Source organism: Vitis riparia, chromosome 17 (genome assembly GCF_004353265.1).
Source record: "Vitis riparia cultivar Riparia Gloire de Montpellier isolate 1030 chromosome 17, EGFV_Vit.rip_1.0, whole genome shotgun sequence".
NCBI classification, from domain to species: domain Eukaryota; kingdom Viridiplantae; phylum Streptophyta; class Magnoliopsida; order Vitales; family Vitaceae; genus Vitis; species Vitis riparia.
Genome location: NC_048447.1, coordinates 5,194,088 through 5,266,176, shown reverse-complemented (window position 1 = coordinate 5,266,176; position 72,089 = coordinate 5,194,088). Strand labels below are relative to the sequence as shown.

Here is a 72,089-nt window from a genome sequence, read left to right as displayed (position 1 = left end):
ATTTATAAAATGACACTAAATATTTTGTGACTATATAATCATTTTCAACAACGCAATATTATGTGGTACAAAATAGTTTGAGAGATAAAGACCTAGTTTCATCCCAAAAAGATAAATAATAAGTAATGAAATTATTTTGTTACCAAAAAGCTTTCGAGATGAAAAGAATCACAATGAGAGACAAAATTATTTTGTCCTAAAAAAAGTTGATACCACTAATTAAAGGAAAAAAAATTACAAGACATAAAATTATTTTGTTGTAAAAACTCAACATTAGAGACAAATTTATCCCAAAAAATATATGTTTTTTTTTTAAAAAAAAACTTTTAATATTACACATTACAATTTTTCAATCTTTTTATATTATTAAATACTTCACATTATTTTGTTTCTTTTTGAAATTTGGGAGAATTGTGTTTTACACCAACTTGGGCTTGATAATTAATAAAAGGTCCTTCAAACACCCATAATTAATTACAATGATATAATTTAATGATTAAAACACTATTTAAAATAGATATATTTACTATTTTTTTCTTTTATTCTAAAAAGTATTTTAAAGTTTATTTTTTTTACTATTATAAAATAAAAAGTTTAAAGTTTTTTTTTTAATATTTTTCCTTCCATATTTTAATATTTTTTTGAACATAGACTTTTGGTAATAAGTTATATGAATGTTCCAAATTTGTTTATTAAGGATTTTTTTTAATGATTTGAATTAATTGAAAATTTATTGAAATAAGAAAAAAGAAAAAGAGAGAAAGATGATAGAAGAAGAGTTTTTATTTTAAATATCCAACTAAAATGTTTTCATATTTAGAAATGGATTATATCAATACATAGTACAGTAGATATTGAATTTTTCTCATATAAAAGGGTTAAATGATATATTTACTCATTTTAAATGAAAACAAGTAGTTAAAAATTATATAGATTATGTTTGAGTTTGGTTTTAAAATATTTTTTCTAGTTTTTATTTTTTTTATTTTTAAATATAATTTTTATTTTTTATATTGTCTCTTTTTGAAAATACATTTAATTTTAATAAATGAAAACTATTTTTAAAAATGAAAATTGAAGACCTTGTTTAATACTATTTTTTTATATGAAGATAATAAAAAGAATTAAATTCATTTATTGATTATTATTTTTTTATTTTTAAAATATAATATGTTCACAATTAAATAAAAAATTTGGTCAATTGTATATTTTTTTCACAAAAATGTAATATGTTCATAAAAAAATTGGATTTAAGTTTTCCGTCATTTTTTTAATCAAACTACTAGGATCATGTTTAATACACATATAGGCATACATGCATTACAGGGATATGAAATTTGTGTCACTGTACAAGGAAAATGTACTAAGTGTACAAGCAGTGTATAAGATTACCATTTATAAAATATTTCAATCTATTTTGAACAACTCCTTTATTTTCCTTGTCACTCACAAATTGCATATTCATGTCATGCACTTTATTTAACTCTCACATGGAATTTCGATACTTTCCCAGTAATAATGTTTGGGGGAAAAAAATTAACCCTAATTCATTCACCATTTTCTCAATTAAACCATTAGAAATATAGTTAACACACTTACGTGGACACATTACTTAGGAGAGATATATTGCACCATTGTACAATGGTATTACACTAACTATACGAGGGAAATATACTAAGTGTACAATGTACAAGGCTATCATTTGTGAAATATTTTAGTTGATTTTGAATCATTTCTTTATTTTCTTTGTTATTCACAAATTGTATATGAAATTTGCACTATTGTATAAGGGTATTAAACTAACTATACAAGGGTGTTACACTCACTATATAAGGCAAATGTACTAACTGTATGAGACAAATGTACTAATTATACAAGGGTGTACAAGGCAACCCTTTATGCAAGATTTCAATCAATTCTGAACTTTTTTTTTCTTGTCACCCAATGATTGAACACTTTTCCCTCACACATTCCTTCACCTAAAAATTGTTTTAATTTTAAATTTTAAATTTCATCATCCAAAACTTGTAATTGCATATTTCGTTTAAGTAGTTTTAACAATATTTTTTCTTACTACATTTACATCCTATATAAAGGAAAATTAACCATAATATATGTATTACATTTTTTGTGAAATCAAATTAATATAAATGGATAACATTAGTGTCATTGTTTCAAATGACTTAAGACAATATAAACAACATGTAATAACTATTGAGGAAAAACTATCAATATTTTTTTACCAAACTATGTCATTTAGATCTTCCTTACCAAAATCAAAACATAGGAAATAAAATTAAAATTAATCACATTTAAAGTGTTTATTACAAGTAAACCGAATGAAATATATATTTTTACTATTTTACCTTTATAAACATAATATCAGCAGAGATTAAAAAAATCATATTTAAATAGAATTAAAAAGGATAAAAAAATTATCTTTGTAACATTTGTAATTTTTTTAAAAAAATCATTAATTTAAATTATCAAGTTAATTTAAAATAATTTTTTTTTGTTGTAATTATAGTTTTGAAGATTCTACGATTTTTATATTATTACTTTTAATTTATTTTCTTTGATTTTTTATTTTAAATTTCATCTAAACTTGTTTTTTCTTGCATTTACATGTTTTCTATTATATCCCTATTTAAGGTGATTTTAATCTAATTTGTGGTCCATTATATTCTCTTTTCGATTTTAATGTATTGTTATACCTCTTTACATAACAAAAGATTTTGTTATTTTTCATCTATAAAACTTTATACAAAAGATATCATGTACCAGGAAAAAAAATAAAAATAAAAAGAGAAAATTATGATATAATTACATACACATCTCTTAATATGATACATTTGTTTGACTTAATGACATCGTGCTTTAATAATTTAAACCATGTCAAGTCCATATCTATTTTAGATTTAAAGGGGTATTTGAATATTTTTCAAATTATTAAGTTATAATACACCATTCAATTAAAAATTAATTATCAATATTAGTTAAAAGATGATCATGTTACAAAATAATATATTAAGACAATATCTATGTATTGTCCATAAAATAGAGAAAATATTCAAATAATTGTTCATAACCTTAAAGATATATATATATATATATACCATAGACACCCAGGACAAGGTCATATGCAATGAAAACAGGAATTATGTCATGATTCAAAACAAAGAAGAGGGTTAGAAATCAAACAAGATAAATAACCAAAGAAATTTAAAAAGAGAAGGAACCAAAAGCTGTTTAGTTCATAAATATAAAACCATCCATGATAGGAGGTGAACTGGAAATATAAAACAAACCATCCATGATAGGAGGTAAACTGAAAATAAACTTGAAAATTTACATAATTTAAAGACCATCCATCATAGGAGGTAAAACATAGAATACATAAGGAGAAATATCTTACAATGGGAGGAAAGCTTTGAAGAAAGCTTGGGGCTTGAAGGGCTTACATGATGAGAGAGAAAGAAAAGAGAAGGGAGAGCATAAAATTATTCGTCCTTACAAATGGAGATCAAGTCACCTTAAATAGGCAAAAAGATTAATAGTAATCTCGTGCATGAATAGTGAATAGTGAATAGTGAATAGTAAAATTCACTTTTCCATCGAAAAACCCACTATCAGCTGAGAAGACTTCTGACCGGCTGCTTTAGACTGTGTAGTCACATGCTTGCTGCTTTTGGTGCTGGAACTACAAAGCTGTAGAATATTCTTGATGGAAGACATAAGGCTGACAATTACTTAGATCTTCTTATTGGAGGAAGGATTCCTTCACAGTCGTCACCATTGTCTGGAAGGTAGCTTGTTGAATCATCAGATTCTGCATAAGAATTTTCTTGGGAGAAGCTTGAGCTTCCTTCTTCAAGGATTTTCTGGAAATCTTGAGGGGTCTTAGCTGCTGCGAGCAAGGCTTGTAACTGTTGCTTTTTGAGGAGAAACCGAGACATATCATCACTGGCTGAGACTTGTGTGGGGTTCTTGAGGAAATACTGCTTAACTGCTTCAATAGATGCATCATTTTTCAAGGCATCCCACCATTTAGTTTTAAAAGTCCTTCCCAGAGATGGAAAGGCTGTTGATGCATCTGTAATGATAATATAGTCCCATTGGACTATCCAAGCAAGACCAAATTTGCTGAAAAAGAACAGTAAATGGGGAAAAGCTGAGAGTTCTCTAGGGATATCAAAAGAACTTCTGAATAGCTCAAATCCATCCAGGATGGGCTTAGGAAGAATCTTAATAGTCGGACCATAATAAGTCCACCAACTGTAGAAGCAAAATGGGAAAGAGGAAAGCTGATTCTTAGATGGAAAATAGAACATCCATGAATGATGGAAGTCCCTATTCTAGATCAGAAAAGCATTAAACCATGCTCTCTGATAATCCCAATAATTAAAAAACCTTGGCTTTGATGGTTCAGAAAATTCCCTTGAAAGATTATGATTTCCACCCCATATATATATATGTTGGATAAAAAAGAATAATAATATTTTTTAAGGTGTTTAAAAAATATTTATTATATATTTTGTAAGTTTAAAAAAGAAATATTTTATGAGGTGTTTAAAAAATATTTACTTTAAAAATATAGTAATAATCATTTTTAACCATTGATTTCTAATATTCAATTTATTAGGCATAATTTTTTGGAAGAAAAATAATTGATGGAAATAGTAGCACCTCCCTAGTAAGGAATTAATTTACATGTCCCATCAATTAATATGTGAGAGAAAGATAAGGTGAATGATGAGAGAGAGAGAGAGAGGGAAAAGGAGAATGAGAGAGAGTAGGAAGTTGTTTTCTTTTTCTTTTTGATAGCCAAGGGCATTTCAGAAAATTTTGAAAAGCAATGTCCTTCAACTCAATTTTCACTCATCCACTAGGTTTTGGGTTTAAATATAAGGGATTTGAGGACCTTGGGCCAATTTTCAAGTCAAATGGGTGTAAAACTCAATTCTCCCTTGAAATTTTTCGTGACTCTTTAATTCATAAATTAAAAAATTATGAATAAAAAAATAAATGTAACTTAAAAACAAGTTGATATTGTCGTAATATAATTAACCCATTTGATATATTATTATATATATCATTTAAAGCCTTTTGGTTTTAAACTATGTAAGCCAATAATATTAAATTTTTTAGAAATTAATCAAATATAATTATTTTTTTTAATAATCTAATGTATATTATAATAATCTAACTATTTAATATTTTATTAATCTTATACTTCCTTTAAAGTCACTCATTTTCTTATTTATATAAATTTGATTTTAAATCAAACATTATCAATTATTGTATAACCAAATCAATATTAAAGTAAAATAGAATATTTGTTTTCATTTCTATTTATATATTTCAGAACTATAATAGGTGGTTATTCAAAAATCAATTCATGTTAACCATTTTCCAAAATAATACATTAAAATATATAAAAAATGATTCTTAATATAGAAATTTTCATAGGTTTTTTTAATAAAGAAAGTAAAAATTAAGAATAGTATGAAAAAAAAATCTTGGTTTTTATACTGATCATTAAATTATTTATTGAAAATAATTTATAGGTTTTTGAAAAGTAAATCCTTTAATTTAATTATAACTAAAATGAATGGATAATACTTTTATTGTATGACATTTATGTGTATAATTAAAATATATCTATTATACATTGAATATGCGTTGTTACTAATTTTCTCTGATAATCTTGTATCATGGGGAGTTGGGTTGAGATTTTTCTTTCCTTTCTTTTTTTCTTCCCTAATTTTCTCTACAACCTTAACAACGGTCTAAATTTCTCCATGATATCTTATAGTTGTTCTTTTTAACAATTTTCTATATGTTTTCAATAAAATACATGCACATGTTTTCAAGACCAAGTTAGTGAGTACTCAGCATCCATTGAAAAACTGAAACTAACATTGGTTTAAGGGTACGTTTGTATGAACAAATTTCACAAAAGTCCTACAAAATTAGCAAAATAATAGAAAAATAATGTGAAAAAAGGTTTTTATTAAAATTATAATTTGTGGGGTCAATCTTTATGATAATATTTTTTTTTTACAAAAGAATGTATTTCTCTGATTCTTTCATTTGACCACAACTTAAAGAATGATGATGAAATTGTTTTTTTTTTTGGATTTGAACATCAATCGAGGGCCTATAGTAGCTTTTTCTTGAATGGTGAAGAATGTGTGTGTAGCCATTCTGTTGTTTACTGAATTGCAGGGAGATTTTATGAAACTTTTTTTTTATGACGCCTCTTGTCTAGTATGAAGTTGCTCTGTAGATCTTATTTTCTTGATCTGAAATTTCTAATCCTTTATGGATTTTTCCCATTTCGATTTTTTTTTTATCCTCTAGAGTTTCCAGATCACAATTTTTTATTTTATTTTTATCTCAAATTTTTTTATCGTTTGGATTTTCCTTATTTTGGATTTTCTAATCCTCAAGATTTTCTCGATCTCGAATTTTCTGATCACTGAGATATTCTCAATCTCAGATTTCAAAACATGTTATTCTTTCTTTAATATAAAGGTAAAGTTAGAAAAACAAGAAAGACCTAAATTTGTTTATTACTTTTTAAATTCCAAGTGGAAACACAAGGAATAACAATTATTAGTGAAAGGAAATATAAGAAGAATAACACAAAAATTAAAACTACAATTTTATTTTGTGTAATTCTTTTATTATAACTAAAATGTATGGATAGTACTTTTATTGTATGAAATTTATGTGTATAAATAAAATATGCCTACTATACCTTGAATAAGAGTTGCTACTAGTTTCTCCTAAGTTAGAATCTTGTCTAAGTACTAATTATAATAACTTATTCTAATTTAATAGAATTAAGAAAAAATAATGAAAAAGTTGAATTTCACATTTTTTAATTAATCCATATATTAGAAATAAAATTCATGATCCTAAGACCTTTTTCTAATAACTTTTTCTCCCAAGTGTTCTCATTCATATACGAAGAGTGAAAATGTAAATTTAAATTTTGAAATTAAAAAAACTGTTACAACAACAATATTTGCTTACCTGTCTCCAACTCTTTTATTCTCTCTTTTAAGACAACTATCATCTCACTCGCTGTCATTCTCGATTTCCCCTCTTTTAAGACAACTCTTATTTGTCAAATTCTCATTCTCATCCACTCTCTTTAACATAATTTTTCTGTTGAGAGATGTAGAGATCAAAGCTTGGGGGTCATATTTCTGTTGTAAATCTTTAATGTTTCTATCATATTTCAATGAAAGCTTTGAAAGAAGCCCTATTTCTTTGTTGATTTTTTCGTATATCTTATAAATCTTTAATGTTTCTTGCAAAATCCCTTCTTTCTCCATTTGTTTTAGGAAGATCAGATGAAAATGATAGAAAAACAGTTCTTTGAGTTATTTTCTTTCACTTTGTCCTTCATTTGGTTCCTGGAAGATCAAATAAAAATGGACAAAAAGTACTCATGTATTGTTTATATTTTCCTCTGATAATCTTGTATCATGAGGAATTGCGTTGAGATTTCCCTTTCCTTCCTTTTTCTCTACAAACTAACAACTGTCTAAATTTCTCCATGATATCTTATAGTTGTTCTTTTTAACAATTTTCTATGTTTCTGGTAAAATACATGCACATGTTTTCAAGACCAAGTTAGTGAGTATTTAGCATCCATTGAAAAACTCAAACTAACATTGGTTGAAGAGTATGTCTGTACGTACGAATTTCATGAAAGTCTTGCAAAATTAGCAAAGTAATAGCAAAATAATGCAAAAAAATATTTTAATAAAATTATAATTTGTGGGGTAAAATCTTTATGGTAATATTCTTTTACAAAAGAATATATTTATCTTATTCTTTCATTTTGACCACAACTTGGAGAACGATGATGAAATTGTTTTCTTGGATTTGAAGATCAATGAGGGCCCAGAGTGACTTTTTCCCGAATGACCTTCATGAGCATGGAAGAATTTGTGTGTAGTCTTTCTATTGTTTACCGAACTTGTAGAGAGATTTTATAAAGCTCATTTTCTTTTTATGAAGCCTCTTTTCCAGTATGAAGTTGCTTTGTAGATCTTATTTTCTTGATCTTAAATTTTTTGATCTCTTCTGGATTTTCCGATTTCGGCTTTTTTTATCCTCTGGATTTTCCCAATCTCAGATTTTTGATCCTTTATATTTTCCTAATCTTAGATTTTCTCAATCTCGGATGTCCTGATCACTTGGATTTTCTCATTCTCAGATTTCCAAACATGTTATTCTTTCTTTAATATATAGGTAAAGTTAAAAAGCAAGGAAAACCTAAATTTCTTTATTACTTTTTAAATTCCAAGTGGGGACACAAGGAATAACAATTATTAGTGAAAGGAAATATAAGAAAAATAACACAAAAATCAAAATTACAATTTTATTTTGTGTAATTATTTTATTATAACTAAAATGTATGGATAGTACTTTTATTGTATGAAATTTGTGTATAATTAAAATATACCTACTATACCTTGAATAAGCGTTGTTACTAATTTATCCTAATTTGGAATCTTGTTTAGGTACTAATTATAATAATTTATTCTAATTAAATAGAATTAAGAAAAGATAATGAAAAAGTTGAATTTCACATTTTTTTAAATTAATTCATATATTGCAAATAAAATTCATGATCCTAAGACTTTTTTTTAATAATGTTTTCTCCTAAGTCTTCTCATTGATATATGAAGAGTGAAAAGATAAATTTAAATTTTGAAATCAAAAAACGATTACAACAATAATATTTGCTTATATGTTTCCAACTCTTTTATTTTCTCTTTTAATACAACTATTATCTCTCTCGCTCTCATTCTCATTTTTCCCTCTTTTAAGACAACTCTTATTTGTTAGTTTCTCATTCTCATCCACTCTCTTTAACATAATTTTTCTGTCAAGATATGTAGAGATTAGAGCTTGATGATACAACCTTTGAAACGTATAGATTCTATTGTTCTTCTGTCTTAAATCTTTAATGCTTCTATTATATTTCAAATAAAGCTTTGAAAGAAACCCTATATATATTTCTTTTTTTTTGTTGATTTTGTCGTATATCTTACAAATCTTTAATGTTTCTTGGAAAATCATTTCGTTCTCCATTTGCTCTAGGAAGATCTAATGAAAATAATAGAAAAACACTTCTTTGAGTTCATTTCTTCCACTTTGTCATTCGTTTGGTTTCTTGAAGATCAAATAAAAATAGAGGAAAAGTATTCATGTACTATTTATATTTTCCTCTGATAATCTTGTGTCATGGAGAGTTGGGTTGAGATTTTCCTTTCCTTTCTTTTTCTCTTCCTTAATTTTCTCTAAAGCCTAACAATTGTCTAAATTTCTCCATGACATTTTATGGTTGTTCTTTTTAACAAATTTCTATATGTTTCCAATAAAATACATGCACATGTTTTCAAGGCCAAGTCAATGAGTACTCAGCATCCATCAAAAAACTCAAATGAACATTGGTTGAAGAGTACGTTTGTACACACAAATTTCATATCCATTGGATTTTCCCGTTCTTAGATTTTTTTATTCTCTTGATTTTTTTGATATCGGATTTTCTGATCACCCAGATTTTCTTGATCTCATATTTCCAAACATGTTATTCTTTCTTTAATATATAAGTAAAGTTAAAAAGAAAGAAAACCTTTTGTTTATTACTTTTTAAGTTCTAAGTGGAGACATAAGGAATAACAATTATTAGTGAAAAGAAATATAAGAAGAATAACATGAAAATCAAAATTACAATTTTAGTTTATGTAATTCTTTTATTATAACTAAAATATATGGATAGTACTTTTATTGCATGCAATTTATGTGTATAATGAAAATATATCTACTATGCCATGAATAAGCGTTGTCACTAATTTCTCATAATTTGAAATCTTATTTAAATACCAATTATAATCATTTATTATAATTTAATATAATTAAGAAAAGATAATAAAAAAATTGAATTTCACATTTTTGAATCAATCCATATGTTAGAAATAAAATTCATGATTCTAACACCTCTTTCTAATAACCTTTTCTCCTAAGTCATCTCATTCATATACAAAGAGTAAAAAGATAAATTTAAATTTTGAAATAAAAAATGGTTACAACAACAATATTTTCTTACATGTCTCCAACTCTTTTATTATCTCTTTTAAGACAACTCTCATCTCTTTCGTTCTCATTCTCGCTCTTCTCTCTTTTAAGACAACACTCATCTCTCAATTTCTCATTCTCATCCACTCTCTTGAACATAATTTTTTTTCTCAAGAGATGTAGAGATCATAGCTTGGGGATACAAGCTTTGAAAGTAATAGATTCTATCATATTTTTATCGTAAGTCTTTAATGTTTCTATCATATTTCAAATAAAGCTTGGAAAGAAACCCATTTTTTTTTGTTGATTTTGTCGTATATCTTATAAATCTTTAATGTTTCTTGGCAAATCCCTTCGTTCTACATTTGTTTATAAGAAGATCATATGAAAATGATAGAAAAATAGTTCTATGGGTTCTTTTCTTTCACTTTGTCCTTTGTTTAGTTCTTGGGAGATCAAATAAAAATGGAGGAAAAGTACTCATGTATTGTTTATCTTTTCCTCTTATAATCTTGTATCATGTGGAGTTAGGTTGAGATTTTCCTTTCCTTTTTTTTTCTCTTCCCTACTTTTCTCCACAACCTAACAACTGTCTAAATTTCTCCATGATATCTTATAGTTCTTGTTTTTTTTATAACAATTTTCTATATGTTTCCATTAAAATACATGCTTATGTTTTCAAGACCAAGTCAATGAGTAGTCAGTATCCATCGAAAGACTCAAACTAACATTGGGTTAAGAGTATGTCTGTATGCACAAATTTCACAAAAGTCTTGCAAAATTAGCAAAATAATAGAAAAATAATGCTAACGAAGATATTTATTAAAATTATAATTTGTGGGGTATAATCCCTATGATAATATTCTTTTACAAAAGAATATATTTTTCTAATTCTTTCATTTTGACCACAACTTGAAGAACGATGACTAAGTTATTTTCTTGGATTTGAATATCAATCAAGGGCCTAGAGTGACTTTTTCCCTAATGAACTTATTGAATGATGAAGAATACGTGTGTAGCCCTTCTGCCATATGAAGTTGCTTTGTAGATCTCATTTTCTTGATATGAAATTTTCTGATCTCTTCTGGATTTTCCAACTAGGATTTTTTCAATCCTCTTGATTTTCCCGATCTCGGATTTTTTGATTACTTGGATTTTCTTGATCTCATATTTCCAAACATGTTATTCTTTTTTCAATGTATAAGTAGAGTTAAAAAGCAAGAGAGACCTTAATTTCTTTATTTCTTTTTAAGTTCCAAGTGGAGACATAAGGAATAACAATTATTAGTGAAAAGAAATATAAGAAGAATAACACAAAAATCATAATTACAATTTTAGTTTATGTAATTCTTTTACTATAACTAAAATATATGGATAGTACTTTTATTGTATGAAATTTATGTGTGTAATTAAAATATATCTACTATACCTTGAATAAGGATTGTTACTAATTTATCACAATTTGGAATCTTGTTTAAGTACTAATTATAATCATTTATTATAATTTAATAGAATTAAGAAAAGTTAATAAAAAAGTTGAATTTCACATTTTTGAATCAATCCATGTATTAGAAATAAAATTCATGATCTTAATACCTCTTTCTAATAACTTTTTCTCCTAAGTATTCTCATTCATATACGAAGAGTGAAAAGGTAAATTTAAATTTTGAAATCAAAAAATAGTTACAACAACAATATTTGTTTACCTATCTCCAACTCTTTTATTCTTTTTTTTTTTAAGACAACTCTCATCTATCTTGCTTTTATTCTTGTTTTTCTTTTTTAACATAATTTTTCTGTCATGAGATGTAGAGATCAGAGCTTGGGGATACAAGCTTTGAAAGGTATAGATTATGCCATATTTATGTTGTAAATCGTTAATGTTTCTATCATATTTCAAATAAAGGTTTGAAAGAAACCTAATTTTTTGGTTGATTTTGACATATATCTTATAAATCTTTAATGTTTCTTGCAAAATTCTTTTGTTCTCCATTTGTTCTAAGAAGATCTTATGAAAATGATAGAAAAACAATTATTTGAGTTTTTTTTTTCTTTCACCTTGTCCTTTGTTTAGTTCTTGGAAGATCAAATAAAAATGGAGGAAAAGTACTTTGATAATCTTGTATCATCGGGAGTTGGGTCAAGATTTTCCTTTCATTCCTTTTTCCCTTCCCTAATTTTCTCTGCAACCTAACAACTATCCAAATTTCTCCATGATATCTTATAGTTGTTCTTTTTAACAATTTTCTACATGTTTCCAATAAAATACATGCACATGTTTTCAAGACCAAGTCAGTGAGTATTCAACATCCATCAAAAACTCAAACTAACATCGGTTGAAGAGTGCGTCTGTATACACAAATTTCACAAAAGTCCTACAAAATTAGCAAAATAATAGAAAAATATTGCGAACAAAGATTTTTATTAAAATTAAAATTTTTGGGATATAATATTTGTGATAATATTCATTTACAAAAGAATATATTCCTATGATTCTTTCATTTTGACCACAACTTGAAGGATGATGACGAAATTGTTTTCTTGGATTTGAAGATCAATTGAGGGCCTAGAGTGGTTTTTCCCCAAATAAACTTGGTGAATGGCGAAGAATGTGTGTGTAGCCCTTCTGCCATTTACTGAACTTGCAAGGGGATTTTATGAAAATCTTTTTCTTTTTAGGAATCCTCTTTTCCCATATGAAGTTGCTTTGTAGATCTCATTTTCTTGATCCTAATTTTCCTGACCATCTCGGATTTTTTGATCCTTTGGATTTTCCCGATCTTGGATTTTCTGATCCTGTTATTTTCCCGATCTCGAATTTTCTGATTATCTAGATTTTCTCGATCTTATATTTTCAAACATGTTATTCTTTCTTCAATGTATTAGTAAAGTTAAAAAGCAAGAGAAACCCTAATTTGTTTATTTCTTTTTAAGTTCCAAGTTGAGACATAAGGAATGACAATTATTAGTGAAAAGAAATATAAGAAGAATAACACAAAAATCAAAATTTTATTTTATTTTATGTAATTCTTTTATTATAACAAAAATGTATGGATAGTACTTTTATTGTATGAAATTTATGTGTGTAATTAAAATATATCTATTATACCTTGAATAAGCGTTGTTACTAATTTATCATAATTTGGAATCTTTTTTAAGTACTAATTATAATCATTTATTATAATTTAATAGAATTAAGAAAAGATAATGAAAAAGTTGAATCACATTTTTGAACAATCCATATATTAGAAATAAAATTCATGATCCTAAGACATCTTTCTAATAACTTTTTCTCCTAAGTATTCTTATTCATATATGAAGTGTGAAAAGGTAAATTGAAATTTTGAAATCAAAAAACGGTTACAACAACAATATTTGTTTACCTATCTCCAACTCTTTTATTATCTCTTTTAAGATAGCTCTCGTCTCTCAAGTTTCTCATTCTCATCCAATCTCTTTAACATAATTTTTCTATCATGAGATGTAGAGATTAGTGCTTGGGGATACAAGCTTTGAAAGGTATAAATTATGTCATATTTCTGTTGTAAGTCTTTAATGTTTCTATTATATTTGAAATACGGGTTTGAAAGAAACCTAATTTTTTTGTTGATTTTGTCATATATCTTATAAATCTTTAATGTTTCTTGCAAAATTCTTTTGTTCTCCATTTGTTCTAAGAATATCTTATGAAAATGATAGAAAAACAATTCTTTGAGTTCTTTTCTTTCACTTTGTCTTTTGTTTAGTTTTTGGAAGATCAAATAAAAATGGAGGAAAAATACTCATATACTGTTTATCTTTTCCTTTGATAATCTTGTATCATGGGGAGTTGGGTCAAGATTTTCCTTTCATTCCTTTTCTCTTCCCTAATTTTCTGTGCAACCTAACAATTGAGGGCCTGGAGTGGTTTTTTTTCTGAATGAACTTCTTAAATGTCGAAGAATGTGTGTGTAGCTCTTGTGCCATTCATTGAACTTGCAAGGGGATTTATGAAAAGCCTTTTCTTTTTATGAAGGCTCTTTTCTTATATGAAGTTGCTTTGTAGATCTTATTTTCTTGATATGAATTTTTCTGATCTTTTTTGGATTTTCTCATCTTGAATTTTTTTATCCTCTTGATTTTCTCAATCTTGGATTTTTTGATCCTTTGGATTTTCCCAATCTTGGATTTTCCGATCACCTAGATTTTCTCAATCTCATATTTATAAACTTGTTATTCTTTCTTTAATATATAAGTAAAGTTAAAAAGTAAGGGAAATCAAAATTTATTTATTACTTTTTAAGTTTCAAGTGGAGACATTGGAATAACAATTATTAGTTAAAAGAAATATAAGAACAACATGAAAATTAAAATTACAAATTTATTTTGTGTAATTATTTTAGTATAACTAGAATGCATGGATAGTACTTTTATTGTATGAAATTTATTTATATAATTAAAATATGTCTACTATACCTTGAATAAACGTTGTTACTAATTTCTCATAATTTGGAATCTTGTTCAAGTACTAATTATAATAATTTATTCTAATTAAATAGAATTAAGAAAAGATAATGAAAATTTTGAATTTCACATTTTTGAATTAATCCATATATTAGAAATAAAATTATATTTTTCTAATAAATTTTCTCCTAAGTCGTCTCATTCATATACGAAGAGAGAAAAGGTAAATTTAAATTTTGAAATAAAAAATGGTTACAACAACAATATTTGTTTACTTGTCTCCAACGCTTTTATTATCTATTTTAAGAAAACTCTCATCTCTTAGTTTCTCATTCTCATCCACTTTCTTTAACATAATTTTTTTTCAAGAGATGTAGAGATCAGAGCTTAGGGATACAAGCTTTGAAAGGTATAGATTATGTCATATTTCTGTCATAAATCTTTAATGTTTCTATCATATTTAAATGAAAGCTTTGAAAGAAACCTTATTTCTTTGTTGATTTTGTCACATATGTTATAAATCTTTATTGAACTTGCAGGGAGATTTTATGGAACTCATTTTCTTTTTATGAAGCCTTTTTTTTTTTTTTTGTATGAAATTGCTTTATAGATCTCATTTTTTTAATCTGAATTTTTCTAATCTCTTCTGCATTTTGCCATCTCGGATTTTCTAATCCTTTGGATTTTCTTGATTTTCCTAATTTTGGATTTTCGATCCTCTGGATTTTCTTGATTTTGGATTTTATGATCACCTTGATTTTCTTGATGTCAGATTTTCTAACCCTTTGGATTTTCTTGATCTAGATTTTTTGATATCTTTTTTTTTTTTAAGGAAATTGAAGATAGGAAATTGAATTTTGAATTCTAGAATTTTCGTATCTTAATTCAAGGTGTTTAGTTTCTTGATTTAATTTTTATAGTTGAAGATTAGTTTTTTTTTTTTTTGGAAACTTATCCGTAAGGGAATATTTCATAGTCTTTCAAATTTGTGTCATGTGTCCAATGAGCCCAAATTTTGTTGTAGCATGAAATTATTATTATTTTTTTTACTAAATTTAGTGATAATTTAATCCACTAAATTTTTTTTATGTCTACAAATGCCTCAACTCCAAGAAGCATCATGTACATGAATTGTCATATGCATGAGATGAGTCTTGAAGTTAACCTTGTTTATTTGTTAAAGAAATATTTTAATAGGAAGTTTCCTATTTTTAAAATATCTCTCTCCCACTTTTTTCCAAACCCCACTTTGTTTTCTTTGTTACTTTTCATGTTAAATCCTTTTCCAATTTGTCTCCCCTATATATATATATTTTATATAAAGGGGACAATAGTTGATAAACTCGAGTTGAGTTTTTTTTAGAACTCTTTCAATCTTTGGACTTTCTTCAACCCAATTTGAGAAACCCGACTTCAATTCTTTCAGAGACTCCTTCGATCTTTGGACAATTTGCCAACTTGTAAGTCTTGTCTCATCTTTTTTTTTTTTAAAGGTATATTGTGGACCCTCATTTTTCGCATACGTCCCTACTCGAATGGCAAGACTCGCTTTTTATTGGTGAAAATTTGATTTGTTTTTTTTTTTTTTTTTTTTTAAGTTGGAGTCGCCACTTATTTTAGTTTATTTTTAAAAGGGAAAACAAAATAAGAAAGAAAACTCTTTGTCACTTCTTATTTGGAAAAAACATGTCTGCAAAAACCGAGTTTAGATTTGGGGGTTAGGTTACCTATTGGGAAGGTATGATGATAAGCTATAACACCCCTTTAACCCTACCTATAGTCTTCACTAAACAAATAGAGAGAATTGTGATAATTAATTTATTAATCATAAATACCAAAATTAAGAATGCAAATCAATATATCAAAAAATAATGATAAAATCAAATTAGAATAATGTACAAAGTAAATAACATGAGAATTATGCAAATTGAAAGTTGTTTTCACCCATTTTTAAAAACAATAGAAAAACATACACACTCCAAATTAACATAGAATTATTATTATTATTATTTTTCACTTGGTATATTAACTCCAAATTAAACAAGACTTAATGCATTGGATTTGTTAACAAGTATATTTGTTTTTAAATATAATTTAAAACTTAAATAATAAACTCATTAATACCAGAAATTTATGAACACCCCTTATACATACACAATGTCTTTATTATGTCTGGTGGGATTGCGAGGCTAAATAGACAAACACCCCCTATAGAGCTAAACAAATCCCACACCGAGGTCGGGGATCGACTCTAATACCTTTTGTAATGACTCGCTCCCAACCGTGTGGATATTGTTTGCTCTAGGCCTAAAGAGGCCTAACGGCTTTAAAACACATTTATAAGGTTAAGAGGAGTTTATACTTATATAATACTAGAAACTTTTTTTTTTTTATCCGATGTGGGACATCACAAACATCCCTTCATGTAGATGCAACATTCTCATTATGTCCTATAATCCCATGAGACACAACGAGGACATTGTGTCTGCATGCGGGAGTGTTTGTGATGTCCCACATTGAATAGGGGAGAAAGTTTTTAGCCTTATATATGTCGAGGCTCCTCTTAACCTTGTAAATATGTTTTAAAGTTGTGAAGACCCCTTGAGTTCAGAGCATACAATATCTACATGGTTGGGTGCAGGTCGTTACAAATGGTATTAGAGCCAATCCTTGACCTCGGTGTGAAGATTTGTTTAGCCCTGTAGGGGGTGTTTGTCTATTTGACCCCACAATCCCATACCAAGTAGACATATTTTAAAGCCATGATAGCCCCTTTAGATCCAAAGTAGACAATATCTATACTGTTGGGTACGGGTCATTACAACTCTATTGCTTCTCTTCTATATAAAATTATTATTTCCAGATGTTTTTTTTTTCACTAGGTTGATGAACTCCAAATAAAATAAGACTTAATATGTCAATTCATTATAAGTCTAATATTTTAAAAAATAATTTAAAATTCAAATAATAAACTTATTACTACCATAAATTTATAGATAAAAATTGGTTTATAATGACTATTATTTATTTTCTACACATAATTATACTTTTATAAATTTTCCCACTAGAAAAATGAATTTCAAATTAAGTGACATTTTTTTTATTGAATTTATTAATGAGTTAAGCAATTTTTTTTAAAAAAATTGGAACTCAAAAATAAATTTAATCATTGAAAAAAAAATAAGAGAGGAAAACCAATCCAATAAATTGTAGATAAAATCAAAACATTCTAAAATATTATGTTCAAAATTAAGTACTAAATGTGTGCATATGTAGTAAAAAACTTAACTTATTTACATGTTAAAAAATTAAAGTTTTATTCATTATTCATTTTAAATAAAATATTATTGACAATTAGTATTATTCATTTTTAACTAAAAAAAAAAAAAACAAAGATGCTAATATTCTTATATTTCAAACATATAATAAAATCGTATATTTTCTACTAAAAATATAATTTATAATTTTATTATAATATTACTATTTATGTTTTACCAAAAAATATTTATTTTTTAATTTATTTGTAATTAAAAAATTATTTTCATCTTCAATAATTTAATTTAATTAATTAATATTTTATAAATTGAATTTAAAATGTTTTTATAAAATCAAAAGATTTTAAAAAAAAATTTATCCAAACAAGTCTTTTTATTTTTTATTTTTAAAATCCTTTTATAAAAACAACTTAGCAAATATCCTTATTTTGATAAAACATTAAAAAAGTTTTTTAGTTCTTTAATTTAAAAGCAATTTCTGAAAACAAGTATAAGAAATCATGGTCCAACAAGAAATTTAAAAAATATTAATTAAAGTACTTATTTAACTTATATTAAAAATGAATATTAAAATTATTTTTATCTCATAGTAATTTTTGTTTCACTAGAATAAAAAAATTGTTTCATGGTTAAAAAAATTATTTATCTTTAACTCATAATTTATTTTTATTTTTAACAAAACTTAACTTAAATTTGATTTTATATTATTATAAATTAAATTTATAAAATAAAAGCAAGACATTGCTTTTAAAAACAAGACAAATTCTTTCATCCAAACAAACTTTTTGCTCTTTATTTTTAAAATCTATTTTTTTAAAACATCTTACCAAACACTCTTATTTTTAATTTTTTTTAAAAACTATTTTCTATTCTCTATTTTGAAAACAAATTTTTTTTAAAACACCGTCAACGAGTTCATAATTTCTAATTTAAAGAGATTTAAAAACAAAAGAAATACTAATTTGGATCCTCTTTTTTATTACCTTTCATTTGTGGGTATGATGGAAAATTTTTCTTTCTTTTTTTTTGGTAAAAGGAATTTTGACTTGACTCAAAATGTCAATTTTAAAAAAGCATTTTTCTAAACAAAACAAGCCCTCAAAGATAAATAATCAAACAATGGATTTTAACAAGGAGACTAAATCGTAAAAAAGAATGACATGCTTTCAAAAATAAGACAATTGAACTCATGCATTTTAACAATGAAACTAAAAGATTAAAGAAATTAACAATGCTTTCAAAAACAAGACAATTGAACTCCATGTATTTTAACAATGAAACTAGAAGATTAAAGAAATTAACAATGCTTTCAAAAACAAACAATCAAACTTCATATTTTAAGAAGGAGATTAAGTATTAAACAAATTAACAATACTTTCAAAAACAAACAATCAAACTTCATATATTTTAACAATGAAACAAAATATTAAACAAATTAACAAAACTTTCAAGAATATGATTTTTAATAACACCAAAATAATCTAAGTAATATGTAACTAAGACAAGAAGATCAAAACCTAAGAATTAAAAAACTATCAAGAATAAACTTTTGATAACATGAAAATAACCTAATAACATTCAATAACTTTTTAAAAAAAAATCTAATAACACGAAAATTTAATCAAGTATAGCATCTAATGATTTTATTTTATTTTATTTAGAAAAGAAACTAACATGAGGATTTAACCGAATAAACATCTAATGAATTTTTTATATGAAGACAATGAATTTTAAAATTACCCAACCTAACATTTAGTGAATTTTTAAAATGCATCTAATCAATTTTATTAATGAGCTAGAACTATAAAAATATCTCAAACTAAATAGACGAGTTAAAGTAAATTAAAAACAAACATGAATTTTCAAATATCTAATCGATTTTATTAATGAGCTAAAACTATAAAAATATCCCAAACTATAAGTGAACTAAGTTAAATCAAGGCAAACTAAGAAAAATGTGAATTTTCAAACACCGAATCAATTAATCCAAGGAATTGAGATTTATAAAAGTGCCCTAAACTAAAAGTGAACTAAATTAAATCAAGGCAAACTAAAAACAATGAGCTTTCAAGCATGAGATCAATTAATCTAATAAACTAAGATTTATAAAAGTGGCTAAACTAAAATTAAACTAAATTAAATCAAGGCAAACTAAAAAAAAAAAACACGAATTTTCAAACACCGAATCAATTAATCTAATGCAATGAGATTTATAAAAGTGCGTAAACTAAAAGTGAACTAAATTAAATCAAGGCAAACTAAAAAAAAAACATGAATTTTCAAACACTGAATCAATTAATCTAATTAATTGAGATTTATAAAAATGCCTAAACTAAAAATAAACCAAGTTAAATCAAGGCAAACTAAAAAAAAAAAAAACATGAATTTTCAAACATAGAATCAATTAATCTAATGAAATGAGACTTATAAAAGTGCCTAAACTAAAAGTGAACTAAATTAAATCAAGGTAAACTAAAAACAATGAGCTTTCAAGTATGGGATCAATTTTATTAATGTACGATAATTAAAAAAATATTTAAACTAATTAAAATGAACCAAATTAAATCAAGATAAACTAGAAACCTAAACTTTCAAATGTTAGATGAATGAACTAAAATTATAAAAGTAACTAAGCTAATTGAAAATAAATTAAAGCTAAAACTAAAATTCAAAACATGAACTTTACACATAGGATTAAATAAACTAATAATTAAAATTATTGAAACATTTAAACTAAAACTAAAATTCAAAACATGAACTTGCACGAATGATTAATTGAACTAATGAGCTAAAATTATAAAAAAACACTCAAACTAAACAAAAATCCGATTTTTCAAATTAAAACAAAACAAAAAATAATTTAAACAAAAAATTTCAGCTTACCTTGAAAAAATCCCATTGGCTTCAGCGCTTTGTGGACTGCATGGTTGTCTATCTCAAAAATTATAAAGCGATTGTGACTTTTTATTTTGTTTTCATTCAATTACAGCCCGTGTGGCCCCTCCTTTTAGGGACTATGGTGGAGTATGGAGAAGAATGCTGCATGGTCTTCAAAGTGCGTGCTGCAACATGGTTTCAAGGAAGATGCAACCTACCTACCCTCATTTCCGATCCTATGAGGAAAGTCTAAATCGGAAGTCTCCTTGGGTTCAGTGGAAGGAAACCGGTTTCCCCATTGTCATTGTCTTTACACACTCCTCGTACAATATCACATCTCTTCCGATTCGGCTATTCGTCATCAGGAACTCATTGCTCTCATTCGGTATTGTGGGGGGTTTCCCTCTATGTGTTCTCCCCCAAATAAAAAACCCTTGGTCTGTCCAAGGTAAGCAGATGATTCGTCTGAGATCAATCCGTTTGAACCAAAACAAACTTTGTTTGGCTCAAGAGGAACAAGATTTCCTTCTTTCTGGATGCCAGATGGAATGGATAGACCAAGCCAATTGAGATTTCCAAACGGATTAACCAACACAGCCAGAGTCTCCAAGCATTGAATAGTTGGATAATCACACCCAATGCCTGAGCAATAACCTAAATGACATTTATGCTTAAAAGCCAATGTCTACTAATTGCTACGCGCAATCAATGATATTAACAAACGTAAATGCATAGTAAACTACATGGTCTGAGACTTGCTTGACAACGAGCAAATGACACTAGTTAGCGGATTTTGTTTGGTATGATTGCCCAATCCGTGCAAAGATGATGGTGTTGACTCTCTTGCTAAGGCTTATATTCCGCCCTGATAACAATCACCATCACAAAAAAGGCATGAATGCACCATCAGCGCTATGGTGATGGTGCCATCCGTTCTATAAAACCCCTCGAGAAGCATGAAAAAGGTATGCGCGTATAGAGCCATTCGAAATAATTAGACCCATTCTTATTACTTTTTGACTTAAGTTTTGGAGGGGCGTGCCTAGACCGTACCACTTGTCTGAACATCCTTTTGTGCAGGGAAGAAGTCCGTTTGACTTTAGAAAAGCTAGGCGAACCCAAATCTGGTTCGCACTGCACCAACATTGGCGCTATTTGTGGGAAACGAAAGAAATAAGGATGTCAACACCCTTCAGAAGTCGATCATCAGCCATAGGTGGTGAAGATTATTTCATATGGCGTGAAAGGATGGAGAGACGTCAACGAGAAAATGATCGGCATATGTGGACTCTGCTCCGCCAAACGAAACGACTTAGAGAAGAGAATAAGGATTTGAGGGCTCAAATGTCGGTAGTAGACCCCTCTCAAAGTCAGTACACTTAGAGTCGACACACAACCTCGAGGTGAATTGCTGAAGCATCTTACCCCGGGGGCATAGAGTTCTCCTCTGGCAATTATTCAAGATAGTCTAGGGATGAATCTTCGTCAGATCACCAAAAGCTGTTTGATGAAGGCACCAGCTCTACCCGAGCATCAAGGAAAAGGAGGTGCAGCAGAAGGTTGCATTTATCAAATGCAATTCGAGCTCGACTAGGACCTCAAGCACCAAGTGTGGAGGGGCAATCATGCATGTCAGAGACTCTGAGGGTCTGTTTAGGCCCCTCAACCGTGACACCTATGTTAGTATTACCCTCTCAACTACCAAGGCAACAAGCTGAAGTACCGCCGATGCGAGCTCTGCCCGACTCTATCAGTCGACAGTTGGATGACATGCTCTCCATGCCGTTCGGCCCCCATATTGTCAACTACAAGCCACCCAGAGGGTTCGTGGTGCCAAAATTCAGGATGTACGACGGAACCAACGACTCATTCGATCACATTATGCACTTCACGCAGCTCATAGCCCTTGACATAGGGAATAATGCACTGATGTGTAAGGTCTTTTCGGCCAACCTACACGACTTGGCTCTCTCATGATTCCACCGTCTCCCACAAAATTCTGTGAACATGTTCCAGGAGGTCTCGAAAGCCTTTTTGGGCCACTACTTATGTTCCTCTTGTCAAAAGCAGAACATAAGCACCTTACAGAACATCAAGTTGCAAGAGAACGAGTCTCTCAGAGACTTAATGAAGCGATTCGAGCAAGCAATACTCTAAGTGGAATTCTACAGTATAGATGCCATCCTATAGATTTTCAAGTGAAGCATTAACTCGGGCACACCATTCTTTAAGTCTCTCACAAAAAATCCGCCTGCAACGATGAGTGACATGTTCAGACGGGCGGGCAAAAATTCTATGATCAAAGACAACGTCCGAGCAACGTCTCAACAAGTCTTGGTTACTAATCTACCGACTAAGAACAACGAGGCGAGGAGTTCTAAGCCCTCGAACCAATTGAGGCAAGCTAGCAAGAGGCGAGCTAGCTAGCAACAGAAAGTAAGACTCACCCTCCTCAATATCTCCTACAAAAGACTCCTCCCGATCATTCGCGATCTATTAAACTTTGGATAGCAGAAACCCATCAAGATAGATCCGGCTAGGTGAGATCGGAATAGAAGATGCTCCTATCATAAGGATCACGACCATACCACCGAGCAATGCAAGAGTCTCCATTACTTAGTGGAGAAATTAATCAAGGTCGGGCACCTGAAACAGTATGTTCGCACAATTAGCAGACAAAGAGATATGACGTAAGAGGCAACCGTCCAAACCCCTACATCTCTGGCACCTCCCAGAGTTGTCATCAACTACATACATGGAAGCCCCGTAGACGATAGACATAGTTTTAAGCGACAAAGGCAAAGGTTGCTCCACACGATCTCTATAAGAGAGCGGGTTAACTCCGTTTAGTGCAAATTTTTGGAAGAGAGTGTGCGCCCCATTGATGGCATAGTTACCTTCCCTTTGGTAGATACTAATTGAGTGTTGCAACTGCATGAAGATGCCCTAGTCCTAACACTAGGGGTAGGCGGATTTGACGTGAGAAGGATTGTGGTTGATCTGGGTAGCTCAACTGACCTTTTACAAATGTCAGTCTACAAGTAGATGGGCTACTCACCATCCACCCTAGATAACCCATGGCGTTTGTTGTCTGGTTTCAATAAAGCTACAACGACTTCATTAGGTGACATTGTGCTACCCGTCCAAGTTAGCCCAGTTACCTTGAATGTGCGACTATCGATGGTCGACGACTTGTCCCCATACAATTCCATCATGGGGCGTGCATGGCTTCATAAATCTTTCCTTTTATGTACCATCAAATAGTGAGCTACCTCACAAAAGAGGGACAAGTCAATCTACTTGGTAACCAGTTAGCCGCGCGCCAATGCTATTAGGTGACACTAGAGTCCAGATATCTGGCCGGTGAGGAAACACGTCTAGAATCATCACGTACAAGGGAACAATAGCAATCACTGAGCCCAACGGAGAAAGATCCATCTACAACTGATCCACTTCAACAACTACGCTTCTCACATGACACAGATCAAATCACCTATACCAGCTCCCTCCTTACATAGGAGGAATTGGAACTGCTAGAGAGTATGCTCAAGCGCAATAAGGACATTTTCGCCTGGACTCACTTGGACATGTTAGGGACTCATTCGTCTATGGCCTCCCACTAACTTAATGTCTCACCCATCTCGTGGCCTGCCCGAAAAAAGGTCTAGAGTTTCCATCCGGACAGGCAGAAAATCATCTAGGCATAAATTGACAAATTATTGGCAGTTGGATTTATTAAAGAAGTCAAATATCTGGACTGGTTGGAGAACGTGGTGGTAGTTCCGAAGAAAGATGGAAAGTGGCAAGTCTATGTTGATTACACCAACCTAAATGATGTTTTTCCAAAGGATAGCTTTCCTTTTACCCTGAATAGACCAAATAATCAACGCCACAACCGGGCATGGGATGCTTTCCTTTCTAGACGCCTTCTTCGGATACCACCAAATCCCCATGTTCCAGCTGGATGAGGAGAAGAAAACCTTTATTACACCGCAAGGGTTGTACTGTTACAAAGTCATGCCGTTCAGACTCAAGAACGCTGGTGCTACCTACTAGAGGCTATTGACGAAAATTTTCAAGCCCTTGATTGGCCGAACTGTGGAAGTCTACATTGAAGACATTGTTGTAAAGAGCAAAACCCGAACTGAGCACACCCAACACCTAGAAGAAGCATTTCGTCTTATGTGAGCATACAACATAAAGCTTATTCCAGCTAAGTGTGCCTTTGGTGTCAGTGCGGGAAGTTTTTAGGGTTTATGGTAACCTAAAGAGGAATTGAAGTTAATTCGACTCAAGTGAAAGTCGTCTTCGAAACACTCGCTCCAAACAACAAGAAAGAGTTACAACACCTCACGGGTAATCTCGTAGCTTTGGGACATTTCATAGTCCATTTCACAGACAAGCTAAGGCATTTCTTCCTCACACTCAGGGGAACAAGTACGTTGAGCTGGATAGTCGGATGTGAGTAGACATTTGGAGCAATAAAGCACTACCTCATTGAACCACCCATTCTAAGCAGCCTTAAGCCCGACAAAGAACTCTATATGTATTTAGTTGTATCTGACTATGCTGTTAGTGTCATCATGTTTTGTCATATACGAGATAAAGAGCAAAGACCCGTCTACTATGTGAACAAGGCAATGGTCGGAGTTGAGACCCGATATTCCTAGGTAGAACATACCGCTCTAGTACTAAAGGATGTCGCTCAAAAGCTCCATCCATACTTCCAGGCTCATCAAGTGACCGTATTCACAAACCAACCACTCCGAGTCACCCTGCACAAACTGGACCTATTTGGACGAATGTTGAAATGGGCCATCGAGTTGAGTGAGTACGAAATCAAGTATAAGCTAAGGTTATCATTAAAGGGACAAGTTATGGCCGACTTTATTGTTGAACTCCCTTAAAAACAAGTACATCCAACTGATCGCCCTGGAGAGCAATGGTGGACACTTTATGTAGACGAAGCGTCAAAGTGTCTGGACCCAGAGTAGGTCTGATCCTACAACCACCAATTGGGAAACTAATGGAGTAAGCTATTTGTCTCAGCTTTTTTGCCTCCAACAATGAAGCAGAATATAAAGTTGTCCTAATCGGGCTAGATTTTGCCTGAATGCTAGCTACAACCAAGTTGGAAATCAAGAGTGACTCTTAACTAATTGTCAAACAGATTCAGCGAGAGTTTGAAGCAAATGATGAACGCATGGCTCACTATCTCGCCATGGTGGAAGATCGCTTGAAAAAGTTAAACGAGTAGGTCATTAGATGGGTGCCACGAAAGGAGAATGTGAAGGCAGATACACTAGTTGAAATAGCTGCCACTCTCCTCATAAAAAAGGCAGTGATGCTGCTAGTCTACCTCAAAGCCACGCCCTCAATCACACTTGAACTAGTGTGCAGTACCAGTGAAGTGAACTTGGGCTGGATGCATGACATCGTGAAATACCTCTAAACTGGGAAATTATGAGAAGACGGGAAGCAAACACACAAACTCCACATACAAGCAACATGCTTCACTTTTATTAATGACTAACTCTATTGACAATCATTTGGAGGTCCATACCTAAAGTGTTTGAGTGAGAAAAAAGCCATATATGTCTTGGTTGAACTCCATGAATGTGTATGCGAAAATCATCCAAGCGGATGAACTTTGGCACACCGCGCCTACACACAAGGGTACTATTGGCCCACCACGAAGAGGGACGTTGAAAGGTATGTTAAAAGGTGTGATCGGTGTTAACGACATGCTCCCATTCCCCTGTGTAATGTCAGAAGCTCTTAACCTGGTCACAAGTCCTTGGCCATTTACACAATGGGGATGAACATAGTTGGCCCCTTGCCCATTGCAGCAACGCAAAAGAAGTTTTTGCTCGTTGCAACCGACTACTTCAACAAATGGGTAGAGGTAGAAGCCTATGCCAGCATCAAAGATAAAGATGTCTCCAAGTTCGTCTGGAAAAATATCGTATGCCAATTCGGAGTTCCACGAGCGGTTGTTATGAATAATGGGCCATAGTTTGACAGTATCGTCTTCCGAACATTCTGCTCATAGTTAAATATCAAGAATTTATATTCAACACCATGTTATCCATAAAGCAACGAACAAACAAAGGTGACAAACAAAACCCTATTGAATGCACTAAAGAAAATGTTGAAAGGGACAAAAGGTGGATGAGTTGCTTGGAGTCTTATGGGTTTACTGAACAACATCCAAATAGCTAACGGGAGCCACTCCTTTCGCCCTTACTTATGGGATTGAGGCCATTATTCCAACTAAAATTGGTATGCCTACTGCCAAAACAGTCGTGCAAGATCAAAGAGAGAATGATGAAGACCTAGTAAGGCAATTGGATTGGGCAGACGAAATGCGAGGAGACGCAACTATCCAGATGGCTTCTTACTAGAGAGCGATCACTCAGTACAAAAAAAAGGCACGACCATGGTTTTTTTGGCCAAAAACTCTAGTCCTCAGAAGAATATTATAGAACACGACTGAAATAGGGGTCGAAATGCATCAAACTAACTGGGAAAGGCCATATATTGTAACTAAGGCAGGAGACTCAAGGGCATACCATCTTCAAACGTTAGACGACGTAACCTTGCTCCACCCATGGAATGTAGCCAACTTAAAGCAATACTATGAATAAAGAGTGCTTATGAAAATTATATAGCAGAGACAAATGACTAAAGCAAGTATACTTAAATTAAAAATTAATAAAAAAGTATCCATTATATTTACAAATTTAGAAGTTTAGGCCACAATCGGCTAGAATAAAAAAAATATAAAAAAATCAAGCCCGCTCGCCAGAGGGACCGCCTCCTGAAGCATGTCCTCCTCCCTAGGCAGGGCCACCTAGAAACTCATCGTCGTCATCAGAGGGGAAACATGGAGTATCTTGGGTGAAGCCATGTTTCTTCATACTACATCGGTAGTCGTAGAAGAGCATATCATCCACCTGTTTTTGGTAGTCTACCTCCAAGTCTTCCTTTTGAGAGGCAAACCTCGCCCGGAGATCCTACAGCCCCTACCTTAGCAGGACAGCTTATTCTTCAACCTTCTTTTTGTCACCCGCTAGAGCCTCTTTCTTTTTAGTCAGTCAGTGAGCTTCAGCTTGAGTTACCTCATTCTCTTTCTCAATCATTCTCAATAGATCGACACCTTCTTCAGAAAACTTCTGGGTAGCAGCGACTTTACTCCTCATCGTCTCCAAGCTGGCGAGGAGATCCTCATTCTCGTCCATGTTATGAGCAACATATGCCCTCATGGTTTCTGCTGCCTCTTGCCGATGGAAAATGTGAGCATGTTGCTGCATAAGGTTTCAAACTCCGTCTATCACCTGGAGACAATAGAGAAATTGTTATAAAATGAGAGACTAAGATAAAAACAAGCGAAAAAGAAAGAGATGACATACTACTTCTATTGTTTCAAAATCCGTATAGTTTTGCATATGGAGAATGCGGGCAATAGCGGTGTCCAGAGTACCGTACGGAAGTCGTGCCATGAAAGATCGACTAGGATTGTCGTCTATCTCAATTGGGATTTGTTGAGTGGCCAAAAAGAGCACCTCCATGTTTTGTACTGGGGGCTCTCTTTCGGTGAAGGAATGGATGCATTTTGGAAGCTCAAATATCTCCTATTGGCTGGGGACATATGCTGACTTTGGATGGGGAGGAGAAGAAGTCATGCACTTGAACAATTCTTTGTTGAGGTTCTCCGAGATGACAAAAGGTCTCCTCGTATCGTGATAAGAAATATCATTAGTGGAGAGAGGTTTCTCATCCAGCTCAGGAGTGACGGTCGTAGTAGTGGTCAGAGGTACTAGCATGGGTGGAGGAGCTGAGGTAGGTTTCGGAGAGGCTTTCTTTGAAGGGGTAGGATTGATAGCAATGGATTCCGACAGGCGCTTATGCTGCCTTTCACAAAATATGACCCTCAAGTTGGAAGCCATATCCTTTTCCTCTTGTTCCTCGCAAATAATATGGGGCACTACCCGATCAACCCCTGTTTTTGGTCCATCGCTAAAAGATAAAGAAAATGAAGAAGATGAAGAGGATGAAATTGACGGAGAAGACGGGGATGCAAGAGGCAGAGTCCTCACCATCCGGACAGGACGAGCAGCATGTTCCTTCCTTCTTTTGAATGGGAGGGCAGACAACAGAATTGGAGGACGAACGACCAACATCTGGAGAATGCCTCAATGTCCTTTCCTATTATTTTCTCTCTCGCTCCTCTAAACGGGCCTAGCGTGTCTTAGAATATGCCAAACAAGCAACCTCATAGAAAGGAAAATCCTTCAGCATGAAGTGTTCACCAGACACCAAAGACGAGAGAGCTAGTCGGGAAAATACAAGGATGATGAATGACTTGGGATTGTCGATCAACACTAGCAAGTTCTTGTCCAACAAAAGAATCTTGTAAGCTTGTTTAACTGCGTCTATCTCGAACAACTTGTTAAGCAGGGTGAATGAAGCCTTTTCCACCCACTCTACAAGGCGTCCCCGCCTCTCCTTGCCTGTATTACACAAATAGAAAGATCATTAGTAAATTTATAGCAAAGAAGAAATAATTACAAGATATGAAGAAAGTGACAGAAGTGTAGCCTACTCGAAATCTCCAATGAATGCTATGGAGAAAAAACTCTGTTTGTTCTCTCAGACGAACCACTCCAAGGACCAGATACTAGAACATGCCCCTTGGCCCAACCTTTGCATGAATCTAGAAGACCGGTCACTAGTTGGAGAGAAGGAATATGAGCAAACAAGCTGAATCTTTCCTTCTGGCTCATCTTAACGGTATAAAGGAACAAGACTTCCAACAAAGAAAGATCCAATTGGAAGAGCATGTCCAACACACTACACCTTATCAACAGCCAAAAAACATTCGGATGAAGAAAAACTTGAGGAATTTGTGTGAAATGAAGAGATTACTTGAAGAGAGAGAGGATAGGAAAACAGAGCCCTACAGTAAATTGCTCCTTGGTGAAATACATCATATTACTGGGAAGGTCAGTAGAGGATAGAGCCTTGCTGTCTGTTAGTTGAATCAAGATATTGTCTGAAATATGGAAACAAACCCGAAATTCCTGTTCAAATAGGACACTGACTAGATGTTTCGGTTTGAGGCGCCCGACTCTTGTGTTTTTCGTCCACTTTGCTAAGGCTTCCGCTAGTAGAAGTGACTCCTCCTCTTGCCATTATGCTAAGTGGATCTAGGTCGTGTGGAAACCGACGAAAGTCAATGCAGTTATCGAAACTAATCACCCGACCCATCCGTCATTCAATGTTGCCTCAGCAATATAAAAAGAAACCTAGACGGACCAAAAGCCTGAAGCTAGATGGTTTGGCTACCGAAACTTGCAAAACAAGTCTCCTAGCCAATGGCAAAGAAAGAATCACTCCCATTGCCTCAGCACGACAACAGAAAAAAAATAACATGAATCGACAAAAAATGCATTGACAACACGAGCAAAATAGGAAACCGAAAAAAATCCTAAATCCGACCATCAACATATTCACCTTTCCTAAACAAAACACCCAAAATAAGCAAAGACATTTATAAACCCTAAATTTGGACGCCGAGGTGTCCATTTTCTATCTAACCAAACAACCACCGACGCGGTCCAAAGAAGAACAACAAGCATTGCAAAAGGAAGGGTTAGCGGTGGAAAACTTACTGGAATCAGGAATGAGCACTCTTAAACGGGGAAGAAATCAATCAGAAGCAATTTTAAAGTTGATGACAAGGAAGGTGAAAAGCAGTGATGTGTGGCAAACACAACGACGGATTAGGAAGGCGAAAAACAATGACTGGTGGTAAACGCAGCGGCAGTAGAGGTGCAGTGCGGGCAAGGAAACTCCAAAACGAGAAAAGGCCAAAAAGTGACCCAAAAAGTATGGAGCCCCTCTATTTATAAGGATCCAAAAACCTTGGTATTTCAAGGAAAAAACCGCTTAGAAACGCTTCCCAAGGCCAACTGAAGAGGTACGCCACCTGATAGCCATCCTTGATTGATGTGACCCATCATTGTAGCCTTAAATGACAGTGTTCCTAAGCGCCAAAATAACTTGAAGAGACAGATAATCCATTTTGCCTCAACCCACTGGCTACTCGATCGGCTAGAAGCATATGGATTAAGGGGGCATTGTGGGAGGTTTCCCTCCACGTGTCCTCCCCTAAATAAAAAACCCTTGGTCCGTCGTAAGTAGATGATTCATCTGAGATCAATCTGTCTGAACCAAAACAAACACTATTTGGCTCAAGAGGAAAGATATTTCCTTCTTTTTGGATGCCAGACGGAATGGACAGACCTAGCAAACTAAGATTTCCAGACAGATTAACCAACACAACCAAAGATTCCAAGCATTGAACATATATATAATCACACCCAGTGCCTGAGCAACAGCCTAGACGACATTTACACCAAAAACCCAATGTCTACTAATTGCTATACACAATCAGCGACATTGACAAATGTAAATGCATAGTCAACTATATGGTTCGAGACTCTTACTCGATAGCCATCAAATGGCACTAGTCAGCAGATTTTGTTTGGTATGATTACCTAATCCTCGTGGAAATGATGACGTTGACTCTCTTGCTAAGGCTTGATTTCCACCCTAATGGCAATCATCATCACAAAAAATATCAACGCTATGGTGATGGTACCATATACTCTATAAAAACCCCTTGAGAAGCATGAAAAAGATACGCGCATATAGAGCCATTTAAAATAATTGGACCCATCCTTATTACTTTTTGACTTAAGCTTTGGAGGAGGATACACGTACCACTTGTCCGGACATCCTTTTGTGCAGGAAAGAAGCCATTCTGACTCCAGAGAAACTAGACGAACCCAAATATGGTTGGCACTGCACCAACATGTATCAAATAAAAATTGGTAAACCACAAATACTTCTCTCGTCTACAAATTCTAGAGATGATTATTATAATTTAGAAACTATGATTCCAAGAATAGGTTGTCCTAAGGTAGAATCTTATCATAATATGGCGAAACAAGCCTGAAAATGTTTGATCAACTGTTTCTTGGTTTTTCTAGAGAATATGCAATTTCTAGAGCAGCATAGTATTCTATGGCGTGAAATTCTCTTCTTCTTCTTCTTCCACTTCGTGTAGAAGTCTCAATTTTCATTTTTTTTTTTCTCCTTGTTTACTCCAAGACCATAAGAAAGAAGCAATCCTTCTCGCGGAGTTACATAGGAACTCACCTTACTGATTGTAAGATTTCTCCGATGAGTTTCCATGGATGATCACGATTTCCTCTGACAATCAAGGAAGATGGGAGATCTGGTGTGGAAAGATTCCAATTTTCTAGCTATGAATTGATTGGAAATTCTTGAACTCCATCGACAAAAACATAATAACATTTCCAATGTTGACTTCTCGTTCCCCATCGAAGAAGGCGACCAAAATAGAGAACCCGACGTTGGTCTCCATCTTATTTCCTGCATGTCAATGGTAGTCTTGGAGAATGCTCCTTTTCGCCGCCATGTTGGAAGCTTCTATATCTTTTTCAATGGGCAAAGGCCCTCCCGAATGATGTGCGAGATCTGTCCTAAAAAAAATACTTCATTCATTTTTCCTTTCTTGCAACCGTGGTGATCTCCTTCAATATGTGGACTTTCAAGATCCTTCACATGCTTGCTGGCCACTTACCATTATTGCATGATAATCCCTTTCTTTTTCCCCACAAGTCTCTTTATTTGGTCATGATCTCCTCTCCTTGATGGCTCCAAGTCTCATGTAAAATTAAAAATAAAATTGAAATAAGAAATCATGTAATTGGAAGTCAAGATCAAAATGAAATAGAATAAAATAAAATAAAATGTCAAATCACATACCCACAAAATCCAAGATATCAATTCATGGAATTAAAGAATGAATAAATAAGTAAGAAAATAAACAAATAAATAGATAAAGGTAAACAAATAAATATTAGATGTATGCAATTATAAAAAAATCAAGAAATTAAATTAATGCAACGGATTATAATAATTGAAATGTTAAACTCAAACCATCAAAGATCAGAAAATTCATCTCATGCAATAAAAGAATAAAAGCCAAGCCAATACTCTTCTTATCTCAAAAAATAAGTAACCAAAATCAAGAACATGCCTAAGCGAACTATGCCAAAAGAAGTGTCTAAGTGATCCTATGCTCAAAAAGATCTAAATGACCAAGGGTGATCCTAGGTGGGCTCGAGTATGCCTAGATGGGTCAGGATGTGCCTAAGTGGGCCTAGGAATGCCTAGATGAGCATGAGTGATCCTAAATGGGCTAGATGTGTCTAAATGTGTCAAGGCATGTCTAAATAGGCCAAGTGTACTTAGATGGGCTAAGGCATGCCTAAATGGACCAGGTACATCTAAATGGGCATGAGTGATCCTAAATGGATCAAAGTGATCCTCAATGGGCCAGGTGTATCTAGATAGGCTAAGGTATGCCTAGAATCAGGGTGCGCCTAGGTGGGTCAAGGTGCGCCTAGGTGGGTCAAGGTGTGCCTAAGTGGGCTTGAGTGTGCCTAGATGGGTTAGGGTGTGCCTAAGTAACCTAGGGTGATTAAAAATGTGCCTAAGTGACCTAGGTGATCAAAAAAGTGTCTAAGTGACCTAAGGTGATAAAAAAAAGTAAAAAAAATGTCTAAGTATGTTCTTAAATATGTACTTAAAGGAGCTATCCTAAAAAAATGTCTAAGTATGTTCTTAAGATTCTTGGATTGTTAAGGGTAAAGATTTTCAGACTTGGGCATTGATCTTATTTATATTAGGTTGCTCATATTTGAAAACTAAAGTGTCATTTGATGTATTTGCTTTCAAAAAAAAAAAAAAAAAAACATGAACCATTTTGCTTCAATAAAATGAAAGAATGTCCTAATTAGTACAAATAATTGAAGGTGCAAAAAGGAGCCTTTTGCCTTCTAAGACCATTTATTTCAAAATCTAAATGTAATTTTTAATAATACTTAGTTTCTTCTATTGTCCGTCAATTTATCTCTCTTTCTCTTTCTCTCTCCAACTATACATGTGTGGACCCATATTTTTCACGTGTGTCCCCACTCGACGACGAGACTTGCTTTTTATTTATTTATAAAAATTTTCTTTGTAGAAAAAGACTTAGAGTCACCACTTATTTTTGTTTCATTTTTTAAAAGGGAAAACAAAATAAGAAAGAAAACCCTGTGTAACTTATTTGGAAAAAACATGTATGCAAAAACTGAATCTGAATTCGGGGATCGGGTTACTTATCAGAAAGGTATAGTAATGAACCGTAGCACCCTTCTAACCCCGTATACGTATGTCTCAACTAAACAAATCAAGGGAATTGTGGCAATTAATTAATTAATTACGGATACCAAGAAAAATAATCACGCAAATGAGTAGATACAAGTCATGGTGAAAATCAACATACATAAAAATAATGATGAAATCTTATTATAAAAATATACAAAATAAATTACAAGAGCATTATGCAAATTGATTTATTAAAGTGATTTAAAAAATATTTCTTTTTTCAAGAAATTTCAAAGGAGTTTATTAAAAACAATTTCAAATTATTTATTTACAAAAAAAAAAAAGTTTCAATTTATTTTCAATTAATGATTTGATTCAATTTCACTTGTGTTCAATTTTCTAGAAAGTTATTTACACTTATTTTATCAAAAGAATTTATTACAAAATTTCAAATTGATAATAAAAAATTATTTTTACTTAAAAAAATGAATTTTTACAACGTTATTTACAAATGTATTTTAATTTGATCTCTATTAATTTTTTTTTACAAAAAATATTTTCAATCCAATTTTATTTAAAAAAAAAAATTCTACAACTTTGATTTACAAATTCCATTCTTATTAAAAAAGTATTTAAGGTCTTTATCTACAAAAATTACTTTTAATTCCATTCTACATAAAGATAATTTTTTTTTTTATAAATTTTTTTTTTTGAACAAGTTTATTAAAAATTAACCTTTGGGACAATTTTATTTGAAAAAAATAAAATTTTGAACAATTTTTATTAAACAAATAAATTTTTGGACAATTATTATCAAAAACAATTTTTCAAATTATATTAAAAACAATTTTTTTTATTTTTCTAAAAGCATTTTTCTGAATTTTTATTAACAAAAAACTTTCTTTTATTAAAAAAAATTAAACTATTATTTTATTAAAACATATTTATTGAATTGTTCCTCTTATTTAAACAAAATTTTAGGTTTATTCAATGTTCAATTTTGTACACAACAAGTAAATATATACAAACAAATATTTACAAAAATAAAACCAAATAGTAGTGGGAAATAAAACGTGTACCCCGATAAGCTTACAATAAGTTCAATGTCTTACTACAGCTTTTCGAGTCTCACTTTCTTCCATAAAATTCCATACTCCACGTATCATAAATTTGTACTTAGCCAACAAAATTGTAGAATGGGCTCATGCAAAAAAAAAAAAGCTCAAATATATCCAGAAATCTACAAAATCTCAAACAAATATTCAAACTCAAATTCAAATTTCAAATTAGTTCAATAAATTTCGTCAATCAAAATGGGTCTAAATTAGCAAATATAACCCAACAAAAACATCTCACATGCTATAGGCCTTAATCCAAAATTTTCAAATTAATAACCAAAATATAAGCTCAATTAATCAAACTCAAAATATGATAAATTAAAATAAATTCCATTAGGCCTAAACTTAATATCCCATAATCCCAACTAATTTAATATGCAAATTTAAACCCACAACCTAAACCCATAACCAAAATAAAGCTCGATTTATGCTAATCTCAATTTACAATAAAAATCAAACACAATTTAATAAATAAATAACTAAATAAATTAAGCAAACTCAAAATACCCAAACCACTGCATAAATCAAACAATAATAAATATAAGGCAACAACAATAATATTAATAAAAAAATTAACTCATATTTTGGAGCCGGTTTGAGTGTTGTGGGAAGAAAGAAAATGGGAGAAAAGTGGGAGATGAGGGAGATGGTGGGGCGACAAAAATGAGCTTTGGGTGGAAAAAAAAAATAGAAAGAAGAAAGAAAAGGAAAAGGAAAGAAGAAGAAAAGGGGAAAAAAATGGGAGGAGAAAAAGAAAAGGCGTCGTGGAGATCGATACCGTGGCTGGCAGTGGAGTAGGAGCGGAGCAGAGGAAGAAGAAATGGAAAAAATGGGGGGAAAATCGGAAGAAAAGTGGGTAAGAAAAGAAGAAAAGAATTCAAAAAAAGAAAATAGGAGAAGAAAGAAAAGGGAGGGGAGCATGTGGTCGTGGGAGGACGAAGTGTGGTAGAGTTGTCTATGGGAAAGTAACAGAGAGGAAAAATGAGAAGAAAAAAAATTTGGGGTAAAATCAAGAGAGGAAAAGTGGGGGAAAATAAAAAGAATAGAGAAAAGTGAGGGGGTGTCTCCATGACGTGGGAGATATGGGGATAGATTGGGGTAGGTATGGGAGAAAGAAAAAAAAAGAAAAAAAATAATAGTAATAATAATAATAATAATAAATAATATACAAAATAATAAAAATTAAATTTTTTTTTGAAAGGTTAGGGATGAAAAAAAGAGTCTTATATGTCATGCTATTTTTTATTGAAACATTAATTTTTCAGTACTAAAAATAATGTCGACACTCATGAAAATATAGGCAACTAGCTCAATAGCCATTCCATACACAAATCGTGGTTTGGGAATCACAATTAATTAAGGGCTAGGGTCGTAATATATCATGCTATTTTTTATTAAAAAATTAATATGCCAATACTAAAAATAATGACACTCATGAAGATATAGGTAACTAGCTCAATAACCATTCCATATACTAATGGTGGTTTGGGAATCACAATGAGATAGGATTTTTTAATTTTTTTAGCTAAATAGATTTGACCTCATTATGACAAGTTTATCGAAGATACAATTGCATAGGGTAGGCTTAATATTTTCACATAAAATCTAAGTTGGATTGAGATTTGGATTTGAGTTATGCAAGGGTTTGTAACATATGAACCTAGAAAGTCTTGATGTTACACTTATATTTGCTCTTAAACAAATCATCCAATTACCAAACTAAGCACCTATAAAAGGATAAATATTTTAAATTATATTATTCAATTTTATGGAAAAGAGCTTACCATTTCACAATCTAACCAAAGCCTAAGTTATTGGCTAAGAATATCCTTCTCCTATAACTTTATTAGCTTAATGCAAGTGAAGCACCACCAATCATAGGCTATAATGTCCATCTCCGAAGCACAAAATGTATTCAACACACAATGACATTGTGCCCACCACATACCAACATGTAGCTTTAATATCATTGCTACCTACCTCTCATGGTAGATTAGAAGTACTTTGTTCAATATTTTATTTTCCTTGTTTCCCTTTAAATATAAATGATTTACATAGTAAGAAAAATTCCCCACATATTTTTTAGTTGATCTTTTAATAAATATTTAGTTCCTAGAATTATAATCAATTTGCATTAATATTGGATTGACATGAAGAACTTACATCATTTTCATCTTTATACGAGATATATTTCCTTTAAACCGAGTATGTGATTGATTAATGTATAATGTGCATAAGATAACCTATGTCAATAGTGCATTTTTTTAATTGTTTGATTAGCAGAACTTAATTATTCATGCATGCTAATTGGACAGATAGTGAACTTGGATAGACAACACCTTCAATTCTATGTTAGATTATATTTTTCTTGTTAGTTATGTGATGAATTTTACATTAAAAATATTGTGTAAGTCTAAATTTAGTTATTTGGCAAAATAGTAAATAAGGAGTTTGTTTACATTTATTTATTTGACAAAACTATTCTATAATTTTGTAGAAAATGGAACCTATGTCAAAGAAAAGATCAAAACATTATTGCAATAGAGCATTAGGATCTCATGCCCGAAGGCAACTAGACGAAAAATTTGTCACCAAGTTCTTACCATCAAAGGAAGCCCAAGCTCAGGTTCTCCAATATGAGGTATAATCTATATTAAGGACTAATTCTTTGGCTCTTCAATCTTATTTGAGTGTTTTTGGAACTATTTCTCTTTTGACAATTTTGTTTCCAATGATATTATAATTTGTTGTATCTAAGCCAAGTAGTATTAGTACAATGTTATGTAAGTATATTTTTTTTCATGCTAGTTTATGGACAAGGATTTTTTAAAAAACTTATAAAAAAAATTAAAAAAAAAACACAATGTCCCTTCTTATGAATAACAATTAGTAAGAAACTTCGAACTATAAAGAACATTTTGAACTTGTTAGTAGATATTTTAAAAAATTCAAAGCTAGTGTTTGGTATTTAGGCAAAATATGAAATTCTTATCATACCGACCATCATTTGAACATAATTTCAATTGATGGTGTTCGATATAGGGCAAAATATGAAACCACTCTCATACTCTCATTTAATTAGTTAACTAAGGCAATGTTTGGATACACCTTCTACTTTTTATTTTTAAAAATATAAACTCTTGTACAACTCTTATACAAAAAGTAGAAATTCATTATATAATCCTAAAAACTCTTTTCAAAATTTTAAAATTTTGAGGAAGTAAAAATTGTTTACTTCCTTAAATTTAAAATTTTGAAAATGTGTTTCCTAGTATACAAGGTATGTATCTACTTTTATATAAGAATTCAAATATTCTATACAAGACCTTTTAGGTTATATATATATAGAGAGAGAAAATGTATCCAAATATTGCCTAAATTTCCTATTAGAAGACTCTATTACTCATTAATGTCATCAAGTAGAATATCTAATTTTTTATATAATATAAACATTATATTAGATTATTGAATCATACATATAAATATAAGATCACATCATAAATTTAATATTAAATTATTATATAAGAAAAACATTAAGTTTTATTATAAAATAAAATATAAACATGTATTCTATAATAATAGCATTTAACTTATTAGACGTATAAACATTTATTTAATTATTTAAAAAAAATTAGTACTTTAGATAGATTTTTGTACCAAAAACTAATCAATAGAGAAGGAAAGAACTTCAATGAGTAAAACAAATGGATTGAAGTGAAAAAATGAATAAGATTTATGACCTTCGGGAGAAGTATGCCCTATATATTTAGTAGGATTACATATACATATTTGTGAAGTTGAAATAGCAATATTAGATTCCATACCAAACCCAAAAGCATAGTGATGAATTTCTCTACCTATATCTACACTTATTTTCACAAAGCTTTCCAAAATTTATAAAAATGTACATATTTGAAGTGAATCTTTATGTTTTCATTTTCAAATATTTGTTTAGAGTATGAATTAATTAATCATAAAATTCATTATTCATTTTAAACATTTATTCATGCTGCAGGAAAAAAGGAAATCGGGCAAATTTACATCTTGAAGCTATATACAATCAAATTTGACCTACTGTGAAAATCAAGATAATGTTCCTACCAACTTTGCTAAGAAGTGGATGTGGATGGAAGCTAGAGGCAGATTTTAACTTTCATTCATCCATTATTAGAAATGTTTTATTTCCTCCTCAGGAAGCGTCAGGTGAAGACAAACATTTAGAGTGAAACAACGTGATATTTCTTCAAACATGTACAAGTTATATAGTATGAACAAATTTGAGGCAACTTAACAAATTCATACATCTGACCCTTTTTCTATAGATCTAAACTACATTATGCTACCTCTTTTATAAGAAGGATCCTTTGTTTTAGTGTTGATTTATAGTCTTGTTATTCAAGACTTTTTTTTTTTTTTTTCAAATATCCTAATTGAAGATGATTTCTACCCACTATTCATACATTTGTTTTCCTTAACTTTCCTAGAACATTAGAGTATAAATTTGTTGACAAAACAAGTTCTAAAACATGGTGTGGCAAAATTAACTTTTTAATCAAAACTTTTTTTTTAGGGTTTTTAAAAAATATTAACACTCTAATTCTACTTTAACAATAAAAATGCGTTTAATAGTAATTCTAAAAAACGTTTATAATATTTTTAACACTTGAATGATAAAAATTTTCAAGTGTTAAAAATATTGGAAACGTTTCCTAAAATCATTACTAAACGGGCTTTAAGTATACTTTATAACATTGTTGTGATCACTTTTATGGTTTATGTAATTTAAACAAACATTTTATTGATTAATGTTCCAAGATATTTATCCTATTTTCTTCTTTTAGTTTGATGCAAAAAAAATTGTTCAATCAAAATTTCATCCCAACCACTTGTACTCTATAAATACAATTCTCAAACCTAATATACTTTCAAGAAAATCTCAAAGCTTTAGAATCTTTAATGATTCATCCATCTTTTTAAAGTCAACATGAGAATGTAAATATCAGTACAAAGGAAAAGTGTCAATCACTTGAGAAAATGGTTTTGGGTTAAGAAAAATGGTAATAACTTCCATAAAAATTGGATATCTTCACTTTCAAAATACATATCTTATAAGAAAAATAATTCTAAAAACAAACACCCTAATAATAATAATAATAATTAAAAGTTCAAGATTGCCCCCAACATTATTAACATATTTTATTGTTTATATTTTTAAATTTTTAAAATTTTCATGTGAAAATCAAAATCAATAAACATGATATTAACTTTTTGCATATGATTCTCACTATTTGTAGTTTTAACTTTTTGTTTGATTAAAATATTTAATTTTTTATTTATATAAAATAAAAACTTAAAATGATTTTAACCTTTTAATGAGTTAAAATTTTGAATTTTTATTTATATATAATATATTTTTCACAAAAATTATATTTAATATTTTATATTATTTTTCTCTTGATTTTATTAAGAATAAAAATTATATTAGGTCATTGGAATATAAAGAAAAACACTACTGTAAAAGAAATTTCTTTTAATTTTGTTAAGGCGTTATGCACAAAGCAATAGCCATCTGACCCAAATATTTTCACTATCATTTTTACATATCTATTTGTTTCCACATAAGAAAAAGGAAAAGGTGCAAGGAAGGATAAGGTATCTTTCAATCAAACTTAAACGATGGCAAAATGACTACTCGCAGTGACAAGACCCTCAGTACTCTCAACCATTGGCAAAACTAAGACAAGCTAGACGGTATCACTGGGAGGCAAGAGCATCCCCTCCAAAACCTCCTGCAGCAAATCCCATTATCTTCCATACCCTACCGCAAATTCTGATGGAAATGAACCTTGATGATAAGAGTTACATCATCCTTCCATTCTTCTCTTCTATCTGATCTTATCTGATCTGATCAACAGCACATCATTAGTGCCCCTGAACAATTAAACTTCATTTTTCGCTTTCTCTTCTTCTCTGTTTTTTCCTTCCATCCTCCTCTTCCTTATCCTTTTTCATCTCTTCTTCAACCAACAGACTTGATAATGCGTCACTGGTAACCTATGCACATTAACCGGAAGATGCAAACAAGATTTCATCATATTTAGGATGGAAAAAGATGCAGTAGCACAAGAACAGGGAAGATGCAATTACATAAGTTACATGCATACATATTTCTTAGCTTTTTTTTTTTTCATAGGTAAAGATAGGTATGTACAAATTAATAAATAAATAAATAAAGTACACAGAATTTATACATGAGACACCTAAAAGAAAGATCTTGAAAGAGAAGTCATAAAAGACCACCCTTACTCTCAACAAGAACCCATTCAATCTACAAAATCAATCAAAGGCATTGAGTCTTCTCTTATGTACACGCTAACCCAAGGTGAAAGATTACAAATGAACAAATGTTTTAACTTTTGATTAGTCTATTCTTTGTTTTCAAAAGCTCTTCAATTTTGCTTCCATCAAATTGTCCAAAAACACAAAAAGGAGCAACTCTCCATACCCTCTTCCTTTCTTCCCAACAAATGAGTCATGTCAACTTAATAGAATATCTTTTATCAAAAAAGGGGATCACCCAAACTACACTGCATAGGGAGAACAATAGTTGTCGTAGAATCCTTTTTTTGGTACAATAAAGTAGAATATAATCAATAAACTCCCTTCTAAGTTTACAAAGAAAACATCTATTCATTAATGGTCACCCTCTTTTTTATAGCTAATTTGATGTCAAAACTTTCCCCTAAAAAGCTCACCTTGGGCAAGACCCATGGATTCCAAATAATGTTCATTGGAAAGGTGATTGAACTCTTGGGTTCCAAGACCAAATAGAAAATTTTGGCTGAAAATAGACCCTTTTTAGCATCCTTCCAAATCACCTTGTTGTTTTCTTCCCTACTAGTCAACTTCACTGGCAATGTTGAGAAAAAAGTCTCAACAACCTCCAGCTCTCAATCATTAAGTACATAGAAGCACAGATTCCAATGACTCCTCGCTCTTAAATCTTCCCATAAATCTGTCACCCAAGCCTCCTTTGATAAAGCCAAACATACAAGAATGGAAAGGAATTACACAAGGGCTCCCCCGCTGCACCATCTATCCTTATAAAATATAATCCTCCAATCATTACTATTTCAAAGGAGGTTCTACTAAAGAAAAGATCCCACGTCTTGCTTATAGCTTTTTAAACACCAACCTTGTAAACATCTCTCGCTTCACGGGAATACCAACCCGCTTCTTCCCCTTCAGAAACATATCTCTAACTCCACCTACCAAGAACGGCCTAATTCAAAAAAGAGACTTTTATCCAAAGCCAAGGCTCTTATCAAAGCAAACAACTGACCAACTAACTAAATGAGGCTTTTCCTCCAAAGTCCCACCTCCACAAAGAAAATCCTTATAAATTTTCTAAAACCTTAATCTAACCTTTATAGGGATTACAAACAAGAACATGTAATATTTTGGCAGACCAGACAACGTACTTCTAATCAATGTAAGTCTCCCCCCTTCAGAAATATATTGCTTTTCCCACAGCAACAGTCTTCTATGAAAGCTTTTTCCCACTGCATCTCATACTATTGTTGATCTGAAAAAGGCACCTAAAGGCAGACCTAAGTGGATGGAATCTCCCCCACCTTGCAACCTAAATCCATTTCTAAATCTTCTCATCTGCAACACCTTAAATTAGAATCAATTCACTTATATCTAGGTTTATTTTAAGCCTTAATAATTCTTCAAATCACATGAGCAACAAACTTAGGTGAACCAACCAATCTTAAGAATCCTTAGAAAAGACCAAAGCATCACCCACAAACAAAAGATGAGACACGTCTAGCTCCTCTCCCCACCTCCGTCTCACCCTAAAACCCAAAAAGTAGGCCCCTTCCCTAGCCCTCTCCAGTAGGCAACTCAACACCTCCATAGCCAGATCAAATAAATAAGGAGAAAGAGGACCCCTTGTCTCAACCTCCTCAAGCTTTGAAAGAAGGCAAAAGGGGTCCCATTGACAAGCACTAAGAACCTTGTTATGGATATGCACCAACTAATTGAATTAATCCTTTTTAGCCGAAGCCTATTTTTGCCAAAACTATTAACAAGAAAGTCCAATTGACATGGTCGCAAACCTTTTCAATATCTAATTTACAAATTACTCCACTAGAATCCCTCTTCAACATGGAATTGATTGCCTCATTTGATATGAGTGTCGCATCTAAAATTTGTATTTCCTAAGGAAAAGCATTTTGAAACATAGACATCACTTTTCTCACCATCATCTTTAATTTTCTTTGCCAAGACCTTAGCTAGAAATTTATATAAGCCACCCACCAGACTAATGGGTATAAAAACTTTTGAGTCCTCCACACTCCTTTTCTCTAGGGGGTAAAGCTACAAAAATAGCATTTAAACTCCTTCCAAACTTGTCACAATCAAAAACTCCCTAAAGAACCTCATAACCTCATCTTTCACAAAATCCTAATTAAAGGGCCAAAACGCCATAGAAAAACCATCAAGTCTAAGAGTTTTGTCCCCATTTAAGTCATGCAAGGCCCAAACACTTCCTCCTCTAAAAAAAGGCCCCTACAAGCCCACTACCTCTTACTGATCCAAGGTCTTGAAATAAATGTGATTGATGTTTGGTCTCCAATCCCTAGTATCAGACAATAATTGTTGAAAAGCCCGAGCCATTCCTTGCTTAATATTGATCTCCTCTAATAGCCACTCCTCATTCACCTTAATCTTAGCCAAAAAATCCCTCCTTTTATGGGCATTAATCACTTTGTGAAAAAACTTGGTGTTCTTAGGCCCCTCCTTCAACAAGATCTCTCTAGACTCTTGCCTCCATGAGACTTCCCCTAGAAGAGCCCACCTGTGGTAATCTTCTTTTGCTACCCTTTTGGCTTCCTCCTCCTCAAAAGAGAGTTGCTTCCCTCTCTTTAGAATCCTAGAAACCCACCTGATTCAAAATTAGATCCTTTTGAACAACAACATTACCACAGACTTCTTTGTTCCACACCTTCAGTCTTGCCTTTAACACTTTCAATTTAGAAGCCAAAATGAAACTAAAAGATCTTCTAAAATTAAGCTTCATCCACCGACTCTTGAGCAAACTTTGAATCCCTTTACCTTAAGCCACAAAACGTGAAAGGAGTTTTGCCACTCCTCATCCCTGCCCCATCTCGCAAAAGAGGCAAGTGATCCGAAACAGGCCTTTGCAAGGCACACTACATCAACCCACTGAAATGATTTCTCAATCTTCTGAAACCAAAAAAGGGTCTGGCCTTGACAAAACTGATTGTTCAAACCACCACACCAAGTAAATGGGGCCCCCAACAGAGAAAGATCACATAATCCAAGCTCCTTGATAATCTCTGAAAATCATCTCACGATTGCAAATAGTCTTTCCCCTCAACTTCATTTCCTTGGAAATCTAACAATATTGAAATCCCCACCTACACATCAAGGATCATCTGACAACCCTTTTATAACTCCCAAGTTTGCCCACAAGCCCTCCCTCTCCCTCCCAACAATAGGCCCATACACCCTAATGAAGATCCAAATAATATCGTCCTCACAATTTTTTAAATGACAAAAGATCCAAAATACACACACTTCCATGCCAACAAGCTTCAATACTCTATTGTTCCAAAAAACTACAACACCCAACTGCACCCCTAGCATCCACAACACCCCATTCCATAACCTACCCACCCCTAAACTTCTCACAATCTCTACCAACATATTATGGATTTTTCTCTTGTAAGCAAACCAAATCCAGTCTTTGCGATCTGATCAAGGACTTTATAACTTTTATCTTTGTCATTAGCCTCTTTAACATCCTAGTTGAGAATTGTCAAATTCATTGACTAACCGATACCAGCTCCATCATCCCTAATCCCCCACAAGCCTCCTTTAGGAATCACTTGCAACATCAAAGGTGGAACTTCCCACCATAGCTGTGCTACAGAGCAAACCAAACCCACAATCATCTGCAAAGAGCTAAGAACATTCCTCCCATCAGATTTAATTAGAGATCTAACCCATTGACAATTTCAATTCTGAGTGATATCTTCATCCACCACAACAAAACCTCCACACCTGTCCCGTAAAGGCTGAACAGCTCCTTCCACAAATGCAATGCGAGTCCTAATAATCTTATCCACACCTCTTTTGCAGGAACCCCATTCCAAAAGCACCTAACTACAGGGCCCATCTATCTAAATGAAAAAGTTTGTTCTGAAACATTCTCAACCCCCTATTAAAGCATTGATTCTGACTCAAGAATCTTCAAAATCAAACACGATAAGAGGTCCCCCTAGCAAAAACAACCACAATTCTTTCAACTGCCAATTCAAAATAGCCCACTTATTTAAAGTTTTCAGGTCAAAAGTTGGGGTTATAAACTCCCCCCATCTACCCATCAAACAAAGCTTTAAAGATTGGCCCCTCAAAAGAACCTCCCTTACTCCTAATTGAATCCAAATAGCCTCCCCACCTTAACTATAGCCTTCCTAGTCTTGTTTGTGTAAGACTCAGCTAAAGGAGCTTCCAACTTGCACCTCTCCACTACCTGCATCTTCCACCAAGGGACACACCTAAACCCTTGGAGGAAGAGACCATCCCAAGGCTACAGAGCTAATCTGCAAGAGTACGCCACCCCCTGGGCAGCCCATGCCTTCTGGGAAAGCCAGACCAAATCTTTTCATTTCCACTAAGAACACTAAATATTGGATAAATCTACCAGCTCCATTGCTACAGAACAGTAGCCTGAATCTCCTCCCCCCTTCCTCCCACACCAAAAGACCTAAGAAACTTTCTTCCTCCTGGAAACACAACTCCACTCTTTCTAGCAAACGAGATAGACTAATCTCTCCAAATCTAATCTAGCTAGAGAAGCCCCTGCCTCTCTCCACAATTTTCCCCTGCAGACAGCCATTGACCTTCTCAATGGAGATCTCAAAGGACTTTGACTCCACACCAAACCACCTAATCGCTACCCTCATCCTTTCTAGCATATTTCATTCCAGGAATTGGTCATAAAATTCTTTTTAAAGTGTTAAAAGAAAGATTGAAGGCTGCATTAGAAAAGTTGATATCTCATAACCAAATAGCATTTGTTTGTACATATTATCATGCCATCATCATGTCAGTGTCCTTTTTCTAATTTGTCATGTTAGTGTGCTTTATCATATAACAGTCCATGTCTGTTTCACAAAAGATTGATGCATCAACTCACAAGTGATATGGGCCGAGACTAGAAACCCTTCCTTTTCCAAACCTAAGTCTTCAATTCTACATTTTAAGTGAAGTGACAAATTTAGAATCTGATGCATGCCAATTAAGCAAGCATCACATGGTTTCTTTTTTCTCATTTCCACTCTGAAATTTGGCAATCAATATTCTTTCTTGTATGAGTTAGGTCATATAGATATTTGGTTCTGATTCAGTGTTGGATTCTACCATCTTTTACTGACTTTTAACATTCTTGAACTACAATCCTATTTCAGTAAAAGATTATCACAAACCTTATCAATCATTAAGTATTTCATAAGAATATTGTAGGAGAGTTTGATGTTCCTACTTAACTAATATGCCCTTGAGAATGTAAACAATGAAGTTGATTGGGCATTGAACAGAATGAAGCTAAACATTAATGTTAAGTGGAAAGGGGGAAACTGGGTTTATTAAGAATATTCTTTGTAATTATATGACTATAAATGGGTATGCTTAGCTTGTTTGATTAATAGTTACAAGCTTTGCTGGAATTATTAGTAGTTACTTAGAATTAACTATGGCAAGTAGTAACTAACATCTCTGGGATGAGTATTACCCAAGGTACTGCAACGAGTTATTGCCCAAATCTCTACAGCCTGACAATGTCGACACTATTATAGCAGGGTGCTAATAAGAATTCTTGGTCTCTTCTGAGTTTTCTTTACACAGGTTTTATTAATGGTTGTGATTACCCTTGCTTTTAACACTACGTTTTGAAAGCATGATTGCCTAAATCTTATGCTATCTTTCTCTCTCTCATCTTCTTTCTGTTGGTTTCTTTTCTTGTACTTTTCTCCCACTCTCATTTTTAAAGAACAAACTAAACCAGTTAAAACAACACTAATCCACATCTACCAATTTCTTCTCACTGCTAAACTAATCTATGACAAACCTCAACACTAATCCCTCGTTATAGTATGAGATTCCAAAAGACATGCATCAAATGTTTAGTGCACATCTGTTAAGAAATATAAAAATACAATAATGCTAATTTGAAAACTATCTCCTCAACTAAGCCCATGTGATCACACTCCTCATGCACTTTGTCTTTGAGATTTAAGTAACAAAATTCCTACCTTTATTTTTATATTTTGTCATGCAACACATTGTACTATGATGTTCTGTGTATTCATATTGTGGATACTTCATCATTCATGTAAATCAGACAATCCATGTGTGCTTCTCATTGCTGGCACACATTGTTACCATTTCCCACATGATTGAAACATCTTTGTTGCTTCAATATATCATTTACACATGCTTTAGTTGTAATTAAGTGCTAATTATATAAAGAAGCTAAAATTGACATTAGCACCCAGTCTCATATTCAGTGTTTTCTGATGGTGAATGGATGTACACACATGAAATATAACTGACTAGCCATATTCTTGTATATTTGCATCTAAGCAGGTTTTATGTATTGTTCCCAAGGATTTCAGTGTGTTTCTGAATTTTTATACTATTTTCATTCCAAAATGACACACTAAACAGAGAGATATATGAAAGAAATGAATTTATTCCAATCATATACAAAACATAGTGAACATAGTTAATTGTGATGGGATATCAAATTGCTAACAAGATTTTATGCCAAATTGTTAAATGGACCAAAGCAACTATCTCACTATAATGGCCCAAACAGTCCTTTAAGCAGGACCACATAACTGTCCCAGTGAAACAGTGACTTAGCCATTTCCCAGGCTTTTAGATTAACAAAGAAAATTGAGAAAGAACAAAATGTCCACAGATGAACTCTTAAGATGATATAATAGTCATTTCTCTATGTTAAGATTAATGTTCAACTCACCAATAATGCAAATGCATACAAAAAGATCTGTCAAATAATTCAACTATTGGAAGAAGAGCTTTTAATGTACAAATGTTTTATAACTCAATGTGTTTTTTAATGTATCATCTTTTGCGTGAGAAATGCCCAACAAACTTGTAGCTATCTAAGCCTTCACACTTTTAGTTGCATGTAATTCTAAGGTACAACTAACGACAAAAGGGTATAAAGCATACCTCCAATTTAGCTTTAGCTTCATCAGAAAATGCTTTACAAAGAATCTCATAACTGCTGTCAACTCCTATCTGCAAACAAAAATTTTCAAACAATCTGAACACTTTACAATAAATTGAATAAAGAATGTAAACAATAAGATATTGTATGAGAAGTATCTCAACAACTCCATTCCGTACCAATGGATTGACTCTTGATGGTGAAATACTTGCTATAGTGTATCTGCACAAAAAGATTAACATGCAAGCATGGTACAAAATGCAATGATAAGTAAAGGATTTTAAGGATATAAAATTTCATTACTAATTATAATAAGAAAAAGTAAAGATCCCTCAAACACTTGTGAGATAAAGCTGAGTAGAAATCACGAAAACTAAAATTCAGTTGATGATATTTATATGCCATCTCCAACTAGCATGCATGGTTGCTTTGAGGATATTAAATGAGGGTCTTTTCAATCCATTCATCTTCCGGATTTACATGTGATCATAAGATCAAAGTCTTCAATATGTAGGAGACTTCTCCCAACCAACAATTTGTAGTTCAGACACTAGAGAACATGCCCACCTATGATCATTTTGAATGTGCATATGCAAATCCTCATATGATAATCTTTTAGTAGTGGACTTGCAGGACTAAGCAGAGGATGAATAGCAGGGACTTTCTCACAAACCATGAACAACATTAAAGATGTGGGTTATTCTAACAAACCTATATAGAAATTATCCCCTCGATAAACAGGTTCTGAGAATTTTAACTTGTGCCAATGCTGTCATATCCAGTCTGACTTTTAATGGCTAGGTCTCTGTGAAATCTAAAGAAAATAAGATTCAATTTGAAGTGACAAACCCCGAAATGATGGGAAAGCTATCTTGCCAAATTCAATTTTAAATCATAAAAAAGAAACTATTATTCACAAGTTTGGTCAATGGTCTTAAGGCCCATGTGAAGAAATGGGCATAGTTCAATCAAACCAAGCGCTTGTCTTTAATCAATTCTCAAACGGTGCTTTGATCAATCAAGTCAAATCCTCCATTAATTGGGCACTTGGCAGTAGCTTACAATGAACATATTTTGACACAATTAAACAAGGCCACTTAGGGATATTTTAAGAGACTTAAGGGCATGAAAAAAGCCAACAAAATCCTAATGATCTCCATGTCATTTTCCATTCCTAAAAGTGTATGCTGACAATGCTAAAATCTCTTCAAATGCAGAATATATGAGGCTCCATCTTTCTAGCTTCAACATGAAAAACATTTGGACTCAAAAGTGACTAAATCATAACCAATTTTGCCAATATACTTTTCCAACACCTAAATACTTAACACTTATATTGTCTTTCATTTTGAGAGAAAATATAAGTTCTTAATTATTTGATACTACATGATATGATGATGCATAAGGCCAATGGACACCATTTTGACTTGACCACCAAAGACAACTCCCTATGGTGTTCTTTGACTCCAACTTACACACATGAACACAAACACAGAGGCAAATGTTGTGAAAGCATATTTGCAAACACGTGTACATAATTGTAACCTGTTGTCTATATCTTGGTGGTTTACCTCACTCACCCATCCACCCAGCCCAATGGACAGAACCCTTGAGTATTATTAGAAAGGACTTGAAGGGACACACACATGGATATGTATACTCTTCCTGATTCTTCTTTTACTTCATCCTCAAATTCCATTTCTACTAATAAAAAATATAAGTTGGTAATTTAAGTGAAAATTTTACCTTAATTTACCTATATAGAAATTCATAGCTGAAAAGTTTGCTTTTTGAACAGTGAGCACCACAGCACCCATAGAATTCTACAAAATGAGGAAAATGTTAAATCAACACCTCTTGCAAGCACGGATAGTATTTCTGAAGTATAACTTAGGATTTGTCACGTCCAAAGTTTAGCAAATAGAACCAAACAATATATATGTATAAAGAAAAACACACGCATATGCATGAAGATGCATGAACAAACTCAACTACATGCATATGCACACACTCGCACTGACAGCACGTACACATACACATACACACTGTGCATATACATGCATATGCACACACACACACACACAGAACATATACACAGAGGTATACAGACATACAAAAATGCACATATATACACACAAGGAGAGACACATACTCATACATACATATTTACACATATATACACTCATATACATACATATATACATGCATAAAAATATGAAAACACATGCACATTTACATATACAGGTACACAAGTTTTTATGCATAGCTTAGAGAGATTGATGGAACTCCAGTATGAGATCATATCAACATAAACACTATCACAATTTCTAGGAGCTCTGTTTGGATCTCAAAAACAACAAGGACAGAGAGGAAGAAATCAATTTTGCATTGTTTGGTTGTGATGGAAAATAGGAAGGAAAGCAAATAGGACCAGGAACATGCAATAAAGTAATGAAAAGTTGAGACTATTTGATGAAAGAGTAAAGGAAAACATTAATGAGGCTCGATTTTTTTCCTTCCCTTTCCTTTTTCTATTCCTTCATAGTTTCCGAGAATTGTTTAAAGCAGAAGTATCATGTAAAGTAATTTGCTAAGCACTGTCCTTTCATTTACTTCCATGTCAATATAATTCCCCTAACCATCAAGAGAGAGGAAAGGAAAAAGAATTTAGCACCTTGCAAGCAATAAGCTCAATTAGTTGCATTAAGAATCTACCCAATCCCTTCCCTTGCACACTAGGCTCAAGCTGTAGTTCATACACATAAACAACAGGTAGGTCCTCCTCTATAGTAAAGCGGTATTGTACAAATCCAACAATGGTGGCCCTAGCACCTGTGATTGTATTAGAAGTCTTTCCAGTTCCCAACAGTGCAGTCATCTCATTAGTGCCAGAATCTGGAAAGCTATGCACAAATATGTACCGTGCTTCTGGAGCAACCATTTCCCTGCGCTTCACCTTCTCTTCCGCAGGCCATTCAGATCCATATGACCCCTCCATATTGACCTGCAAGTTTCAGAGACATGTCCTATCATATTGCTCTATGACAGGCTAATTCAACAGAGAGGAAGAAAGAGGCACAGTTTCATCATTTTGGCTCAGCAAAACAAAAGATGAAGATATCGGCATTGGCTCTTACAACCTTAAGGAGGTTTTGAATGTACTGCTTCATGGGAGAGGACAGCTTATCACCACGCCCTGATTTCAACTGTACAGATAGGCCTATAAATCAAATTAACATAAGCATTAACTTGGAAATCAAGCATCATGATGGCTCAGAATAAAAATAAACATAACAATGTAATAATTATAATAATAACAATAACAACAACAACAACAACAACAATAATAATAATAAGCTTCACATAACTATTTGGCTCCTTGTGTTGACAGAAAGTAGACACAGAAAACATACGACAGAACAGACACATCATTGGGTACACAGTAAAAGGATATATATACTTGATCCAAAATATTGGAGTGTGCTTCCCCTTTTAAATCTGGGATAGCACTTTTTAGCAAATAGGGGTCCCATAGAGCAACCTTGTTCGTCTCATGTTACACAAGTTCTTCAATGAGATAACCAACAGGATTGTATCAAGAATGATCTGCAGCCAATGCAACAGTTTGAACAAATTTCTTTTTCTTGATTCTATTTCAAATGATTTACTATAATGATCATCAGGTAGCAAAATTGATAATTAAAAAGCACAAACACGGAAACACCTTGAACAAGTAAGTGGCATGAAAGGATGATAATCGGTGATAAAAAAAAACATCAGTACCAAAGTTATTCCTAGCATGGAGGCTAAGGCAACCAAAGTAGTGGTATAAGTCTGGGGTTTAATACTTTGGACAACCCACCAGCCCTCTCCAGTCTGCTGCTGCCAAAAGGAGGGGAAAAACAAACAACAAATAAATAAAAAACATAGGCCTCACGTTGAACATATGGATGAAGTTCTTTCTTCTTGTAGGAAAAGTAGAGACATTCATGTTAATAGGCACCTAGCAAAATGGGGCAGACCCTAGTATGCAGAGAGTATACAAAGTACACCAAAAGCCAAAGAAGCAAAAAAAATAAAATAAATAAAATAAAAAATAAATGCAACCAGCATGAAAGCTACCTAACCCCTACTCAAACTATTAGGTTATGTTTGGTTCTTGGAAAGTACCTAAGAAAGATAAAAAAATACAAAGGAAAATTATTTTCTCATATTTGGTTGTGGTATAAAAAATATCAAATACAATTAAAATTAGTTAGAAATTTATACATATTTAAATTATTTAATCTTTATATAAAAGTGTTTAAATAAGTTACAGGAGTTTGAAGTAGTATATATAAATAATTTATTAACTTTAAATGTATTTTTTATTTTCATTCACTTTTTATTTCCTTCTACTTTTCCTCTCTATTTTCATTCCCTCATGTTTTCCCTTACATTTTCTGAAAACCAAACATAGCCTTAATGAAATATAAAGAAGATAGATGATCATCTCCTAAACAACCCTTACTTCAAATGAACAAATATTTATGGAGATTTTTCAATGCCAGTTAGTAACCTCTCCAACTCATCAAAAATCCTTAGCTCTACTTCTTATAACACACCACAACAAGCATAAAAAGGTCTACTCCACACCATTTTGCGAACCTTACCACAAACCATCGCCAACCATACTAAATATCCTTAACAAAATGGGAAATAACCCATGACTATAAACAAGGAGAACAACAAAGTCACAAAGTCCCTTGTTATGTCGGCAAAAGCTTTGATGCAAACATCGTTAATCAAGAACACAAAGATAAAAAATAAAAATCAACACAAACGGTATACGAGATTTTAACGTGGTTTGGCCAACCATGCCTACGTCCACGGATGAGAGAGAATCATTTCACTATACAATAGAGAACATTGCAAAAAACAGAACCAAAACATTATAGAGGATAGAACCACATACAACTATTAGGTTCCCGAAACATCCCATGTTTCCCCACTTTTCATATCCCTACCCTACCATGAGCCCTCTCACTTCACTAAGTACCTTCCGTTCTTCCTCACATCTCTATCCACCTCATGTAATCTTTACAAGCCTATCTCTATCTCATAACTTTTTCCCCTCATGACTTAGAATATTTATAGAGATATTTCCAACAACCTTCCTTATTCTATAAGGAAGTCTAATATTACAATAATATATCAACTTAGAAATATTCTATATAATATTCTTTATAAAAAATGAATTTATATTAATTCGGAATTTGAGACACTTCCTAACAATCTCCACCTTCAACCAAATTCCATGAAATCAATCTTCAAACTCTCCATGACACAAGTTTTTGTATCATATCACCACGAGAAAGCAATCAACTTCACCTTCAACTGAAATTCCTTTTGTCTTCATCTTGTATGCTTTGTAATCTTTTACTCTTCTAGAAATCTTCAATCCGAAGCTCTGATACCAATTTGTTACATCGACAAAAGCTTTGATGCAAACATCGCTAATCAAGAACACAAAGATAAAAAATAAAAAAAATAAAAAAAATCAACACAAACGATACACAAGGTTTTAACGTGATTCAGTCAACCATGCCTACGTACATGGATGAGAGAGAATCATTTCACTATACAATAGAGAACATTATAGAGGACAAAACCAGAACATTACAAAGGACAAAACTATAAACAACTATTGGGTTCTCGAAACATCCCATGTTTCCCCACTCTTTGTATCCCTACCCTACCATGAGCTCTCTCGCTCCACCGAGTATCTCCCGTTCTTCCTCACATCTCTATCCACCTTGTATAGTCTTTAAAGACTCATCTTTATCTCATAACTTTTTCCCTTCATGACCTAGAATATTTATAGAGATATTTCCAACAACTTTCCTTATTATATAAGGAAGTCTAATATTACAATAATATATCAGCCTAAAAATATTGTATATAATATTCTTCACAAAAAATGAATCTATACTAATTAGGAATTTTGGACACTTCCTAACACCCCTCATAATGGATAAGAATGTGGTTAGTTAACTCCTTTCTTTGTCTACATAAAAACAAGAACAAGGTCCAACCCGATCTTATAAGCTAATAAATCTTAAAAATTTTATCCCAAAGACTTCCCAAACAAAGAAATCAACCTTAGATGGAGCCTTCAAATCACCGTTCTTAGAGACTCTTCACACCTATAATCACAACCACCATAAACAATAATCTGGTGGATAAGCGGCAAAAAGAATTCTACCAACTTCAATTCCCAATGATGGAAGCTCCTAAAGGTTTTACTATCTAGTGTATCCAAGCACTCATCCCGTTCCATTCCATCCCATTAATCAACAAACTGGGAAATGTTTGAGCTGCTAAATTAAATAAGTTTGGGAAACAATCCTTTGAAGAGAACTTCCCAGATGAAACAACCCACCAGAACTTGGTCTAGAGACCAACACCCCAAGAAATGCACTTTAAGAGAGAAAACTATATTAAAAAACCCGCCAAAATAGCGGCTGAAAGTATACAAAGAAGAATAAAACACGCCCTGCTCCCCAGCTGGAACAAATCAACTACTAAGGACGAAGGTGCAAAAGGAACCCCACCCTTAACGAGTTCCCACCCAATCAATAAAATCAACTAAAGTCGAAGGACCATCTTTTATGAACAATTTCGTCTTCGACCAAAGGAAATAAATAAAAGAACTCTTAAGTCTTTGGATTAACAACACTTCTTTCTCAAACATTATTTTGTTTCTTGCCTTCCAAAGCGTCCAAAAAATACACAAAGGGTCTACTCTCCAAACTTCCTTTCTCTTTTTTCCCACAAAAGACCCGTCCTAGCCCAAAAGCATCGCCTTGACAGTGGTTGGCAGCACCCACTGCACCCCAAAAAGAGAGAAAAATATCATCCAAAGAGTCCTTGCCTTGGCACAATGGAGCAGAATGTGGTCTATAGATTCTTCATGCATTTGGCAAAGGTAGCATCTATTCGCTAAAAGCCAACCTCTCTTCTGAAGTTGGTCCAAAGTAAGAGCTTTTTCCCACAAAGCTTCCCACCCAGAAAAACTCACTTTAGGTTGCACACAAGCTTTCCAAATGACAGTCGAGGGGAAAGAGACTAGAGGGCCTAAATCTAATGCTTTGTAGAGAGACTTAACAAAAAACTTCCCACATTTAGTCTCTCTCCAAAGCACCCTATCTTCCACATCCTACTAAACTCTCTTCCCATTAAGGCCTAGAAAAAAGTTGTGCACCTCATCCACCTCCCAATCATTGAAAGGTCTAGAGAAGTGCAGGTTCCAACTCCCCCCACCCTTAGTGGAACTCCACACATCTTTGACCCAAGCATCCTTGACAACAGCTAAAGCAAATAAAGTGGAAAAAGAAACACAAAGGGGTGAATCCCCACACCATCTATCTTTCCAGAATTTCACCCTTTTGTCCATTCCTCACCTCAAAAGAGAGCCTACTGCTTACAACATGTCACTCCCTCCTAAGTACTTTCCACAACCCCACACCATGAACACCCCTCACTTCCTTGGAACACCAACCCCCTTGCTCCTCCCCAAATTTTCCCCTGATCACTTGATTCCAAAAAGCCCCTCTCTCGTTAGCAAATCTCCACCTTCATTTGCACAAAAGCGCCTTATTGAGAGTAGAGAGACACTTTACCCCCAGCCCCCCTTTACTTTTGTCTAGGCAAACCAAACCCCACCGTACAAGATGAGGTTTCCACTCAAGGGCCCCACCTCCCTACAAAAAAATTCCTCTAAATCTGGTTTATCCTCAATCTGACCTTTCTAGTCAAAGAAAACACAGACATGAAGTAAATGGGCATGCTCGCCAAAGTGCTCCCAATCAAGGTGATCCTCCCTCCTTTGGAATTGTATTGGCTCTTCCACCTAGCCAATTTCTTCTGAAACCTCTCCTCCACTCCATCCCAAACAGCCACGAATCTATGAGAAGCACCTAAAGGCAATCCCAGGTAAGAGGATGGGAGACTCCCAACCTTACACCCAAGATCCGCAGCCAAAGCCTCCACGTTTTCCACACCACCTAACGGGACTAACTCACTTTATCCAAATTAATTGTCAACCCCGAAATGACCTCAAACCACATTAGAATCCAACTTAAATACATCATCTAATCCTGAGAAGCCCCACATAAAACCAAAGTATCATCAACGAATAATAAGTGAGACACTTGAACCCCTTCACTACCTCTACCCCTCGCCTTGCAAGCTACCAAAAAACCCCATTTATGGCTCTCTTAAGAATGCAACTAAGAGCCTCCATAGCAATCGCAAATAAGTACGGCGAGAGGGGATCTCCTTGCCTTAAACCCCTAGAACTTTGGAAGAAACCTGAAGATGTCCCATTAACCAGAACAGAAAAGCTAGCTGTGGAGATGCACCACTGCATCCACCGAAGCCATTTCTCCCCGACACCCATCATACCCATAACTGAAAGCAAAAAGGACCAGTCCACATGATCATACGCATATTCTAAATACACATGCTTGAAAGGAAATCATCCTAACCTCTTTCTGAGATAAGAGGATTAATAATATAGATTGTAGAGAGAATTAAAATATTTTTTAGGTAATATTAACAGAGATATTGGTCTCAAGTCCACTCTTTACACAAATTTTTTATTGCCTTAAAAGTGCTTTTCAGCAAAATTAGGCATAATATGCTTTTACAGAAGAACCGTCAAAGACTAAAAAAATTCATAATATAATGGCGTACCAATTGTATCATAATGACAGAAGGGAGAGAAAGAAACAAGAGGGTCTTTAACAGAAGAAGCTGCTTTCATGGCTTCATCAACTGCCTTCTTTTTTTCAAGTATCTGCAATCCAACCAACCAAATCCATGAAACTTAGTAATATCTTCTCCGTTTAGTAATCTTTTAAGAATAAATACAAATGTACCCACATCTTTCCGTTTCATCCTCTTTTCTCCGTTTCTTGAGAGACCCCCGACCTCCATTGCTGGCTTCTGCCCCAGAAGCTGAGCCAAACCCTTTTCCATCGCGACTGATTTCTTGACCCGGGTCGGGTCCAAAATGATTCTGCAAATCAGCCCCGGTCTTTCCTTAAGCTGCTTTAGGCAGTAGACAGGAGAGGGTGTTTTTAAATATATGATTCATATATAATTTTATGTTTAAAAATTTATATAAAAAAAACTTGATATATGAATTCTAAGAAAGGGAATGGGACAAGAAGGATAATCATCGGCAGGAAGAACTTAGTCCTCGCAGCGGGGATTCTCTATACCAAATCCAACTAGTTTAAGGAAGGAAATAAGACTAATGGGGATGAATAATCCCCAATCCACCTAATTTAAGAAGGGAAACGGGACAGGATACGAAAAAGTAATAGAAATGGGGATGAGGTGAGCTGCCTCTAATCCTACCTCATCTCGTTTATATCCATGGATTGAAAAATGGGGCAATTTCACTAATATTTTCACAAAATATCATTGAAGGTGTCGATATGAAATCGATTACTGATTATCGGAGGAAAAATCGCCAAAAAAAATCGACTAAATAGTGTCAATATTTTGGTAAAATGCCGATATTTCGACGAAAATATTGAGGGAGACAACACGTGCAAGTGGGGAGGGAGACAACCAAAAAAATCACCCCTTTTTGGGTGAGTGCCTTCTTCCTTGAATCCAACAACAAATTTTGATTTTTTGACGATCCCAGATTTCACCGTGTTTTAATATTTATAATTTAAAAATTAAAAAATTCTAAATTTATATTACCATTTTATTTTATATTATCCTTTTATTTTTAATTACTTTTCATATTTATCTTATTAATCTTATTTTAAAAAATTATTATCCTTTCACTTTAATTTTTTTATCTTTCTAATTTTATTTAATTAATTTTTTTATTTTAAAATATTAAAAATATAAATTTACAATGAAGGTATAATATTTTATAAATAAAAATTAATTTGATAAGATAAATTATTAATATAATTTTTAATAATTTGAATTATTTAAATAAATTAATATTAATAGCAAAAATTTGTCACCACAAATTTATAATAAAATTTTAAAAATTAAATTTCAAATAAAATACTTTATGTAAATCGATTTAATTTTTTATTTGAAATATAATAAAACTGGCTTTAATAAAAGTAGTTTTAAAATTTTAAAATAAATTAATATAAATATATTAAAGGAATTTAAGTTAATTTAAAAAAAAAAATTGATAAATATTATCCTTGATCATTGTGGACCCCACATTTTCGCTCAATGCGTTCCAACTCGATGACGTAACTCGTTTTTTTATTTATTGAAAAAATATGATTTTTAGATAAAAAAGAAAACCCTAAGTACGACTCCTTATTTGGAAAAGACGGTTTATGAAAAACCAAACCTGGGTTCGGGGGTTCAGGTTACTTACTAGGAAAGTACGTTAAAGACCGTAACACCCCTCTAAGCCCCTAAAAATTGGTTTCTATTAAATAAGGTGAAACATGTATGACACTTAACTAAGAGATCAATGGATACCAAAATAATCAAATAATAAAACGAATCATGTATGAGAATAAGCAAAGTGGTTGTGAAATTGTATCTTAGCAGCAAGTAAAAATGCATTGTCAATGAAAAAGGGCTAGTGCATAATGATAGGTGTAAAATATCTCACACAAAACCAATCAAAATCAAATAATGTCAATCATGCAATTCACTTGAATCGTTTTCATGGAAATGTTATGAATGTTGGGCCCCTACCAAAGCCTAATTGATTTTGCATGAATTAATCCCATAAATTCAATTATTTTAGAATTATGAAAAATTCATTCATGCTTATTAAAAATCGAAAAAATCGAAAAATTATTTGAAGATCAAAGAAAATTTGTGAAAGTGATTACCTGAAGGGAAATGTAACAAGTTTATTAAAAACGAGATTTTTGGTGACTCTAAACCCTAAGGAAGGAAGAAGAAGAAAAAAAAGATTTAAAATTATTTGAAAATTGGAGTTGAATTAAAATTATTTGAAAATTAAATTTGAAAATTGGAATTTTGGAAAATTATTTGAAAATGGAAATTTTAAAAATTGGAATTTTGAAGAATTATTTGAGAATGGGATTTCTTGAAAATTAAATTTGAAAATTGGAATTTTGGGAAATTATTTGAAAATGGAAGTTTTGAAAATTGATATTTTGGAAAATTATTTGAGAATGAAAGTTTTGAAAATTAGATTTGAAAATAGGAATTTTGGAAAATTAAACTTAATATCAAAAGATGAAGAATTTAAAAAATAAAATAAAATAATAAAAAATGAGATGTGGTCGTTGGGATTGCATGCCAAAGGTGGCCATGCATGAGTGTGGGCCTGGGGTGCAAAGGTGTAGGTTTTGTTGGTGGTGAGTTGATTCGACATTGTTGGAATTTGCAAAATTCCAAGTTTCCTCTTTAACTTCTAATTCCCATTTTTTCCAAAAAAAAAAAAAAAAGACACCACATATCATCTAAATGGTCCTGCCACCTTATCACCCACAAAGTCATCACTCAACATAAAACAACCTTGGCCTCACCATATTTCACCTCATCCTTCTCTAAAAAACCTTAGTACTTCTTTGAAAAACCCCACTTCATAGGGAAAAACTAGGCCTCTGCTCGAACGAAGCCCAAACTCCTCATCCGCCTTGTTCAACAGAACCACGAAGATCAGCAGGTTCAGGAGTCGGGTTGGGATCATGGATCGTCGGTGGTCTGTGCCTACATAGACGACCAGGAAATCGGAAGGGGTGCGCCGGATCGGCCCGGAGGTGCAGTCGGAATCGGAGTCAGAGAAGAAGTGTATGGACTGCAATATGAGACTCACACTCATGGTCTTCCATTGCTGTAAAAGTATACTAGCAACATTTTTTGATGTGATATTATTATTTTTTGTAAGACTATTGGTTGATTTCTAAGTTAGAAAGTGTAGCAGCAGTTGTCAAGAGGTTAAATTGCACTAGCCACTGAGGTCTTGGAGGCTTGAGATCCATAGTTAGATGTCTCTCGAAAAGGTATCCTCTATTAACCTTATTTTCCGCTGTTTCCGAAGCTTCAAACGGATTCTCTACATGGTTTAGCTGCTGCCTAGCACCAGTAATGCAACTCTTCAAGGTCTCATTCTCAGAAGAATTAGTCACCATGGATTCAGCCTATTCAAAAAGCCTTAACCCAGCAAGCCAGAACCTAGGATCAATGTATCTAGTCCTCATAATAGTAGCAACCTGACATACAACTGAATAAAACAATTTTCGCAAAGAAGGTGAAGAAGAAGAGTAGTGGTCAAGAAGCAAAAACTTTATCGAGAAAACAACTTCCTCAAACATCTGCTTCTTCCCAAGTTGTTTTTTCAATTCCTCCAATTGTTTCTTCAAGTTCTCCTCTGACGACGACACCATTTTCTCTCAATTGTCTACAATTTCTTCTTCCTTTAATATATTTGCCCTTTGTTCAACTTCTCAAGCCTTACCGCCCAAATGAACCTCAATTGCCTTTAGCATCATGAGTCGAGGTTCACTTCTAGCCATATCCATGACCCATTTTAAGCATTCCCACAACTTGATGAGCATATTGTAACCCTTCATACCCACAAATTGAAATTATATTCTCTGCAGTTCCTTACTCCCTCAGGCAGAAATGAGGAACCTGATGCACACCATGGACGAGTACCAAGAACATAGAGAGATAGCAAGATAAAGCACAAAGGATTGGAACAAAATGAACCTATAAAAGCCATGTTTCATGTTTCAATCAACAAGCTTAGATGTAAGGGAGTGAGCCAAAATGGGTTTCAAATGGAAATCAAGACATGATTGCAAGAATTTCATGTGGGATCTCAAAATAGGGCCAAGGAAATAGATTAGAAATCAAGCATAAAATGCATGCAAACAAACTTAAATCCAACAAGAATATGCAAAAGTTTCCAATGCTCATATTTAGGCACCAAAATAGAATCCTAGGATGCATAGAAAACATAATAGAACCATGTGAAAACGAAAGAACGGGCAGGTTATAGAAATCATACCTGTGTTACTCCCTTCCTGCAACTTTCTCTCTCACCCATTCCTCGTGACACCCCATTGGACTTTTCTCCTCTTCCCAGACTTCTTTTTTGTGCTCCCACCTCAAAACCTGAATCCCAGAAAGAAAACTCCTCCTTCTCTCTTCAACTCCCCCCTCTCTCGGTTTTTCTTCTCTTGTAAGCTTCTACTCGTTCCCATACTCACTGTTTAGCAAAAAGGGTCTCCATCCTCAACCACCACCATGACAAGGTGGTCATGTCTTTGCCACACGTCCCATGCATGCAAATCTTATGGAAAACGTCCCCCACTCCCTTCTATAGAGATGCCCAGCTTTCCCAGGCTGGTAAGAAAAATCCCTTGGTCTACAAGAGGGGTATACAAATATGCCCCTCTTCGGTAGAGTTCATGAGTGTAAGGAATATGAACACTAAAGTGAAAAGAAAGTGTGAATAGTGAGTGGAATCAAGTGAACTCTACCGAAGAAAAAGAAAGACCCCTAAAGGTATACAAGTAGAACACAAACTCGCTCAAACCAACAAAGGAACAAAAGGGGCTCTAAAATCCTAAGAGAAAGGTAGCTCTCAGAGTGCCTCTAAAGCTACGTTATGGATCTAGATTCCCTTTAAGATGTCTCTAGACGTGACTCGAAAATCAATGTCAAAGTTGAGTAGCATTCGAACCACCTAGGAGCATAGGGACGAGCATAAAGGGAAAAACCATACATGTACCATATGAGGACATAAGGCATAAGGAGTCTAATAATACAATCAAGACACATGCTACGAGCTCAAAGAGCTATATCACACACAATGGAGGAGGACAAACTCTGGAAAATCATGACTTCAAATGCCTGAAATGTGGCTTTGAATGCTAAGACTGAAACGAACAATTTTGAATAACTAAACTATGGCTCTGAATGCCTATGGGAGGAATGGCTTTGAAGGCCTGCGACTCTAAATGTCTATGAAGAAAATTAAGTTGAAGGTTAATGAAAATGGTGGCTTTGAACACCTAAAATTGTAGAAGTGGCTTTGAATGCCTAAACTGACAAATGTGGCTCTAAACACCTAATTGAGGAAGGTGGCTCTGAACACTTAAACTATGGAAAGTAGCTTTGAACGCCTAACTGAGGGATGGCTTTGAAGGCTTAAACTGAGGAAAGTGGCTCTAAATGCCTAAACTAAGTAAGGTGGCTCTGAATGCCTAATTGAGTGAGGTGGCTCTGAACACCTATGAGAGACGGTGGCTCTGAATGTCTAAGCTAGAGAAGTGGCTCTGAACGCCTAAACTAAGTAAGGTGACTCTAAACGGCTAAAATGAGCAAGGTGGCTCTAAACGCCTAATTGAGGAAAGTGGCTCTGAATGCTTAAGTTGAGTAAGGTGGCTTTGAATGCCTATGAGAGTGTGGCTTTGAACGCCTAAACTAGAAAAGATGGCTTTGAATGTCATATTGAACAATGGCCCTGAATGTAGAACTGAAGACATAGCTCTGAACGCTGAATTGAAGACATGCCTCTGAATGCCAAACTGAAGAGATATGGTGGCTTTGAATACCAAATGGGGAAAATAACTTTGAACACCTATGGATTTGAATGGTTAAATTGATGAAGATGGCTCCTAACGTCTATGGCTCTAAATGCCTATGAAGGAAAATGGTGGCTCTGAACGCCAATATGAGATGGTGGTTTTGAATACCTAAGCTAGAATGTGGCTCTAAATGCCTAATTGAGGAATTAGCTGTGAACGCCTAAACTAAAGAAGTGGCTCTGAACACCTAAATTGACAAAATGGCTCTGAATGCCTAAGCTGAGAAAGTGGCTCTAAATGCCTAAACTGATGAAATGGCTTTGAACACCTAAGCTGAGAAAGTGGCTTTAAATGCCTAAACTGATGAAACGACTATGAATGCCTAAAACTGAAGAGATGGCTTTGAACGCCTAAAACTAGAAGAGATGGCTTTGAACGCCTAAACTTAAAGAAATGACTTTGAACGCCTAAACTGGAAGAGATGGCTCTGAACGCCTAAACTAGAAGAGATGGCTTTGAATGCCTAAAACTGTGGCTCTGAACGCCAAACTAAGAAAAAAAGGTGGTTCTATATGCCTAAGCTAAGGAAAGTGGCTCTGAATGCCTAACTGAGGAAAGTGGCTCTGAACGCCTAAACTAAGAAAGGTGGCTCTGAATGCCTAAACTAAAAGAGATGACTCTGAACGCTAAAAACGGTGGCTCTGAATGCCTAACTAAGGAATGTGGTTTTGAACGCCTAAACTGGAAAAGATGGCTCTAAACACCTAAATTGAAATAAATGTCCCTGAACGCTTAAATTGGAAGAGATGGCTTTGAATGCCTAAAACCGCGGCTCTAAACGCCTAAACTAAAAGAAATGGCTCTGAACGCTTAAACTAGAAGAAATGACTCTGAACGCCTAAAATTGGAAGAGATGGCTTTGAACGCCTAAACTTAAAGAAATGGCTTTGAACACTTAAGAAAATGGTGACTCTAAATGCCAATGTGAGAGAGTGGTGGCTTTGAATGCCTATGGGGGGAGTGGCTTTGAAGACCTATGGATATGAACGTCTATGGCTTTGGAAACCTATGAAAATGGTGACTCTGAATGCTAATTTGAGAAAGTGGTGGCTCTGAACGCCTTTGAAAGTGATGACTTTGAATGGCAATGTGAGAGTGGTGGTGGTTGTAAACACCTAAAACTGTGGCTCTGAATGCCTAACTGAAGGAGGTGGCTCTAAAAGCCTAAACCGAGGAAGTGGCTTTGAACGCCTAATCGAGAAAGGTGGCTCTGAACGCCTAAACTAATGAAGGTGGCTTTGAACGCCTAAAACTATGGCTCTTAATGCCTAAAATTGATGAAAGAAATGGCTCTGAACGCCTAAAACCATGGCTCTAAATACCTACGAGAAAAATGGCTCTGAATGCCCATGAAAATGATGGCTTTGAGAGTATATGGAGGGAATGGCTTTGAAGGCTTGTGGCTCTGAACACCTGTGGGAAGAATGGCTCTGAATGCTTATGAAGGAAAATGGCTCTAAAGGCCTAGCAACTGAACGTCTAATCTAAGCAAGGTGGCTCTGAACACTTAAAACTATGGATCTTAATGCTTAAAATTGATGAAAAAAAAAAGCTCTGAACACTTAAATTGAAAGGGAGTGACTATGAACACCTAAAACTGTGGCTCTTAAAGCCTAATTGAAGGAGGTGGCTCTGAAAGCCTAAACCGAGGAAGTGGATTTGAAAGCCTAATCGAGGAAGGTGGCTCTAAACGCCTAAGTCAAACAAGATGGCTTTGAACACCTAAATTGAAGATGGTGACTCTAAATGCCTAAAATAGATGAAGACGATTTTGAATGTCAAACTAAAATAAAATGACAACTCTAAATGCTAGGAAAGTGGCTCTGAATGCCGAACTAAAGAAATATGGTGGCTTTGAATGCCAAACTGACCAATGGCTCTGAATGCCAAACTAAAGATATGATGGCTCTGAATGCCAAGCTGACCAATGGCTCTAAATGCCAAACTGTGAATGACGGCTCTGAACGCCAAGCTGACTAATGGCTCTGAATGCCAAACAGTGAACAACGACTATGAACGCCAAGCTGACTAATGGCTTTGAATGCCAAACTGTGAATGACAGCTCTGAATGTCAAACTGTGAACGATGACTTTGAACGCCTAAACTAGAAGAGATGGCTCTGAACGCCTAAAATTGAAAGAGATGGCTTTGAATGCCTAAAATCGGAAGAGATGGCTTTGAATGCCTAAACTTAAAGAAATGACTCTAAAAGCCTATGGAAATGGTGGCTTTAAATGCCTAAAACTATGGCTTTGAACACCGAAAAGAGAAATGACTCTGAAGCCCTATGGCTCTAAACGCCTATGAAAAAAAGTGGTGGCTCTGAACGCCTATGGGGGAAATGGCTCTGAAGGCCTATGAAAATGGTGGCTCTCAAAGCCTAAAATTGTAGAAGTGGTTTTAAATGCTTGAGCTGGAGAAGTGGCTCTGAACGCCTAACTAAGGAAGATGGCTTTGAATGCTTATGAGAGAAATGGCTCTGAATGCCCAACTAAGCGAGGTAGCTCTAAACGCCTAAACTATGGAAAATGGCTCTAAACGCCTAAATTGAGTAAGGTGGCTTTGAATGCCTAATCTGAGGAAGTGGCTTTGAATGCCTAAACTGGAGAAGTGGCTCTGAACGCCTGAGTTGAAGAAGTGGCTCTGAATTCCTAACTAAGGAAGGTGGCTTTGAACGCTTATGAAAATGGTGACTCTGAACGGCAATGTGAGAAAGTGGTGGCTCTGAACGCTTAAAGGGTGAAAATGGCTCTGGATGCTTATGAAAGAAAGTGGTGGCTCTGAATGGCTATGGGAGGAATGGCTCTGAAGGCCTAAACTAAAGGTGGGTAGCTTTGAACGCTTGAGCTGAAGAAGCGACTCTGAATGCCTAACTGAGGAAGATGGCTCTGAACGCCTACGAGAGAAATATGGCTCTGAACGCCTAAACTAAAAGAGATGGCTTTGAATGCCTAAGCTGGAAGAAATGGCTCTAAACTCCTAAATTGGAAAAGATGGCTCTAAACGCCTAAAATTGAAAGAGATGGCTTTGAAGGCCTAAAACTAAAAGAGATGGCTTTGAACACGTAAACTAGAAGAGATGGCTTTGAACGCTTAAACTAGAAGAGATGGCTTTGAACGCCTAAACTAGAAGAGATAACTCTAAATGTCTAAAAATGGAAGAAATGGCTTTGAACGCCTAAACTAGAAGAGATGGCTCTGAATGCCTAAATTGGAAAAGGTATGGTGGCTCTAAATGCCAAGCGAAAGATATATGATGGCTCTGAATGCCAAACTATGAACGATGAATGACGACTTTGAATGCTACAATTGTGAAGAGATGGTAGCTTTGAACGCCAAGCTGCGAGGTAATGATGAGGGGAAATATACCCTAGTGTGGCGTGTCGTTGCAATTCTCAATCCATTGAAAGAGTAACCTATCTAACTAAATCACGAGGCCTGACAAAGCGTCATGATAATCCGGATGCCTCTAACTCGAGATACCCTGTTGGAGGAATCCGTCGTCATCTCAAAGGAACGATCCATTGAGAAGTCTCAAGAGAAATAGTCCACTAGGGAAACTATCATTGCCTTAACATAATGATTTGTTGAGGAGTCAAAGGTACTAGAACGGTAAAAAATAAAAAATCATGCTCTCCTAAAGGCTTGTCTCAACAAAATCATCAAAACTATGACCAACAAAGAAGACCACAAAAGCTAAGTGAGAAATCAATCATCTCGACAACACAAAAAGGTGAAATATGCCCCAGTATAACAACTGATGCATCCTGGCATGTAGGTAACCAAATGGCTCAAATCGATCACTTCTATATCGAAAATTCAAACTATCCACAACTTAGAAAGTATAAGCATGTTGACCGGCCTTGGTGACTCAACAATGATCCACTAATGTAACCAAACGAGATAAAGTCTGTCATCGATCCAAATGCTCCACTAGGGATGACTCAAGTAAGTGAGTTTGCCAATGGCTTAAAAATGATTAGCTAGGGAATGAACAAGGAGTCTGTCATCGACTTAAGGATACTCTAATAAGGATGTCTAGGAAGTCTAACATGTGCTCAACTGAAATGATGACATAGGAGACTATGTGTCTAAAATAACTCCATCAGAGAATCATGACAGTATCAGAAAGTATGAGCCAGACTGAATGACTCAAAAAGGCTCCATTGGGAAATCATGATAAAACAAAGACATATCAATGACTTGACATGTGTCTCATAAATAGGGATGATCATGCGAACCCATGAAGATTTATAAATCTCAATCGAAAGGAAAATATGCCTCGGTATAACATCAGATATACAGTAGATCGGAAAAATCAGATAACATCGAATCATCCATCATCAAATGCATAATCCTAGTAATCCATATCCACAACTGAATTAGATCCAAACACCAAAAAGCGTCTTTAGAAGAAAAATCATGATGATGTCTAAATATCAAAAGTATGAGCTTGACTGAATGGCCTAAGAGAGACTCCACTGGGGGATCATGATAAGATAACAATAGATCATCAACTCAACATACATCTCGTAAGTGATGAGGATCATGTGACCCCATGAAGATATATAAATCTCGATCGAAAAGGAAATATGCCCTAGTATGGCATAAGATATGTGATAGGTTGGAAAATCAAACAACATCAAATCATTCATAATCAAATGTGTAATCCTAGTCATCCATATCCACAACTGAATTGGATCCAAAAATCAAAGGGGCATCTCCCAGAAGAAGAAGTATGATGATATCTAAATACCAACCAAATCCCAAATAACTGTCCAAATAGGGGTTGTCGAATATGACATCTGATCTCATGGCCTCAGGGTGGTCTTAAGACACGGGACATAATGTAGGCTAGGGTAATAGGGTAATAGAAATGAAGGGAAACTAGGTCCAAATACCCGATGATCAAAACCCAAGCCCTCATGTATAAATGCAAAATGTACAGAAAAGCTCGTGAGCCATGGACCTAAGGGTGCCCAATGTGAATATAATATTGATGAAGAGATAAATGAAGCAAATCAAACTGATATAAGATGTGTAAAAATAATGCAAAGAGAGTAGCAAACCTGGAATAGGTTAATGTAAGAAAAGAACAAGGTGGTGGAATGAAGGGGGTGAATCAAAAGCAATGACGAGGATGGTGGCGAAACAATGAACATATAGAAATGAATGATGATCAACTCAAATCAAAATACGAAGTGAAGTCACATCAACAATGAATGTAATGATGGAAGGGACAATGAACCAGATCCCTTAAGAGAAGGTCACTCATCTCACTCTAAAAAAAATATGATAAAGTGAATACAAAGAAAAGAGGATCTCGGAAAGCTCACGTACGAACTCTCACCAACAAACATACTCGATAAAGTGACCATCATATATCAATATACATGCTCAATGATGGAGAATACGATGCACACACACATGTGCTTATTTTTCTTTTCTTTTCATTTGTTTTTCACATATATACAAATGCATATAACCTGAACACAAACAAATGAGCCCCAAAGAGATAACATCAATAATGGATGGACATGCTCTCAAGTGCTAAAGTAACATAAAGTCTCTCCAATGAGATGACCTTCTCAAACTAAGGGTCTTCATATCAATGTCCGTGGTATAGATAATGGAAATGATGTGATCATCCTCCATGTAATGAACTAAGGAGGATCGCCACTCAAGGTGGAGAAAAAATGAAGCAGAACAAGTAGCAAATGAGACAAAAAAGATATGAAGAACACAACCAATGAGATATGATGGAATGCAATAGTGTGATGGTAGGAAAAATAATGAGAGAAATATGCACCCGTAGGCCCAAAGCTCATGAAACTCCTATATGCATCATGCATACACTAAAGGGCCCTTATCTTGGTGTAGAAGTATAAGCAAGGCAATAAGAAAGAAATGTTCTAATGCACATACGAGGCTCAATGGGCTAGAATTGATTTGTATGTCAAAAGGGAATAAAAAGGTATATGGCCAAATGAAATGATGGCCACCCATCTTATGACCACGGTCTCAAACATAATACTTCTTCAGTTGATCTACATTGGTTGGCTCCGAGAATCAGTTTCCATCTAGATCCATCAACCATGCAGCGCCATCTGGGGTCAACTCCCTAATGAAATAAGGTTTGCTCTAATTAGGTCTAAACTTTCCTCTAGGATCTCTGATCAATCCCTTAATGACCTTTAAGACTAAGTCACCTCTCTGTAGCAATTTATGCTTGACTCGTTTTTTGAATGCATGGGCCATCTTCCTCTGATAGGCATGAACATGGTTTGCTACCCTCAATCTCCTCTCATCTAGGAGATTGAGCTGGTCTAGTCGAGCCTGAGCCCAATCTGCCTCAGAAATTTGCTGCTCCAATGCTACTCTCAATGAATCCATCTTTATCTCAATTGGTAGCACTACCTTCATACCATATACCAAGGACCAGGTTGTGGCTCCTATAGAGATGCGAAAAGAAGTCCGATAAGCCCACAATTCAAAAGAGAGCTTCTTCGACCAATCCCAAGAAATCTCAATCATCATCTGCAAAATTCTCTTGATATTCTTATTTGCAGTCTCTATCACTCCGTTAGTCTATAGCCTGTACGTAGACGATTTATGATGTTGGATATCGTATCTCTATAATAAAGTGTCAACATCCGCTCTAAAATGTACTCCCCTATCTGAAATCAACTCATGAGGGACTACATAGCAACAAATAATGTGTGATCTGATGAAACTAGTGACCTTAGATGATGTCAATCTCACATACAAAGCAGTCTCCACCCACTTGGTGAAGTAATCAATGACGACCAAGATGAACTCATGACCATTGGAAAACTTGGCGAAATCTTCCCAATAATGTCTATACCCCATAATGAAAATGGCCATGGTGAAGTTAGTGCATGTAACTCTGAAGGTGGCACGTGAATGAGTTTCCCATGTGTCTGACACTCTGGACATCTCTGAACAAACTGACAACAACCTATCTCCATGGTCAACCAAAAATAATAGTCCTCATGATCTTACGGGCTAACATATGCCCTCCCATATGTGGTCCACAGACTCCCACATGAACCTTTCTCATTACTCGATCGACAGATGTGCGGTTTAAGCACAATAGTAACATTCAATCAACTAATCGTCTGCATAGTGTCTCCTTATAGATCACAAATCGGGTGGCTAATTGTCTCAATGCTCTCTTATCCTTGGTTGTGGCGACCTCAGGATATGTTTCAAATCTCAAAAACTGGTATATGTCATGGTACAAAGGCAAGACATCATCCAATTTTACCTAATCAATCAAACAATAATAGACAAGAACCAATCTCGACTCAATCAGTAAATGGTGAACTATGGTATCAACAAGAATATCAATCGTGGAAGCTAGAGTAGCTAAGACATCACTAAACTAGTTCTATGCTCTAGGCAGATGTGTATATCTCAAATCATCAAATCTCCCAACCAGTAGCTCCAAGTATTCATGGTAAGGCCTAAGCTTTACATCTCTAGTCTTCCACTTGCCTTGAATCTATCTCAATACTAGATTATAGTCACCAAACACCTTCATCTGTCTAATCCCTAGCTCAAGAGTTGCCTTCAATCCCAAGATACAAGCCTCATACTCAATAATATTGTTCATGGCAGGGCGTCGATCAGAGAACGCCAAATGAATAGATCTAGGAATGTGATCACCATGAGAGGATATCAACAAAACGCCTATCCTGTATCTAGAATGATTGGTCGTACCATCAAAGTACATGCGCCAACCTGACAAACTAGTCACTGTAGCAATATCCTCATCTGGAAAGTCGTCATCAATCGCTCTACCATAAGAACCAGATAATGAGGCTAAGTGATCTGCAATAATGCTCCATCTGATAGACTTCTGAGTGACATAATGAATATCAAACTTAGTCAGGAGTACCAACCATCTCATAAGTTGACCAAATCAAAGCAGTCCTGCCAAAAAAATATCTCAAAGGGTTTAAACAAGATATCAAGTGCATTGAATACTTTGTCATATAATGTCTTAATCTCTGAGTAGACCAAACCAATGCCAAACAGAAGTGCTCAATCATGACATATCTCGTCTCATAGCCTAGCATCCTCTTGCTCAAATAATAAATAGCACACTCATTTCCCGAATCATCGAGCTGAGCTAACATGCATCCGAAGGCTATGTCCGAGATTGACAAGTATAGGAGTAAAGGATGACCTGGTGTAGGAGGAACCAAAACTGGAGGCGACAACAAATACTCATTGATTCTCTCAAATGCATGTTGGCATTGATCATCCCAAATAGTATGCTGACTCTTCCTCAAGAGTCAGAAAATGAGCTCACAAAATATCTATCAATCTGGCGATGAATCTACTGATGTAACGAAGTCTACCCAAGAAACCTCTAATCTCTCTCTCAGTCATCGATGTAGGCATGTCAAGGATGGCTATGATCTTATCTGGATCTGCCTCTATGCCTCTCTTATTGACCATGTATCCCAGTAGCTTCCCAGAAGTCACTCCAAAAGTGCACTTCTTGGGATTCAATATCAATCTAAACTGTCTGATCATCTCAAAGAATCTCTCCAAAGCTGTCAAGTGATATGCTCTATCTCAAAATTTCACTATCATGTCATCTACATAAACCTCAACATCCTGATGCATCATGTCATGGAAAAGGGTAGTCACTTTCTTTAACCCCAATGGCAAGACTCTGTAGCAGTAAGTACCCCACTCAGTGATAAAAAAATTCTTCTCCATGTCCTCTAGAGTCATCAGAATTTTATTATACCTAGAAAACCCATCCATAAAGGACAACATCAAATGACCTGTTGTACTGTCAACTAGCATGTTAATGTGAGAAAGAGGAAAATCATCCTTAGGACTGGCCTTGTTGAGATCTTGAAAATCAACACAGACTCTCACCTTGCCGTCCTTTTTAGGAACATGGACGACATTGACCAACCACTCAGGATACTCAACCACTTATAAGAATCCCACACTGAGCTACTTCTAAATCTCCTCTTTCACTTGCAAACTACAACGAGGATGCAATCGTCTCAACTTCTGCTTAATTGGTCTGACATGAGGTAGAAGTGGTAAGTGATGTTGGACTATGGATGGA

The 72,089-nt window shown here is 33.9% G+C and overlaps 1 protein-coding gene and 1 long non-coding RNA gene across 4 annotated transcripts; one reads left to right on the top strand and one right to left on the bottom strand.

Moving 5' to 3' along the window:
* The first annotated feature begins 37,593 nt into the window (after positions 1 to 37,593).
* LOC117934479 lies at positions 37,594 to 39,366 on the top strand. Its single transcript, XR_004654492.1, has 2 exons — positions 37,594 to 37,706; positions 39,081 to 39,366. It is a non-coding gene; the product is annotated as an uncharacterized LOC117934479 (long non-coding RNA).
* Positions 39,367 to 40,578: 1,212 nt separating this feature from the next.
* On the bottom strand, positions 40,579 to 57,960 carry LOC117934419 (N-alpha-acetyltransferase 40). 3 transcript variants are annotated; one of them, XM_034856095.1, is made up of 9 exons: positions 57,762 to 57,960; positions 57,282 to 57,446; positions 57,093 to 57,195; positions 51,494 to 51,576; positions 51,031 to 51,360; positions 50,103 to 50,179; positions 48,536 to 48,578; positions 48,359 to 48,427; positions 40,579 to 41,119 (listed from the first exon to the last, which is right to left on the bottom strand). In XM_034856095.1, exons 2-9 carry the CDS (start codon positions 57,375 to 57,377, stop codon positions 41,012 to 41,014), a joined length of 909 nt encoding a protein of 302 aa, XP_034711986.1. In that variant the 5' UTR covers positions 57,378 to 57,446; positions 57,762 to 57,960; the 3' UTR covers positions 40,579 to 41,011. The 3 variants fall into 3 exon arrangements, with proteins under 3 accessions (XP_034711986.1, XP_034711988.1, XP_034711987.1); XM_034856097.1 differs by having other exon boundaries at positions 50,113 to 50,179; positions 51,189 to 51,360; positions 57,282 to 57,960; XM_034856096.1 differs by having other exon boundaries at positions 51,497 to 51,576; positions 57,282 to 57,960.
* Positions 57,961 to 72,089: the final 14,129 nt, after the last annotated feature.

Excerpts from the sequence above, each read along its gene's own strand:
- LOC117934419 (XM_034856095.1), bottom strand. The coding sequence starts at position 57,377 with ATGGAAAAGGGTTTGGCTCAGCTTCTGGGGCAGAAGCCAGCAATGGAG. Across the intron at positions 51,577-57,092 it reads CTGTCATTATGATACAATTG|GCCTATCTGTACAGTTGAAA; the intron begins GTACGCCATTAT and ends TTTGATTTATAG. Across the intron at positions 41,120-48,358 it reads AAGCTAAAGCTAAATTGGAG|GTTACCAGTGACGCATTATC; the intron begins GTATGCTTTATA and ends TAATGTGCATAG.